The sequence below is a fragment of the Cricetulus griseus genome, chromosome 2, assembly GCF_003668045.3.
Source record: "Cricetulus griseus strain 17A/GY chromosome 2, alternate assembly CriGri-PICRH-1.0, whole genome shotgun sequence".
NCBI classification, from domain to species: domain Eukaryota; kingdom Metazoa; phylum Chordata; class Mammalia; order Rodentia; family Cricetidae; genus Cricetulus; species Cricetulus griseus.
This window is the reverse complement of record NC_048595.1, coordinates 140,460,290-140,532,378: the sequence shown is the minus strand read 5'-3', so window position 1 is coordinate 140,532,378 and position 72,089 is coordinate 140,460,290.

Here is a 72,089-nt window from a genome sequence, read left to right as displayed (position 1 = left end):
TAATAATAATATACATATAATATATATATGTAATAATAGTAGCCAACGAGAATACACAATCATTTGAGAGGTAGTGGCATATGGGAAAGTTTGGAGAGAGGAAAAAGAAGAGGTTAGTGATGTAATTATATTTTAATTGAAAAAGAAACTACCAAAGAATTAAATAATTCAAAGAATATAGTACATGACAGTGCTGTTATATGCTAATCATTTGGAAGTTTTGTTATCTAATACTTGTAAAGTCCCCACTAACCTGTACTTGGAAGCCTAGAAATATTTCTTCATTCTTTTTCACCTCTCCTCACAATCTTGCTAATAATTGTCATCAATTTTTGTAGCTTTTTAGGAAGTGATCATTCTTGAAGTATTTAAAAATAAAATATTGTTGACCTTCACAATTTTTCACACAAGCAAATGCTTGCATTAGTAAAAGTATAAGTACTGTTTCTATGCTCTAACAGCTTTATTATTGTTATAATCCTTAAAAATGTTCCTTAAAGTTTTACATGTTACAAATATGGACAATGGAGGGTGCATCAGACAGATGGTAGAAACTTTAAGAGATGTGGTCTAAGAGCAGGTCCTTTATACACAGGAATTATGATTTCTAAAGTGACTGTAGTTCTCTGGTTCATTTCTCTGGCTCGGCTCATGAAGTAAACAGCTTGTTGAAAATGTGTCATTGTTATCTGCTGGTCCCACCAGACACTGAAAAGAATGAATACATCATTCATGGAATAGTATCTCTAAGGCAGTGAGATGCATGGATTTTTCTATTTATAATAATTTTCTTCTCAGACATTTTGTCTTGTGCATAGAAACACAAACACTGAAACTACCTTTGAAATATTTATAGGATGCATGAATTTGTAAAGTTTATCTATCTACTCTATCTATCTATCTATCTATCTATCATCATCATCTGTCTCTAGTGGTTTGAATAAAATTGGTTCCCATAAGCTCGTGGAAAGTGGCACTTGATCGGAGGTCTGGCTTTGTTAGAGTAGATATGACCTTGTTGGAGGAAGTGTGTCATGGGATGGGGTTGAGGTCTCATATCCTTAAACCAAGCCCAGTGTCTCAGTTTACTTCACATTTTCTTCAGATAAAGATGCAGGACTCCCAGCTCCTTCTCCAGTACCATGTCTGCCTGCAAGCCACCATGTCTCACTACAATGACAATGGACTAAACCACCAAATTATAAATAAGTCTTTCTTTTATAAGAGTTTCTGTGGTCATGGTGTCTCTTCACATCAAAAGAAACCCTATCTAAGACAAAAGTTTGTACAAAGGACTGGGCTATTCCTGTGCTAGGCCTGATCATGCTGTTTTGTTTGTTTTTGTTTTTTTTCATTATTACATTTTTTTGAGATTTTTAAATTTAAATTAAAAATAATCTTATTTTCATAACAATCACACTTCTTCCCTCTCCCTCCCATCCTCCCATGCCCTCCACCAACCACCCATCCCATTCCCCTTCTGCTCCCCATAGAGGGTGAGGCATTCCATGGGGGATCATCAAAGTGTGTCACATCATTTGGGACAGGGCCTAGGCTCTCCCCCATGTTTCTAGACTGAGAGAGTATCTCTCTGTGGGGAATGGGCTCCCAAAGTCCATTTGTACACTAGGGATAAATACTGTTCCACTATCAGAGGCTCCATAGTCTGCCCAGGCCTCCTAACTGACACCCACATTCAGGTGACCTGGTTTGGTCCTATGTTGGTTTCCCAGCTGCCAGCCTGACCATGTTTTTGTTTGGGTAAGGAAAGCAGTAAAATGCTTTAAGTGCTGCTTAACGGGTTATACCCCTAGGAACATGGAAGACAGTGGTACTAGGAGTTATTTGAACTGTGGTCACCTGTCTCAAGAGGTTTCAGTGAGAAGAATATTAATATGTGGCTTAGAGATCATTATTGTGATATTTTACTGGAAAATGTGGCTTTTTTTTTTTATCCTTGTCTGAAGATTCTGCCTGAAGGTAAAGTGAAGAAATTTGGATTAATTCCATTAGCAGAGAAAATCTGGAAACAGCCTAGTATAGACCCTCTCATGTGGCTATTAGTGGTCACTCTTACACAGATTTCTAACGTAAAGAGCAAGCTAAGGTAGGAAAAAATGCAAAATATGCAATTTGAACATCACCGACACAATGGAATTTAGACATAATTGTAATGTTCATAAAACATTGTTTTATTGTCTAAGAATAAAATGTATATTTATGCATAGGCCAAAACCTAAAAGGTTGGATTTCCCAGAGAGATGGTTTCACATGATTTCCTGGGGGTTTTCCAATGGGTGTGGTTCTCCAAAACTCAGATATATAGTATGTACATCCTTAAATTAAATGATAAGAGCAGTGTGTGTTCCGAATTGCTATCACACTTCAAATTGATTCTAGCAAGCAGAAGTTCCTTTACCAAATGGCAGCTGATGAACTCATGGGGTAAGTATGTTAGCACAGAAACAAAACCCACATCTCCCTGAAGAATTACTGTTTTCACTAAGTTCTTTCTTCATGTGTTAATTGCAGGGTGGGAAGTAAGTTACATATCTCCTATTCCTCTTCTACTTTCCTCTGTTGCCAGAATTCCTTTAAGGTGGTTACAGAACTGGCAGAAATGGTTGTGGAGCCACATACAGAGTGAAACCAAAGGGACAAAGAATAACACAATGTCAAATGTAAAAAGTGTAATGATAAGTTTACAAACATTTTCACAGGCCAGAGAGTTAGACCAGTGAGATAAGATGCTTGCCATGCAAGCCTGGTGACCTGAGTTTGACCTCTGGTACACACTTACAAGAAGAAGAAAGAATAGAACGGACTCCACAAAGTTGTCCTCTGAGTTTCACATGCATTTCAACACATAATTATCATACACACATACACACACACACACACACACACACACACACACACCATACACACATATCATACACATATAAATAAATTAAAAAATCTTTATACACACAATGTTACAATACTTTATCAGTGAGAATAATAAGTTATCGAAAAATGCCTTAACACTGATAAATAGAGAGGTTTCACTGAGATAAGAAAGTATACTTAGCTATAAATGTAACAATCATGGGAATTCCAAAACGTATTAATACTAATAGCCCTATTTTATGCATATTCTATGGTCATGAAGAATTTTTATTAGAAATTATATCATTTATTTAAAAATACACATCATCTTTTCTATCTCATGTGTTGACAAACCTTCTAGAAAATTTTGATACACAAAGAAACTATGTGTATGGAGAGTGAAGGAAGGAGAGACAGAAGATTAAGTGATAGTTCTTTGTTTTTATTTCTTTTTTTTTGAAAGATATTGTCCAGCAGCCATTTTTGTCACTACCGATGTCACTTAGATGCATTATCAATATCTTCAATGCTAAAGTTCTAACTGTGTGTCCTTCATTTGAGAGCTCGCGGGATCAGGGTTTATACTGGGTAATCTATTCATTTGTAGTTAACTTTCAGATTCATAAATATGGCTGACGAAGACAATCTGAACCATTTAGCCTTGGAGAGACTTCAGAATTTGGTGACTGAAAACAGAAAGACTACTGTTGACTTAAGCATGCCAGAGTCAAGTACTGGCACAATGATTTGAGTCCAAGAGAAAAACAGATCATTAAATCCCAGAAGCCACTGACCAGGGAGACAAAACTCAAAAACTCAAAACATGAATTCAACACACATAAACACACATACACACACACACACACACACACACACACACACACACACACACACACCACTCAGCCACATATTCACACACATACACAAACATACATACATACATACATACATACATACATACATACATGCACACACACCATATGGCCACACATTACATACATAGACATAGACACACACACACACACACACACACACACACCACATGCAAGTAGGTCTTTTGTGTTACATAATTAAATTAATAGCTCATGTGGGCCAGAGTACTATTTTACTTAATGTGTGATTCACAAAGGAAAACATTCTGAATTACAATGACACATGGGTAAATGTGGTGAGGGTTTTAGGGAAGCCTGCACTTTGCATGGAAATTAAATATAGGCACTGGGAAAGTCTTCACTGTGCACACATGGGCGGCCTCTGTGGTGAGCATATGGAACTCATTCCACCTTCTGTAAACTGCACAGAACTTGCTTTCTGCCTCATCTCTCATGCAGCCAGTCAGCACAGGGATGTGTGGATGTCACTCCCTTTCAGCATATTCCCAGCTTTACACCAAAAACTGTCAAAGTCCAGCAACATGTCAATGGGCATGTAACAGCCAGGATGCCAGGAAACACAGAAGGAAAAATGTGGAGGCAAAGGGCTGCATGTGCACTGAGTGCTGATAGGACCTACTTGAAGCCTTCCCCCGACTCCCTCACCAAGAGCTTCTGAGACAGTGAATGTCTCTCAGCTTCCACTCCTCATCAGTAGCCTGGGGAGAATGTTTCCCATTATAGTTGTTTCATGGGAATGCCAGTAAAGATATTTTAGGTTTCCATTTAAAATATGCTTGAGCAATTTAGGGATAAAAAAGTAAGTATATTCGAGTTATAAGTTAGATAATCTGATTAAACAGAATTCTTGCTAAAATTATTAAACAAAGTTACTGAAAAAATTATCCATTTGAAGAGAACTGAGATAAATGTTTCGGGCATTACTGCATCTAACTGAGTTAACTACCTGATAAACATTACTTTCCCCCCTCTTTATAAAAAAGAAGAAGAAGAACTTAAATAACTTGGAAGGAATAATACAAGATACAACTGAATCCTCAAATTAACATGAAACCCATAATTACTAAAATGTGGTAAGTTCTCTGCTGAACTTAACCTCACTTCCCACTAACAAATCAGTTTCCTTTTGATTAATTCAGTTCTAGGGCCAAGAACTGCATGGATCCATTCCCTCTAGGGCAGTGTGAAGGTACATCATTTCCAAATAACAGTATGTGCTTATGCAACCCAATCCATTCTTATAATAACACTCTAACCACAAAAACATACTACTGCATAGATATGTCAATTCAGCATTCTTTACGAAAATCACACAAGTAGCCAAAAGAAAAAGAATGATATCTACCTCTACATTTTATCAAAGAATTTACCATAGCTTAACAAAATGGAATAAAGCATGGAATTGAGAGACATGGTGCTTTGACTAAAACTTTGTTCACAATGGGCTGAATTGAGTATCTGGGTTTAATTTGGATATATGGCTTTAAACAACTTAATTAATTTAATTAACAATTTAATTAACCTATGTGCACCCCTTTACCTATCACATGGAATTGATAATTAATCTGTAGAGTTCTGTATGGCACTTGAACATTCACATGGTATGGATATTTGTCTGTGGTGGTAAGACAGACTCTATTCTCTCACACATTGAGTACTCTAAATGAATCAAGACAGGGTCCAAATTTGTCATTCCCATCTGATAGAGAGTATATATAAAAATGATAGCAGTTTTTATATACTGAATTTACAATCTTTTACATTGGTGTGACTTTTAAATTATATGTGTATTGTGTGTGTGTGTGCATAAGATGAGTGAATTCTTAATATATGAATATAAAAATAAATTATGAATTTTGATTCTTTTTAGAAAGTGTTTCAAATGTAAGCTTGTAGAATGTGAAAGAGAAGAGTTGCTGGTGTTTGGGGGAATTTAGGAGCCAGTTGTGAAACATGCTAATATAAAGGCCAGAATAGATAGGTACAAAGAGGACAATATTACTTTGTCTTAAAAGAGAAATATTGACATTCAATTAAATTTCCACCTAACACATGGCCTGCACTTGTGTTCATTGTGAGCTTATTTCTGAGATGAGTGTACTGCTACTCTTACCACTTGAGATTAAGCATGTCAATGGGACCATAGCAGTGATAAGAAGTTAACAAAACTTCTTATGGTACAGAAATCAGAAGATGGCCTGGAAAGATAGTTATATGAGGAGATGGAAATCAGAGAAATAATAGGGATAATTATGTTTTTCCCAAGAATGTGTGATGCTAAAAACTAAACAGCAGATATTTAAGATATTAAAGCATATCTATTTAAATTATATAGCTAGGGGATCAAACCCCTGACAACCTGGGTTAGAGGCTCAGAAACGACGGCAGAAAAAGAAAGGAACAACTCTCTTAAAGTGGTTCTCTGGTCACCAGGATGAGTACTCTCTCTCTCTCTGTCTCTCTGTCTCTCTCTCTCTGTCTCTCTCTCTCTCTCTCTCTCTCTCTCTCTCTCTCTCTCTCTCTCTCTCTCTCTCTCTCTCCCTCTCACTCTCTCTCCAAATGTTAAAAACAACAGATTTTTGACAAAGGATTGAATTCAAACTAATGGAGAACTTGAGAACTTCATCAGAGCATGTATTCCCATGTATTCCCTGGTATCTTTGGACTAGGAAATGCAGGATTATGGAAACCAATATTAAATATTTAATAGTGATGACTAATAAAACTCTTTCAAAAGACTGATGCTTAGGGAAGATATAGATAGGAATAATTATGATTATTTACACAATTAGAATTAATTATGAATAATTAAACATAAAAAACTGAAAGTCTATGTCATGGCCTGGCATGTCTCAGCCCCAAGCCATGGCAGCCATGAGGTTTGGCCTGTGTGGGGAACATGGACTTGGAAACTCCTAGCAACCCAATGGCGATAAATACCAAACATAGGCATCTTGTCATCTTTAGAGAGCTCTCAGTTCCATATTGCAAAACTTAAGTCTCTTCTTTATTTGGCATCTTTCTGGCTGTTTTCTAGCCATGCTTCCAAGGCCACAAGGACATTTTTGTGTCCTTTAGTTGACTTCTCTCTGTTAGATGGCTCCTATCTCTTTTTCCTCATTTGTTACTTACATATCTTGCCCTCAGCCCAGGTGCAGGCCTATTCAAATGCTTAGTTCTGTAGAGATGCAAACTATGGGACATTCTCCATTAAGGCTATGTCATTCAATAGCAGGTTAGCTCACATCTGAAATACAATTGTAGGCAGGAGCTCCTGTGAGCTCCTGTTTACTGAAACTGGAGGTTGGACCTTAAGACATTCCTTAAGGGGACTTTCCTGGTCCCCAACAAGTCTAAGTGTTAGAGCTATGCCTATAATCCTTCAGCTATTACTCATAGCAATACACATTCCTTCTTCAGAAGTCAAGGCTGTTCTCTACAAACTCAACTCTTCATGGATCTCTATAAATATGCATTAATTCTTCAGGAGGCAAGGGACAGCTCCTCCATCTCAAATTGGCACAATTCTCCTCTGTTTGTATGTCTTCTATTTGTATCTGTAATTATGATACATTTTCCTTCAGTTGTATTTCTATTTCTTTAGTTTGGCCCCACAAAAGTTATCTCATTGAACAGCAATGGTGACAATAAAATTGTTGATAATAGTCATAAATGTCAACATCATCTTCACCATGACTAATGCATTGTCTGTGCATTAGTATCATCCTAAATAATATAACTACAAAGATCTCTTTTAAAGACCAGAAACTTGAGAGCTCAAATATCTATGTTAATATAGATATTGGTATTCCCAGTAGAATATAGAAATAATAAAGATGGATAGTGAGAGACATTAGATGCATTGTTACATGGTTGAGCTTGGTAATGCTTTTCTAAGTGACAATACCAGTGTAAATTTTAAGTGAAGTAAACAGCATTGTGTGTCTATCATAAGGAATATTAATTATATGAAAAATAACAACCTTTTGTCTCATAGTCTAGTTGAGGAAAAGAAACTTAAATTTAATTGAAGCACATTTATTGAAAACAAAATGCTGATATCAAGGCACAAGGGTTTATGTGTGTTACTCTGCCAGTGGAGATGAATGAAGGCTATTCTGCGTCGTTAACCCCTACCAACATTTATGTGAGGATAAAATCTTCTTTGACTAGATAGAAGATCCCAAAGCTCTTGCATGTAAGTTGGTAGGCAATAATTGTGCAATTATCGAGGTTCTTTTCTTATTTGTTCCCTCTGTCCTCTCCTCTCCAGTGTCTCCTCCTCCTTCCTCCAGCATTCATTTCTTCCTTTTTCTTTCTTCTCTCCAAAGGAAACAAGCAACCAAATGATCAGGACTACATTTGCACAGAATCATCTTCATAAATATTGTCTATCTCACATTCACCTCCTATAATATGTCACATACATTTTACTGCTGGCATTCAAAACAAAATAAAAATAGTTATTGTCCTCCTGAGCTTAAAGTTTTCCAAATAATATTAAGTACAATAAACTTGCCTAAAATATGGAAATAGTCTAAGAACCCTAAGATATGGACTAAGGCAAAATATTTCTTTATTCTTTTTAATTCCATCATTTTCTCTTACTATTTGACATGAATTCATTTAATCAGGTTCTTTACTTAATTAAATATAGGGTTGTGTATGTGTGTTTTTTCCATGTATGGGCAAAATCATCCTTTCTATAATACGTGTAATTTGTAAGAATGCAATAAATGCCTCAAAAAGACTGAACTGTCACCATAAAATAAAAGAATTGTAGCTAACTCTGCACAGAACCCACTAAACTAAAAGCAACCCTTGCAAAACAAACCATTCTCTTAAGCAATCAGTGCAAATTGCAAAGGCAACAAACATTTAAACCCCAGAAGAAGAAGCCACAGACTGTCCGCAAAAGCCTCATATGAAATCTGCCACATTTTGCAGAATTAGAAGAAACCATTTGGTGGTGTTAAAAGGTGACTTCTCCAAGATGTACTAAGCAATTCTGAGAACATTCAAATGCATGAACTGTAGACATCAGTCATCATTTTATTGGCATAGTAATTATTCTCTACAGGGTGGGGCATAAGAAGCATCTTTGTTTAATTATGAAATGCAATCATTAGAAAATTATGAATTTTATTTTAAAATGTGTATAACAAAATAATATAAAACATTGCCAAGAAATTTACTACTACAATATACAGTTTAAGATGTATTTATATAAGATTTATTTGCTGTAAGTCTAATGTAACAATAGGCCCAGACAAGCCCCAAACAAGTATTATATACTTTTAAAAATATTATCTGCTGGAAAGACCATATTCAAATTCATGGGGCATTATGTGATAATATAGAACAGATATCAATGCAAACTATTTATGAATTGTAAGGAGGCAATGACATCAATATTTGGATTTAGAGCAACTATATTCTTCAAAGCATTAAATATTAAATTAAAAATCCAGGTTACTGTTCAAATTATGGTAGGCTAATAAATATACTGTATTCATAAAATGTTCATACTTTTGAAAAATTAGCACAGTATTTTAAAATTCTGCGCCTTCTCAATTTTTTAGCTTTTATTGAATATTCAATTTTATTTCAATGTGGAAAAAATATGGTCTTAGTTAGGGTACCCATTGTTATGATGGGACACAATGACCAAAAGCAACTTGAAGAGGAAATGATTTATTTGGCTTGTGGTCACACATTATTGTCCATCATCAAAGGCAGTCAGGACAGTAACTCAAACATGTCAAGAAACTTGGGGAGTCAAGGTGTGGTGCTGCTTACTGGCTTGTTCCTCATGGCTTGCTCAATCTGCTTTCTCATAGAACCTAGGATCCACCAGTCCAGAGACAGCACCACCCAAAATGGGCTTGGCCTTCACCATCACTAATTTAAAAAAAGTTCTCTACATGTTTACCAATAGCCCCATCTTATAGAAGTATTTTCTCAATTGAGGTTCCACCTTCTCTGATGACTCTACTAACTTGTGTCAAATTGAGGTAAAAGTAGCCAGCACAGCTTTTTTCTTTGGTACTTATGTGTCGTCTTCACAGAACCCACAATTCCTCCTGTTACTCATCCAGTTTCTTTAGAAGTCTCTACACTGCTTCTAGTATACTGTGACTATCAAATGACTCAAAGGCCCAAGTATGTCATAAAATCTTGATTGCCGCCTCTAATGCATAGGGAATGATTGGAAACTTTTAGCAGCCTACAAGGAAAGATCTCTCTCTCTGTCTCTGTCTCTGTCTCTGTCTCTCTCTCTCTCTCTCTCTCTCTCTCTCTCTCTCTCTGTGTGTGTGTGTGTGTGTGTGTGTGTGTGTCTGTCTGTCTGTCTGTCTGTCTGTCTGTCTGTCTGTCTCTCCAAAAAACCTACCCTATGATGTTCTTCAGTCATGATCTATTGTGCCACCACAGGTCTAAAGCAACCTGGTTAAACCAACTATGATAGAATTTCTAAATATCTGCCTCAAATAAACATCCAGCATTTTCAGTTGATTATCTGCAGCATTTCTCACATGGATGACTCCAGCTATGAATCCAAGCAGTGGTGGAATGAATGCCATTGATGTCGTTACCCTATAATGAGAATGATGTCTACCTTGGTTACCTTTCCTAGAGCCTTCATCCAGTAGCTGTTCCAAGCAGAGACAGGCACCTACAGATAAGCACTGAACCATACTCCTGGAATCCAGTTGTGGAGAGGGAGGAGGGATGAACAAAGGAGCCAAGACGGTGCTGCAGAAACCCGTAGAAACAGTTGACCTGACCTACTGACAGCATGGAGACCCTAGTCATGTACCTGAGGGAATAGCACTGTACCAAACCAGTCACTCTGAATGTGGGTGCCAGATAAGAAGCCCAGGCAGTCTATGGGACCTCCAACAGTGGAGCCAGTGTTTATTCATAGAGCACAAATGGACTTTGGGAGTCCATTCCCTATGGATAGATAACATTGCAGCCCGGATACAACAAGAAAGGCCTAGGCCCTCCCTTGAATGATATGAGGGAAACTGAAGGTCCCCTGTGGAGGGCCTCACTATCCCTGGGAAGGAGTTGGGGAATGGGGTTAGGGGCAATTGGGAGAAACATGGGAGGATGGGAGGGTGAGGGAATGGGGGGATGGATACATGAATATGAGTAGTGATTAAAGACTTTAAATAAAAAAATAGAAAAAATAAATTTAAAAACAGAAAGAAAGAACACAGCTCTCCATGCCAAAAAGGTTAAGGATAAACTTGACTGGATTTAGAACTGTCAATGTCAAGTTGAGCTAATTTAGAACCACCTAGGAGACACCTAGTTCTGAGAATTTCTGTGGTTTATAGAGAGGATTAATTGTGTGGGAGAACCAAAGAACTAATCTAAGTATGGGCGATATCATAATGGGCTTTTATGCCATACAGAATGAAAAGGGGAACCAATGAGGACAAAAAATAAACTTTCATCTCCCTCTACTACCTGATTACAAACATAATGGGACAAGCTGCTTTAGATTCTTGATGCCACAGCTAGAGCCATTTGGTAGCCATGCCTTCCAGGTCACCACAGACTCCATGACTCCATATACCCTTATTACCTCAGATTGCTTGTTTCTTATATTTTATTATGTCAATGAGTAAATGAACTAAAACAGAATAATTAGTTCAGAAGTCAAGATTTTGTTCTGACAAATGTGGACATGTGGTTTGTAGGCCTTTGGGAGTTTTTTTTTTTTTTAATTTATATGAACTAGAAACATTGACAGGGTTACACCACCAGTGAGTTTTGTAACTTCCAGTGCATACTTGACAAATGAGAGAATGAAGCACCTGAACCACAACAGCGGAGCATTCTAGAGTGCTCATTATTAATGCATGCAGTCCTCTTTGATTTCCTAAGGGACTGAAACAAAGCAACTTACAAAAATGCTTTAAGGAATGTTTAAGTTAAATGAGAAAATACTGAAGATCGAAAATTCCTATTTTTCATTAATTGCTTTAATTTAAATTTGAAACAGTCTTATTTTACATAGCAATCCCAGTTCCTTCTCCCTCAAGCCTTCCCATTTCCCCCCCCACACCATCTCCCCATTCCACACCCATACACTCCTCAGAGAGGATGAGACCTACCATGGGAAAACATCAATGTCTGTCACAACATTTGAGGGAAGACCAAGCCTCCCCTCTCCATATCTAGGCTAAGAGAGTATCCCTCCATCGGGAGTTGATTCTCATGCACTAGGGTTAAGTACTTGTTCCACTGAAAGCAGCCCCATAGACTGCCCAGGCCCCCTAACTGGCACCCATATTGAGGGGCCCTGGTTCCGTCATGCTGGTTCTCCAGCTGTCAGTCTGGGGTCTATGAGCCCCCACTTGCTCAGGTCAGCTATTTCTGTGGGTTTCCCTAGCATTGTCTTGACCACTTTGCTCATGACTCCTCCCTCTCTACAACTGGATTCCAGGAGTTTGGCTCAGTGCTTAGCTGTGAATCTCTGCTTCTGCTTACATAACTCAGAAACAGAAAATCAAATATGGTATTTACTCACTCATAAGTGGATATTAGACATAGAGCAAATAATAACTAGCCTACAATCTGCAACCCAGAGAAGCTAGGAAGCAAGGAAGACCCTTAGAGAGACAAACATGTGTCTCTGAGAAGGGGAAAGGGACAAGATTTCCTGAGTAAATTGGGAGAATGGCTGGAGGGGAAAGGGAGTTAAGAGAAAGAGGAGGGTAGAAGGGGAGGGGAGAGGAGAACATGAGAGATCAGAAAGGTCAAGTTGGAGAAAGGACAAAGAAGGAGAGCAAGTAAAGAGATACCTTGATATAGGGAGTGGTTACGGGCATAACGAAAAACCTGCTACTAGGGAAATTCCCAGGAATCCACAAGGATAATCCTAACACTAAGAATCTAAGCAAGAGTAGAGAGGGTACCTTGAATGTCCTTCCACTATATTAAGATTGATGGCTAACTTAAGATTGAAAATTCTTAGGAAGATTTGCATGCCTAGGCCTGAGAATTTATATGACTGTTCTCTTTTGCATAGTATTCAATTAGCATTGTCTTATATTATGCTACTAGGTTTACAGTAATAGATAATATGTTTATAAATCACTGAAATGATATAATTCATCTGGGCTGTATCTTGTGCAAAGTGAGAGTAGATGTTCAAAGTTTCTAAAGTGTAGTGCTCCACCATATATAAATATAGACGAATGGAATTGAATTGTAAACCCTGATATTAACCCACACACCTACGAACACTTTATTTTTGACAAAGATGCTAAATCTATACAATGGAAAAAAGATAGCAACTTCAACAAATGGTGCTGGCACAACTGGATTCAGACATGCAGAAGATTGCAGATAGATCCATATCTGTCACCATGCACAAAAATTAAGTGCAAATGGATCAAAGATCTGACAATATATCCAGCCACACTGAAACTTCCAGAAGAGAAAGTAAGAGATACCCTTGAACAAATTGTCACAGGAGACCGCTTCCTGAACATTACACCAGTAGCACAGACTTTGAGGTCTGCAATTAATGAATGGGACCTCCTGAAACTGAGAAGCTTCTGTAAGGCAAAGGACACAGTCAGTAAGACAAAACGACAGCCCACAGAATGGGAAAAGTTCTTCACCAACCCCACATCTGACAGAGAGCTGATTTCCAAAATATACAATGAACTCATAAGCTACCCACCAAGACACCAAACAATGAAATTAAAAAGTGGGGTGCAGAACTAAATAGAGAATTCTCAACAGAGGAATCTGAAATGGCTGAAAGACACTTAAGAAAGTGCTCAAAATCCTTTGCCATCGGAGAAATGCAACTCAAAACAACTCTGAGACACCATCTTACACCGACCAGAATGGCTAAAATCAAACACACCAGTGACAATCTATGCTGGAGAGGATGTGGAGAAAAAGGAAAACTCCTTCATTGCTGGTGGAAGTGCAAACTTGTAAGACCACTTTGGAAATCAATATGGTGGTTGCTCAGAAAAATGGTAATCAGTCTACCTCAAGATCCAGCAATTCCTTTCTTGGGCATATACCCAAATAATGCAAGTTCATACAACAAGGACATATCTTCAACCATGTTCATAGCAGCATTGTTTATAACAGCCAGAAGCTGGAAGCAACCTAGATGCCCCTCAACTGAAGAATGGATAGAGAAAATATGGTACATTTATACAATGGGAAAAAAACAATGGAATCTTGAAATTCACAGGCAAATGGATGGAACTAGACAAAACCATCCTGAGTGAGGTAACTCAGTCAAAAAAAGACAAACTTGGTATGTACTCACTCATATATGAATATTAGACATAGAGCAAAGGATTACCAGCTTACAATCCTCTTCACCAAAGAAACTAGAAAACAAGAAAGACTCTAAGGGAAAAATGCATGGACCCCAGAGAATGGGAATGGGCAGGAGCTAATTGGTAGCATGAGGAGAGGAGAGGGAGCTGCCAGAATTGGAGGAGGAGAAGAGGAGGGGAGAGGAGGAAATGGAGGAGTACAAATGTTGAGTTGGTATTGAGGAGAGCAGGATGAGAGGTACCATATTAGAGGGAGCCATTATAGGTCTGAGGAGAGATCTGGCACTAGGGAAATTCCCAGATATCTATAAGGATGATAAGAAATGACAATCTAGGCAACGATGGAGAGGATAACCTAAATGCCCTTCCCCTATAATGAGAGTGATGACTACTTTTTATGCCATCCTAGAGCCCTCATCCAGTGGTGGATGGAAGCAGAGGCAGATACCCACAGATATACACTGAACTGAACTCTGGAACCTAGTTGCAGAGAGGGACGAATGAAGATCAAAGGGGTTGGTGCCAGGCTGGTGAAACCCACAGAAACAGCTGGTCTGAACAAGGGGGAGCACATGGACCCCAGACTACTGTCTGGGAGGCCACCACATAACTGATCCAGTACCCTGAACATGGATGTCAATTAGGTGGCATCCACAACCTAGGGGGCCCCTGGTAGTGGTTTAGTATTTTTCCTGGTTTAAGAAGGGACTTTATGAGCCCATCTCACGTGAAGTGATGCACTTTTGGCATGTACACATGGAGGAGTGCCTAGGTCCAGTCCAGGATCATGTGCTGGACTTTGGCGAGCCACAGTCAAAAGCCCTACCCTGTCTGGGGAGTGGAGGGTGGATAGGGTGGGGGACAGGTGGGGGCTGGAGGGAGGGTTGAGGGGAGGGGAGGGAGAGGGAGAGGGAGAAGGGATTGACATGTGAAGCAAGTTTGTTCCTAATTTGAACTAATAAAAAAATAAATAAATAGATGCTTCTAGGTAAAACAATGGTTAATGACTTTTGAGTGTTCTGTCTTAAGACTTTAGGATTATAATAGTTTTAGTCATTTGTTTTTTGCTATCTCTTAATCTCTACATCTATCTTTCTTCTAGAGGTTGACCAACAAAAATTTCAGAAGAAATCAATTAATTGAGATGATAATTTGGATCCAAGGAGATGGGTTAGTTATTAAACTGCTTTCTGAACAAACACCAGAGTTCAGATCTCTGTCATACTTGTGAAAGCCAGGATGCAAGCATAGGCTGATAAACTTAATGCCAGGACACAGACAGGAAAAGGCCTGTACCTCACGGGGCAGCTAGTCTGGTCAAATAAGGGAGTGTCAAGTTCAGTCAGAGCACTTGTATTAAAAAAAGGATTGAGAGTCATAGAGAAATGATGTAATATTGACTTGTATTCTCGACATTCATGCATAGGAACATGTAGCTCTATTCATAAATGTGCTGACAGATTAATATATACATATAGATATACATACGAACACATCACAGACACAGAGTGAGAGGCAGACAGAGAGACAGACAGAAACAAAAAGAAAGACAGAGAGAGAGAGATGTCAAATTTGAGGAAATTGGAAACAGCTTTCAAACTTTCAAGAAGTAATCAAACTAATTAAGAAAATAAAATTCTGAAATATAATATCTCCAAAGCATGACAAAAGTAAATTTTAAGTAATTCTGTAATATATAGCAAGAAGAAAGTGGCAAAACATATAAATAATTAAATATAATAACAGGTACAAAATAATAACGCATGTGAGAAAATTTCAGGGGTCTTAAAGATTAAAACAATCCAAATCTTAATCATAAATATTTTCATTTAGACTGGTGGAATTGTAATGATAGTGATATGCTTTACTGTGTTGGCAAATATATGTATATCGTATTGGGGAAGGACATTTACTCTTTTTGACATTACAGTCATAAGGAAGACATTTCCCAAAATGTGCCAATGTGGCAACAATGATAACAGAAGTGCATGGTGATATAAATCTTTAAGAGAAAAGGCCTCTGTTAATAAATTTTGGCACTTCTATACACTTCAGTATTCAGTATAGAACTGAGGATCATACAGATTTCCTCCTCATATGCCTAAACATAAAACTAATTTTGAAGTGAAATACAAAATATTTTGTAGTATATAACATCACTTTAATCATAAAACTGAATGCAGACAATGAAATGTGTACTATAAAATTAAAGGATGATATGTTCATAAACATCTCATTAATAATGCAAATAAAATATTTTGCACTGTCATTTCTAGAGATATTTCTATAATGTATATGTATAAACAATTAGCTGTTATTCTGTTGGTTCCATGGGTTCTATGAAGAAATGTCTAATTAAGTAATGTGGAGAGGTGGTAATGCACTCAGTAAGCAGAAGCAAGCAGATCTCTGTGAGTTCAAGGTCATCGTGTCGTATAGAGTGAGTTCCAAGACAGCCAGGGCTATACAGACCCTGACTCAACACCCTGAACCAAAGAAATAATGGGGACAAGAGAGATGGGTCAGTGATTAAAAGCACTTTCTACTATTCCAGACAACCATGGTTCTATTCCTAGAACCCATATGTCAGCTCATAACTGCCTGTAACTACAGTTTCAAGAGATCAGACACTTTCACATAAACATTCATACAAGTAAAACATGAATAAACATGAAGCAAAGATAAATAAATTATAAAAAATATATAAGATGTGTTGAATTTATATGTTTTGCTGAATTCAGTAAAAACAACAACAAAAATGATATGAAATACATTTTTCCTCTAAAATATTCCTCTCAGTTAATTTTTAGTCTGGAATAAATATAAGAAAAAATTGACCCAATGAAAAAAAAGGATAAAAAAACTGAAAACTCATAGAGGGAAGAATATACTTTAGGATGTTTAATTATTTGTGATAAGATATAACATGAAAATCCAAAAAATAGTATAAAAGGAATGATGGCAATAACATAAAATTGTATTATAAAAACATAAAATTATAAGGGAAATGGAAAAATACAAGATGAGAAGAATATGGAATGAAGTTATATGTAAGTTCCCCTGCTAAATATTTCTTTTAAATTTGACATACTAACATTATTAACTCACTTGAATTGATATTGGTGTTGAAGAAACATAGAAAATAGAATAAAGTAAATTTGTACTAAAATGTGGTAACAAGTTAAACTAAGTAAACAAGTGGAAGGAAAGTGGGGAAATATGTAGAGATAGTACAAAAGAAACACAATATTGTGTGAGAATCATTACATAAATTTCTGCAAAAATGATCCAAGAAGAATCCAGTAAAAATTTTCACTCTTGAGTTGTATATGATCATGGCAAATGTTATCTCAACATACAAGAGCACTGGCAAGCACACACACTAACACACACACACACACACACACACACACACACACACACACACACACACCATTGAATATATTCAATTGAATATATTTTAAATAACTGTCAGTAGATAAAAGTAATGTTCATTAACTAAAAATAATGTCTATCTCCTGTGATCTGCCCTGGCATTATTTTCTTCCAAGTTCCTTTGGAGGATATGGGCATGTCCATATTAGTGATGTCTACCGTCAAAGAAAAATACCAGACAGAAGCAGGAAGAGAAATCCATCCTACATACCATGTATAGAATGGTTAAGTTTAAGTTTGAGCTATATATATATATATATATATATATATATATATATATATATGTATGTATGTATATGTTAAATTGACAAAGCAACTGTGCAATTACATGTTTCTCACAGCATTATGAGTATGACTTGCATAACTTAGAATTTCAGCTTGGTAAAAACTGAAGGAAGCAGCATGATCATTCAGAGAAACCTAATTACAATGAGATGATTATCCAAGTATTTCTATCTGTTTATGCTACTTTATCATTAAAAACTAGGCAGTGGTTAAATGTTTGAACCTTAAATATGAAGCAGTGATGAAAACCCAGTTATTTAATAGCATTAGTAACACTCATAGCCTATCAGACTGTGCTCCTAAAGAAAACACAGTTTAGCAGAAATGAATGTGGTTGGAAACTGAGACTAGGATAACAAGAACTTTCTTCAGATCCACCCAGGGTTTATACAGTGGCCATTCCAATTAACATAATAGTTCAGTGTTCATGGGTTTCGAGGCCTTTTCTTTGGGATGTTTCCTAATTAAAAAGGCCTGTTTGAAGTGGGATCTAATTTTAACTTTGTAATGCCAAAATATGACTGGAAGAGTCTGTTTTCATTTCAGGAATTGTTGGTTTTACATTTCCAAGTTGAAATACTTGTCATCAACTGTCTCTAAGGCACATAGTTAGGACAATAAAATCAAGTGGCAGGATATGAAGTAACTGACTTAAAATACTCTCTACTGAGGTTAATTTTATTGATCATTTATTATTATATCATCAGTCCGTATATTTACAAATGAAGTCCATTCACTTACAGGAACCGTAGACCTCAATATAAAAGTTACAGGGGAATCAACAATGTACTACCAGTAAGTTATTAAAATGTTATAAGACATTTGTGTAGTTCTACTGAAAAACTGGCTTGTGTTTTTATTGCTTAAATGTCACTAATGCCAGGCACAAGGGCTGGTTGACTCAGGAAAGCACTTGCAGTGCAAGTGTGAGGACCTGACATTGGGTTACCAGCACCCAGGTTCAAAGGCAGACATGGTACGAGAGAATGTGATCCCAAAGCTGTGAAGGTAGAGGCAGGAAAATCACTAGTCTTGCCAAAGAGGTAAGATCCAGGTCCAGTGTGAGAACCTGTCTCAAAGAAGTAATGTGTAGTATAATGGAGATGGTACATAATATTGATCTCTAAACTACACAGCCATGTGCATACATACATGCACACACAGAGAAACACAAACACAGGCATATACCACAAACACACACACACACACACACACACACACACGCACACACACACACACACAATTGCTGGTGTTAAAACCATTACATTATTCAAAACCCTTTTTTGAAGTTGATTTTTAATTATTGTTCACTGCCCTTGTACTTGCTACTTATAGTAAGAAACATGTTCAATGTAAATCAGGAAAAAATGAGAAAAGAAATGACTGAAAGATCATGAAAGGATTTTATATTTTCAAAAGACACTAGAGAACAGAAAAGTATACAGCCAGACAAATGTGGTGAGGTTTCATGTATACACAAATTGGATATATTTCTTTTAAATATGAAAGACACACATATTGTGAATTCTACCTAATTAATATTGTGTGTTGAAATGTAGAGAAAGAAATGAACAAAATAATATACTAAAATCTCCTGGGGCTGCCATTTTCCACAACACCACTTAGTCTTGCTTCTTCTTCATGTGAAGACCTGGCATGTTCCTCAGAGACTTCTCAGACAGGCTTATTGCCTCACTATAGGGTAGTGGCCCACCCCTCTTGTTCTGCTACTATCCCCATAATTAGGTACACTTTATTCTGTCTCAACACTTAGGTACTATATCTCCTCTGCTGTTTAGATTCACTGAGTCATTTGTTGGGCATCATTCTTCCTTACCCTATAGGAATCCTAGTTCCTCTGGGAACTTCCTTCTAACTGCTACCCCTCACCCAGGTTGGCTAGGATATCCTGTCCTCATGATGCAAACTTGTCCCACACCCTCTATTCTATAAACCACCCATCCCTCCAGGATCTCAACAACCAGTGTAACCCTAAAATTCCTGATCCCACAGTCCTTATGACTAAAAACCCAACTGTCCAAGATTCCCTGCCCCCAGCCACCAGTCTACCAAGACTTTCACAAGCTATAAAAAATAGACTTGGAGAGCAACCACCAGAGACAACAGAAGAGAGGACCAGCAAGGAGTGTGCTGGCAATTGGATAGTGTTTGTTTATGGAGACAGAAATGGATACTAGGAGAATTGTGATAGTCTCATTTTGAGTACAAAGTGACCTAGAGTTCTACTTAATCCAAAGTAAAAAAAAAAATGAAACAACATCCCAAACCTATTACAATAAATCTACTGAAGGCTATACATATCCACACTGAAAGAAGAAGGGTGATTTGAGAAGGAAGAAAGATACAACTAACAAGCTTTTTAATATGCACAATTTCAGGAAGAAAATCAAAAGTAATATAGGAAAAAAAGCAATGAATCCAACTAAAACTCACTAATACCATATTAATTAGTTCTAAAGAGAATGACCTGGAAGACATGCCAGACAAAGAATTCAAAAGAATGATTATAACTATGTTGAATAACTCAATAGGATATGAATGTGCTCTAGGATAACAAAAATAAATTGCTGGCTAAAATGAGGAAGTCAGTTCAAGTTATGAAAACAAAAATCAATAAAGAGAATTGCTGAAGAAAAGCCAAACTGAAATTCAACAAGCCATATATATTTAAAAAAAAAACTCAGTGAAAAATTTCACCAATTGAATGGATCGTGTACAAAACAGGGTCATAGCAGGAAGACCAAAGAGAAGTATTGAATAACTCAGTAAAAGTCAATTATAATTTTTAAAACTATATAATGGGACATGAGGAAGCTTTTCCATTCCAATAATTAAGAGTAGGGTCACAGTTTGGGCAAGATGCAAATATAACAGTAAAAATAGTAGGTTCTATAGTTCCATGTCCAGTGTCTATAATTTTAACTTCAGAGGGTTAGATAGCTATATCTCACCACCTTTGTAGGCAACAATAAAATCACTGCCAAAATATCACACAAATATCTGGCCCTAACCATTTACATTACTCTCAGTACTACTGACACCTAGGTTTGTACTATAATGGACCATTAAATTCTGTTACAGCATTCAGCCACTCTTCTAGACAAAACTTCCAAAGTTTCAGCAAAGAATAAATTTAAACACACACACACACACACACACACACACACACACACTTTATTTAAAAAGGTCTATACTAGTTCCTTTTCTGTTATGATAAAGTTTTTCACCAGAAGCAAGTTCAAGAAAAAGTTAAATTTGCCTTACAGTTCCAGAGGGAGAGTCCATAATGAAATAGGAAACTAGCAGCAGGTGGCCAGAACAGGGAGCTAAGAGATCACATATGTACCACACAGAGGAATCAAAGACAATAAGACATGAAGTGAGGAAAGGCAATGGACTCCCAAAGCCTACCCTTGGAAACATATTTCTTACAGTAATGTTATTAAACCTAAAGACTATAATATTTTAAAACATGCTCTCCAATATAGGACCAAATATTCAGATACATGAGCCTATGGAGATTATTTCTCATTCAAACCACAATAGATACTAAAAATCTCATCTGATATCAATGCAATAGAAGTCAACAAACCATCAAAAAAAGATAAAAAGAATTAATAAAACAAAAAGTTGACTCTTTTATAATATTAGTGAGATTGACAAACAGGAAAATTAATCAAGAGACAGAGGAAAATGACACAAATTAATAAAGTCCGAGATGAAAAAATTGAGGAAATTAAGAGAATCCTAAAGATGTACTGTTTAAAGTTATATGTCACTGAATAGGAAAACCTAATATATTATACTTGTATATAGCCTGTTAAACTTAAACAAAGATAAAGTAAACAACTTAAACAGACACATGACAATAAGATACAAGCAGTAATTTAATGTATCAAACCCCAGAATGAGATGGATGAAGCAAAGAATTCAAGCAGAAAATCTAGTGCTAATGCTTCTCAAATGTCATAGGTTAGTAAAGGACAGATGTCTTCCAAATTCTTTTTATACAATGATATCCAGATACAAATCCCAAATAATGATGAAACAACAAAAGTAGAATTATAGGACAATATCTTTGATGGAAATAAACCCACAATTCTTAGTAAGATGTGTCCCAACAGGATTCAAGAACATCAAAAGTATTGTCCACCAGAATGAATCCAGTTTCATCCCATAGATGCCAAGATGACTTCACATAGGGTAAATAAATAAACCACCACACAAAGAGACTGAAGGGCAGAAAAACACTTCATGATCATCTCATAGATGAAAAGAAGGTCTTTAACCAAATCCATCATCCTTTCAGGAATCTAGGGATTCTGGGACCATATATGAACTTGATCTTAACATAATAAGCCCAATATGCAACAAGTACACAACTAACTACATGTAATACAGAGAAACCAAAAGTATTTCTACTAAACCCAGGAAATAAAAAGATGTCCATTTAATCCCAGTCCGATTCAATATAGTGCTTGGAGTTTTAATGAGGGCAATAATTTAAGAGAAGAAAAATAAACAAATAAAATAAGAAAGAAAAAGTCAGCATATCCATACTTAGAGGTAGTGTTATTCTATATTTAAATGACCTTATGGATTCTACCAGAAGACTCCTACATCTGATAAGTACATTCAGAAAAGCAACAGCATACAAATTAACACACACAAAAGTACTCAGTAGCCTTTCTGTATGTCAATGACTAAAATAACAAAAAAATCAGGGGAGCAATACTGTTTATGGTAGTTTCAATAAATAAGTATATAAATAAATCTAACCTAGGAGATGAAAATTTGCACAGTGAAAATATGAATACACTGAAGAATAAGATTAAGGAAGATATCAGGGTAAGGAAGGACCTTCCATTGCTCATTTCTTTATAGGCTTAATGTTGAAGAAATGACCTTCTTACCAAAAATCATCTACAAATTTAATGCAGTTATCATCAAAATTTTAACAAAGGTTGAAAGATAAGGATCTACTTTTATTCTTCTGATGTGGCTGTTCTGATGGCCCAACATAAATACTCTCACCCGACTGAAAACCTGTGCCACAATTATTACTTCCCTGTCAAGAGATGTTCAGTGATGTAAGAGTGGAATGATTGAGACTAGCCAACCACGTTCTTTTTGGATATAAAGCCAACTATACAAGATGGAACTGATGCTTACTAGTGTTAGCAGAGCTAAACAAAATAAACCAAAAGAAAAATGTGGCTGAATAGGTCATAGTCCCTACAGGAAAACCTCATACTGCTTGTTGTCCTACTAAAGGGATATAGTATAAACTGCCCTGTAAGTTACTTTCTTGTCTACATATGGTAGTGCATCTCTCAATCCTCACAAGACAACTCTTTTTTTAACAGTAGATAGCAGATAACACAGAGACACACAACTGGTTAATGTGCCAAGAATAAGAGACTAAGAAGTGCCCATCTATAAATGGGATGGTTCTATCCCATGCCCTTGGCCTCAAGGCTCACGGATCATCACAGAAGAGGGGACAGAGATATTTTAAGAACCGCATATTTGGTTGCCCTGTCATGATCTTGAAACCCTTTGCTCATATAATCCCTTTACTCTCTCTTTGACAGGACTTCCAGAGCTGGAACTGGTGATTGGATGTGGATTTCTTCATCTGCTTCCATCAGTTACTGGATGATGGTTCTATGATAGTTAGGGTAGTCACCAATATCATTATAGGGGAAGCCAGTTTAGGTACCCTCTCCATTATTGTTAGGGGTATTAGTTGGGGTCATCCTTGTGGATTCCTAGCAATTTCCTTAGCATCAGGTTTCTCCCTAGCAGTATAATGGCTCCTTCTATTGACATTTCTCTTTCCTTGCTGTCCCACTCCATCCCTCTCCCAACTTGCCCATCCTGTTCTCTCACAGAGTGTAGAACAACACTTGGGGAGCCTGCATTGGACAGAACGAGGCCATCTATATATGGGTAACAGTTTTGTAGTCTGGTCTATGTGTGGGATCCCTGGCAGTGGAGCTAGGATCTATCCCTAGTGCATGAGCTAGCTTTTTGAAGCCCATTTCACATGATGCCTTGCTCAACCTTGATGCAGAAGATGGAGGGAAGACTTGGTCCTGTCTCAACTGAATGTGCCAAGCTTTGTTGACTCCTGATTGGAGGGCTTACCATTTCTGAGGAGTGCATGGGGGTCAGCTGGGGGAAGTAGGAGGGAGAGGGGAACTGTGGTTGGCATTAGAATTCAGGCATCTGTACTGGCCTATCCTTGGGGTTCTGACAGGATCCACCCTCAGCTGCAACTACTAAGAGCACTGCCTGTGCATATTCACTATGTTCTAATGGGGAATGACCTTCTGTATATATGTTTCTTTTATTGGCTGATGAACAAAACACTGATTGGCCAGTAGCCAGGCAGGAATTATAAGTGGGGCCATGAAAAAAGGAGAATTCTGGGAAGAGCACTCAGAGAGGATCCACCAGAGAGACACGGTGTAGCTGCTGAGGAAGCAAGAGGTCCAGGCATTCTCCAGTAAGATAAGACCACATGGAAATATTTAGATTAATAGAAATTGGCTAATAGTTAAGAGAAAGTTAGCCAATAAGAAGCCTGAGCCATTGGCCAAATAGTTTATAATTAATTTAAGTGTCAGAGTGTATATTTGGGGCTAAATGCCTATGGGACCAGTTGGAACAGGGAACCTCAGTCTACAATGTTCCCTTTTAAAAGGATCCTGCCCACCTCCCATCCTTCTCTCTCTTTTTCTCCCACCCTCTGTTCTGCTCTTTCTTCTCTCTCCCCCTCTTTTCTCTCTCCTCACTCCTGCTTCTCCTCTTGCTGGAGACCAGTATGCCTCCTCCCCTTTTTATGATTCCTCTCCCTAATAAAACCCCCTCTATTTGAACCCTGTCTCATGGCATCTTTCTCTTGCTGGCTGCTTTTCTTAAATTACAGCAACAGTTGGTATTTAAAATGTATTTTTAAAAAACCTAAGAATAAATAAATAATTTTAAAAGAGCCAGATCTTGTAGATAGCTTTAGGAAGACAGTATTGGCTTCACATGACAGCAAAATGACAGACATAAAGTTACAGTAGTTATGACTGGATGAACGAGAACAGAATAAGATCAAGTCTGTCAAAATTGCATCATGGGTAGAAAAGGTACTGAAGATCCTCTATCCCTAGCAGAGAAGCTTGGGACAATTAATGACTACCGGGGGAGGGAGACCCGGTTTTCTTCAAATATGTGATCTGTTAGATTCTACCTTTGCTCCAGTATATGATCTTATACTCATTCTCACACTGGCAGTATAGAACAGAGTGGAGGTGGTAGAGGATGACTTGGATAGGAGGCAATAAAGCCTGGATTTGATAAAACACATATGCACATGCATGGAATTCTAAAGTAGTAAGTTTTTTAAAATAACAGTAAGACAAAATCAATATGCTAAAATTATTGCCTTATATTTTTATGAATGAGACAGCATTTTAGAAACTAAGTTTATGTCAACAATAAGTAGACAATCCAGCCATGATGAAAATAAACAAGGTCCCATTTCTCTAACCACATTTGGTAAATTTTTATCGAATTTATACAGGAGAGTGAAATAATTAAAATAGTTATCAAAAAAATACATCTTCCAATGATGGAGGGTGTCCTCTATATATTGTGACTATGTGTTTCTCTTAATGGTTGATGAATAAAGCTGATTCAGCCAATGGGCAGGCAGAATTTATCTAGGCTAGTATTCTGAACAAAGAGGAAAGGAGAACGAAGACTGAAGAAGAGACCCCACATAGCCACTGGGAAGTCAAGAGACCTATACATCACCTATATATCAAGGCCACATAGTATAACACAGATTAATAGAAATTTGTTAATAACTAAGACAGAGCTAGCCAGTAAGATGGCATGTGGCAATACACAGATTAATAGAAATGGGTTAATAATTAAGAGAGTAAGAAGTGTTAAGTCAATGGCCAAATAATTATACACATATGTTAACTCTCTGAGTGACTATTTCATAGTGTCTGTGAGGACCTGGTGGGCAGAGATAAACTGATCCAGTGGAAATAAGATAGATAGATAAAGTCTCTCCTCTACATTCGAGAAATTGAACCTCTTAAAAGAAGCATCACTTATGGATTACCAGCCTACAATCCATACTGCCAGAGAAACTAGTAAACAAGGAGGACCCTAAAAGAGACAAATATTGTCCCCTGGAGAAGGGGAAAGGGTCACAATCCTCTGAGCAAATTAAGAGCATGGGAAGAGGGGGAGGGAGCTATGAATGAAGGGACCAGCTCCCTTTTCGGCAGTCATAACGGCCGAACACGTGCTTCTCTGACCTTGTCCTAATCACTAGAAAGTCAGATGCCTGCCTCATGACAAGGAACCAATCAGAAGTTAGCTGGTGGCGCTATGCTTTACCACCCTGGGTGTACTTTACGGACAAGCACACAGCAATGACACAGAGCATAGCAACCACCCTGGGAGGGCCTATGGGCCATAACAACCAGTTGGCCAATCAACAACACAGGGCAAACCCTCCAAGGCTGGAGGCACACCAATAGTGAGCCTGTGCGTACCCCTAAACATTCCCCTTACGCTGCCCTACAAGATCTCTTGGGAGGCCCTAGGTCTTGTCTTTGCTAGCCATCCACCATGGGAAGGGAAGGGAAGGGAAGGGAAGGGAAGGGAAGGGAAGGGAAGGGAAGGGAAGGGAAGGGAAGGGAAGGGAAGGGAAGGGAAGGGAAGGGAAAAGGGAAGGGAAGGGAAGGGAAAAGGAAGAGACAGAAAAAGACCTGCCTATCTATTGAGAGGTACAGAGGGATGAGAGAGAGGGAGTAGGCTGAGCTTATCTCTTAAAGAGACCTTTTGTGGTTGTGTACAGATACAGGGTACTGCTTTCCATGCTCATAGGGGTAACACACTCTGCCAGGTTTCCCAAGGGGCAGGGCCAAGGTGTACTTGAATACTAACATTATCAAATTATTGAAATTCAGAAATTATTTTTAATTTCTGTGTTGTAGCTTACAATATGCAACTTTTATCATCTGTTCTGTGGTGAGGAATTGAAGATGACTTTTCCTCAAGTATCCTAGACAGATATTGACCTGGGACCTAATATAAACAAGAAACTATTAGAGAAGCCTTGGTGTTGATGTTGATCTGTAGTGAGCTTTTAATGAAGTTTAAGGAAGTAGTTGAAGGTTATTTTTAATTTGATCAAGCATATAAATTCTAAAAAGGTTTCTGGAGAAAAATAATGCAGAAATTACTGAGAACTTTTAATGAAATTCTCAGGAAGAGACATATTTGAATAACTGTATGATGTGAAAAGGAAGATAGACATATTGATTCTGAATGGCATGGCCTCCTTGTGTTCAAAGGAATGCACTGGCTAGTTCAAAAGCTAACTACAGAGAGAAACAAGGCAATTCTACCCAGGAAGCTACCATGACATCAACCTTGGATTGGATTCTTTGAAAGAAGTTTATTCTGATGGCTTGTCTGGAATTGCTCACAGCTGCTACACTGGATAGGAAATAAGAAAAGCAGGAACAGAGGAAGCAACCCAGAGGTTAACCCTACATAGATATAGTACATTGATGTGAGACCTCAATAAATTATTCAAACTGATAGCTCCTAAATATATCCCAATTTCAGGCAATTGGTGTCCATATCCAACTGTCAGTCAGTAAAGGGAGAGTCCCCTCTGGGCAATCCAGTACTGTGGTGAGGCGGCCATGCCCAGAGAGAGAGGTAGCTCTGAGACATAAGCAATTTAGTTATCTAGCAACTGGTGAGAGGCAGTCAGTTCTGACAGAAGATACTTGGACAGATCATTATGTTCTCTAAAATCCTTCTAAGAGCTGAAGGAAAGCTTCTGATAGAAAGGGAAGAAAGAAGTGGGGGGAAAGGCTGAAATCAAGGAAAAGAGAGAAGAAATTCTGCTCAGCCACTTTGATTCTCAGTGCCGCATATCATCCCTCCGAATTGTCCTGCCAGAACTATAGAACCACCATTGCCAAATGCAGCCTTCATTCTTTTTAACTGACACACCATCGCAGATAATTTCATCAAACATGCCACTGTTAGGCCTGTTAATATGACTCACAAGTTAAGACTACTGGATGCTCTTCCAAAGAACCAAGATTCAATTACCAGCACCCACACAGAGGCTCACAACAATTCTAAGTCCAGTTCTGCACTCTGAGAATGATATACTTGCACTTGCTGTCTAGATATCCATGAAAAAATTCCTACACAAATAAAATATGACAAAGTAATTTTTAATCCTTTAAAACTACTGGTGGCACCTTGTTTCTGCTTCTCTATCTTGTATATTCATCATTATCCAAACCTTGTTTAACTTCAGGGAACATGAGAAATCTTGATTTTCTACCTGAAACACTGCCTAGTCTTCCCTTTTAACATGTTGAAAATCTGGTTCTGGATTTACCTGCTTCATTCACCTACAAATCAGGAAAAAACATGATTGTAGATTATGGCCATCAGAGCTTCAAAGGATGATGGGAATTCAATCCTACCTGATTTTATAATCTAATGTTTTACCTTAAAGATGAAACAAATGTCCTCTAAAAATTAAGTGGCACAGCCATATCTACCTTTGTACTTGTCTAAAGGTTGCATTTTCAGGTTGTTTTCTTAATCTATTTTATGTCACTATAAATTAGTAATAAACATACAAGCTTTGGGATAAGTGGTAAGAATGACTCTATGATTTCCATTCAGTTGGAAACAAAAAATCATGGAATTTCTCTAGACTAGGTGTATTTTTTTATAGGAATATGCAAGAAAAAATGTTTCAAAGATTTATTCTTTAGTAGCCATAGAGACATGAAAAACTACTTTCATTTAATCCTTTATCACACTATTTTGACTTCAAAACAACTCTGTAGAGAATTTTTAGTTCATTGTATCAAACAGAGAAATAATGAACTACATTGTGTTCATCAGGTCATACAACATAGTATACACCATCTGCTTAATGAAAGGGCTATATTCTTGGCAATTACTCTGCTTCAGAAGTTGGTTGCCTTACTGATCAAGTTATAATTTTTTTCTAAAAGTTGTGTGAGAAGTAACAATTAATTTTAATGAGTACAGTAAACATTAAGTATGAATATAGTTTACTTAATTTACTCTTTTGAAAGATTCTTCATTAAAACTCATGGAAGGCTTATAAATTAATGAGAAATAAAATACTTGCTTACTATGTACTAGGTCATAGGTTCAATCACCAACAGTGGGGGATAAAATATTGAAGAAAAAAATACAGTGAACATTTTCTTCTCACTCCATCCTTATTCTCTAATCTCATCTATTACAAAATTTTTGTAAAATGACTGATTTATTAATTTGCATGTATATCTGTGTTTGTATAAATGTAGACATAGTGCACGAGTCTATAAATGTATTCAAGGAGGTCAGAAGAAAGCATTGCAACTGCTGAACCTGCAGTTACAGGCAGGAATAACCTGACTGATGTGAGTTCTAGGAGTTGAATCTTGGTTCTCTTTGCCATCATCCAAATTCTCCCAGATCATTTCTACCTTAATATCCACACTTAAATTAATAAGACAAAAAAGTAACAAAACTTTAAAAAGATAAAAACCTTAGCATTCTTTTCTGTGTTGGCCAACCACTCCAGGCCACAGGCCTCCAGGGTATGGTTGATATACCCAGAGATACTGTGGTTGAGAAAATAGATTTTCTTTTTGCCAGCAAAGGTATCAATTTCAATTCCCATCTGGTTAGGGATCATACTTTGTGCCACTTCTCCTCCTCATTGTTGGTAGTTTTGTTTTGTTTTTTTCTTGTTTGAACTAGAGAAGGTCTTGTGCATATAGTCATAGTCTCCATGAGTTCATATGTGTACTGATACTCATGGATCTGGAAAACTGTGTTTTCTTGGAGTCATCCACCATCCCATTTCCTGCATAGAACCCTTAGTCTTAAGGGGAAAGATTTGGTTAAGACATCCCATTTAGGGTTGGGTGCTCCAGTTTCTCAAACTCTGAATATTGTCAACTTATGCATCTCTGTTAATTACCATGCACTGACAGAAGAAGGTTCTCTGTGTTATATTGTGCTCTATGGTTACAATCTGTTTTAATTGGGTTTTCTAAAGCTATGAAGAGACAACAGGACCTTGGCAACTCTTATAAAGGAAAAACATGTAGTTGGGGTGGCTTACATTTTCAGTGGTTGAGTCATCAGGGCTGGGAGCACAGTGGTGTGCAGGCAGACATGGTGCTGGATACATCTTGATATGCAGATAACATGAAGTGGTATCACTGTCACGCTGAGGGAAGCTTGAAGAACAAAGAACTCAAAGCCACCCCCACAGTGACACACTTCCTACAACAAGGCGGTACCTCCTAATAGTGCTACTTCCTAATAGTGCTACTTTGGGGGTCATTTTTTTTCAAACCACCACTTTCCAAATCCTGGCCCCAAAATTCTTGTAGCCATATTATAATGAAAAAAATACATTGAGTCCAACTTCAAAAAACCCTATAGTCTGTCATACTCTCTACAGTGTTTTAAAGTCCAAAGTTCAAAATCTCTTTGGAGACTCATGTGATCTCTTAGCTGTAATTCCCTATAAAATCAAAATCAAAAACATTATCACATACTTCCAACATATATTGGCACAGGATATACATTACCATTTTAAAAAGAGGTAAGGGAGCACAGCAAGGAAATATTGGACCAAAGCAAAGCCAAACACCAGCTGGGCAAACTGCAAATTCTGCATGTCCATGTCTGAGGTCAAATCACTCTTGAGATCTTCAACTCCTTTCAGTTTTGTTGACTGCACCACACTTGTTTCTCATGGGACGATTCCACTTCTGGTTAGAAGCTTTCTCAGGCAGGTTATCCCGTGAGTCTGGCATCTCTAACATCTTGTGATCTCCAAGGCATTCCAGGCTTCAACTTCACAGCTTCACACAATGACCTCTCTAGACTTTCATGTAGGGACACCCCTGAAATATGCCTGGCTTCAGTGGCTTTCTTTATTCACAGAGATAAATTCCATGGCCCCTTTCTTTTATCCTTACCTCCCCAACCATGTGGGCAAAGCTGCCAAGTTATGATGTTCATTGGCACTGGAACATTGTCACCTTACTCCATTACATCTTCACCAGTTTCCTGTCATTCACTGCATATATAAGCTTGGCTGTCATACTCTTGGATCTCTAGACCATGCTGGCCTCAAGCTCAGAGATCTCCCAACCTTTGCTTTCCTAGTGCTGCGAGTAAAGGTGTGCACCACAATAAAGGGGTCAAAGTTTTACTTCAGTTCCTTTTTCTTTTCTTATTATATATTTTATTTAATTTAGAAACACTCTTATTTTACATATCAATCCCAGTTTCCTCTCCCTCCCATCCTCCCATGACCCCCACCACTCCCCAATCCTACCTCCATCCACTCCCCAGGGAGGGTGAGGCCTTCCAGGGGGAATCATAAAATCTGTCACATCATTTGGGCAAGGCCAAGGCCCTCCCCTGTGTATCTAAGCTGAGAGAGTGTCCCTCCATAGGGAATGGGCTCCCAAAGTCCATTTGTGCACTAGGGATAAATACTGGTTCCACAGTCAGAGGTCCCATAGACTGCCCAGGCCTCCTAACTGACATCCTGTGTTGAGGAGGCTTGGTTTGGTACCATGCTGGTTTCCTCGCTGTCCAGCTGGAATCTGTGAGCTCCCATTTGCTCAGGTCAGCTGTTTCTATGGGCTTCCCCAGCATGGTCTTGACCCCTTTGCTCATTCCTCCTCCCTCTCTACAACTGGATTCTAGGAGTTCAGCTCAGAGCTTAGCTTGTGTATCTTTCCTTTTGCTTCCATCAGCTACTGGATGAAGGCTCTAGGATAGCATTTAAGGTAGTCATCAATCTCATTATAGGGGAAGGGCATTTAAGGTAGCCTCTCCACTATTGATTAGATTTTTTTCTTTTATTTAAATTAGAAACAATCTTACTTTACATATCATTCCTAGCTCCCCCTCCCTCCCATCCTACCATGCCCCACTGACTGGCTATTCCATCTCTCTTCTGCTCCCCAGGGAAGGCGAGGCCTTCCATGGGAGATAAAGTCTGTCACATCATTTGAGACAGGGCCTATGCCCTCCCACATGTGTCTAGGCTGAGAGAGTATCCCTCTATGTGGAATGGGCTCCCAAATTCCATTCCTACACTAGGAATAAACACTGTTTCACTACCAGAGGCCTCACAGACTGCCCAGGCCTCTTAACTGACACCCATGTTCAGGGTGCCTGGTTCAGTCCTATGCTGGTTTCCCAGCTGTCAGTTTGTGGTCCAAGAGCTCCTCCTTGTTCAAGTCAGCTGTTTCTGTGGGTTTCCCCAGCCTGGTCTTGACCCCTTTGCTCATCCCTCCTCCCTCTCTAAAATTCGATTCCTGTTCAGCTCAGGTGAGTGCCTGCTTCTGCTTCTATAGGCTACTGGATGAAGGCAATTGCTTAGATTCTTAGTTGGGTTAATCCTTTTGGATCTCTGGACATTTCCTTAGTGCCAGATTCTCTTTAAATTTATAATGGCTCCCTCTGTTAAAGTATCTCTTTTTTTACTCTCCTCTATTCTTCCCCAAGTCAATCTTCCTGATCCCTCATGTTCTCCTCCCATTCCTCTTCTCCTCCTCCTCTTTTTCTCCCACCTCTCTCCCCCTAGATAAAAGAAGAAAATGTGAAAACAAAAACAATGAAATCTTGAAATTTGCAGGCAAATTGATGAAACTAGAAGAAACCATCCTGAGTCAGGTAACCCAGACACAGAAAGACAAAAAATGGTATGTACTCACTCATATCTGGATATTAGACATAGGGAAAAGTATTAGCAGCCTATAATCCACACCTCCAGAGAAGCTAGGAAACAAGGAGGATCCTAGAGAGTCATACATGATCCCCCAGAGAAGGGGAAAGGGACAAGATCTTTAGTTCCTTTTCCACAAGTTGGAAACAGCTGGGTGAGATCTTGTCCTGAAGTTGCTGCTCCCTTTATCCCATTTCTTAATCTGTTTATCTCCTTGAACACAGGATCTAGCACTATTGTACTTGCTGGTTCCTCTTTTCTCAATCTCTACATTTTGTATTTTTATCTGCTCAGGTAGCAGCTTTTCATTATAAATCTCCATTAGTGTTACCACTAATAACCACAGAATAGAGTCTATACTAAGCTGTTTTTAGATTTCCGCTGCCAACAGAGTTCAGCCAAAACACTTCACTTTAGCCTCAGGCAAACTCTTCAGACAAGTGGGAAGAATAGGCACATTCTTCACCAAACTATCACAAGAACTATCTCTAGATATCATACTAATATTCTTATCCTCTGAAACATCTTGAGCCAGCCCCCACAAGTTCAAATAGTACCATTGTCTTCCATGTTCCTACCAGTATGGCCCATTAAGCAGTGCTTAAAGCATTCCACTGCTTTCCAAATGAAAAGTATAGAAGTCCAAATTCCTCCAAATAAAAACATGGGCAGGCCTATCACAACAATACCCCAGTCCCTGGTACTAAGTTCTGTCTTAGTTAGGGTTTCCACTGCTGTGAGAAGAAACCGTGACCACAGCATCTCCTATTAAGGAAAAACATACAATCGGGGTGGCTTACATTTTCAGAGGTTTAGTTAATTATCATCATGGCTGTGATCAGGGTGATGTTCAGGCAGAAATGGTGCTGGCCACATCTTGATATGCAGGCAGCAGGAAATAGACTCAGTGTCAAACTGATGGAGGCATGAATAAAAGAGACCTCAAAGTCCACCCCCACAGTGACACAATTCCTCGAAGAGCTACATCTCCTAATAGTGCCACTCCCTTTGGAGGCCATTTTCTTTCAAACCACCACAGGATGGTTGCAACAATATGACTTTATGAGTCTTATAATTGCTATGTTCCTTTAGCAGAATAATAGTAGTAGGGCTCATGACCTATTTAGTGTTATGTTCTTAGCCACTTTATTGGGAGCAGTTTTGAGTTCTATCGTATAGACTAGGACCTAAATCAAATTAAAAAGTAGTTAATTACTCACATAATATTTTGTCACTGTTGCAAAGTATGTCTTGCAGATAGGTTGCTGTGGTAGGATGCAGAGCTTATAGCTATATTGCCTGAGTCACAAGGAACCCCAAAGAGACCAGGAAGACAGACCACCAATGCAAATGTACAAGGTTTATTAAATTGTTTATCCAATTGAAGGAGGGACCCTGTCTAGCAAGCTGATGCAGCAGCCCTCAGAGGGGGTGAAGTTCCCTGTCTACTGCTAGGTTTTAAAGACAAAAGTTACAGGATTACATCAGTAGGTATGGGTTGGTTTCTGATTGGTTGACATTTGGGAGGAATCACAAGAATTTTTCAAAGTCATATTTTGGCATGAAATACTTGTGTACCAGATATTGGTCATTGGTCAATGCTGAGTGGGAACATTATGTGGTTTCTATGGCTTTGTCTTGTTACTTGCAGGTGTCCTCTTGTACATAGATATCAATAGTTTTTAGGACTGTAGATGGTAGGGGAGGTAGAGGAGGTTTTGGTCTCCCCTGGAGTTTCTTTTTTGGCCAAACAGTTCCCAGGAACCAAGTACCTAGGAGGCTGACTGGGGGGAGGGGTGTCTGTAGTTTCTTTGTGTTCCATTTTGGTCCTAGGCTCCAGGAGGCCAGAGGATGTGGAGTTTCCTTGTGTCAGAGGCCTATGTGTCTTTTCTGTAGCCTGTCATGGATACTAAAGCAGGTGCTGAGTGAGGGTCTGGTCCCTTCATTCCTAGAAGTGAAGCATTTTAGTTTAGTTTACCCCTTTCAGTAGCTAGCTGATATTGATGATTATTTTTCTCCTCTCAGCAATATGGTCATGCTGTCAGGTTGCAGAGGGTACCCAATAGCCTGTGCTGTTTTAGAAGTCTATGGGATACATTTGGATATTGGCTCAACAAGATCTATTCTTGGAACCGGAGGTTTTACTTGGTACCATAAGATGCAGAGATGGGGCATTATATCCATCCAGTATTTTAAGGTGACTCTATTTAAATTCCTTTCATAAATAGTATGTTTTTACTATAGGAGGTTTCCATATGTAGCTTTGCAAAAGGCTTTTGATGTTAGTAGAATATGGAGATGAACAGTCAACATTATTCTCTTGTTGTAACTTAGTATGTTCTGGAAATTTGTGTGTGTGTATGTATCCGAAGGTATCCCATAGACTTCCATGATCATATCACCATTTAATAATTTATTAATCAATTTTCCTATTGTTTCTAACTCTTTCATGTGATCAATCTTGCCTCTGTGATTATCATGCTATATGTAGGTAGCATGATACCTATTTGGATCACGGGTTTACAGCTTTTTGGATAGACAAGCAAGTCACTAAAGTTTATTATCTGTCTGGTGGATGTGAAAAGAAAACAAAAAGCTTAAAATGAGACTAGAAAATGAATTATCTATAAAATCCCATTTAATCCACACAGAGAATGATTTTGGAACTGAGAGACAATAATTCAGATGGTAGGCATCTTATTGTGCTGCCTATGGATATAATCTTTTGGATGGAAATATGGAATAAGGCAGAATTTACATAGTCTTATGCCCTGATCAAATGCCATCATTAAATATCACTTGAGGAGAGATCATTTTAAATTGAAATGAATTTCTATTTAAAGACACATATGACCCTTGGTCACATGGAGCCTTCAGGAATTCATGGATAATCTCAACTACAATGATCTACAAGGAAGGGTGGCTGTAACATAAAAAATAATCTTCCCACCAATCCCCTAATGTTGTGAACCATATCTGAAGTGATCAAATATCTGCTTATATTAATTCAAGCCAAACTGAAGCTTCAGTTGAAATAAGCTGCAATGCTCCCTGCAGTATTCCTCCAGGTAAGGCAGTTAGTTGGGCAGAGCAGGGTCCCTATTTTCTGGCTCCCTAATTTAAATTCCCTAATCTATTTCTTTCACTACAGTGTGTTGGTAGTGAATAGGGTTCAATGTGGCATTTACCAGGGTATAAGCATCACCCAGCTTCTTTGGCATTAGTATTGAAATGTGTGTATTAATAAAGGGGGTGTTATACCTACATAATTAACAAGGCAATCTAGTGATCTATGTGAAAGTTAGAGATCAGAAAGCAATCCTGCAAAGCTTGGATAAATATGATTTACTATATTCCTGATGTATTTACCAAAGGAAAATATGACAGCTTAATATTTATATTTACACAGCCCATACATGACAGAACAGAGTCAAGCATAAAACCTAGGTTTTCCCTTGGAGACCGGCACTAGTGGTTAGTTGCCAACTTCTAACGTGACTGAAGAGTGTTGATCGACCAAGGGATAAGATCCAATCACAAGGAATTCTGTCTTATCTGGATTCAATTTTAGAAAAATTTGGCAATTGCCCTATATCAAGTCAGCCAGCCAAATAAACAGATCCACTGAAAAGAGCTTGTATAACATTTCTTGCAGCAGAGCGAGTGATCTGCATGTCATCTGTGTGTATGTGGCTGAGCAGAGCGTGTCTTCCAGAACTGCGCACATGTTGGTATATAAATCTCCATAGCATGTAGAGCCAAGCCAGAGGGCCCTGAAGATGCAAGGGACAGAATCTGTTGACAACTCGTAGCTGAAAGAAACTGGAATTAAGTAAGAACAAAACAAACAATGCCAGATAGACTTTTGTAGGGTTGAAAGGCATTTTAATGAATTTCCTGTTGCAAAGCAGAGGAAAGACCCTGCAGGAACAGGACCAGAGGGAGCCAGAAAGTGTCCGCTAGACAACCAGACAGATCCTAATACTGAGAAGGGCAATTTATGTGCTATGAAAGGACAAAAATCCTGACTGAAATTCATTCTAGATCCGATGACAGTTAAGATATTCCTAGAGCTGCCTAGCATTGACTCTCTACCTCTGCTCTTAGCTAAATTAAAAACTAAGGTGATATATTTTAGGCATTTGTCCTTTGTGAGCTAGACTTTTTTTAAAGAATACTTACAATTGCAGATTGCAAATATGATGGCAATTTAACAGAAGTCAGAGATTAACCACGAGGGTTAAGCTAAACCAAGAAAACCGAGACAGCCTTTTGCCAGTGAGGAAGGCCACGGATTAGGGACTGGAAGTGGTTGGCTAAAGCTTTGGGATAATATCATTTAAATCCTCAACAGAAAGCAAATTAAACTGCAAGAAATCTTGATTGCCAGATTTATATGGACTAAAGGATACAAAGTGAATTCAAAACTTCTAAGAATTCCTGTGTTGAGAATCGAAAAATGTCATCAGAGTAAATATTGAAATCTCTCAGAATAAGCAATTTCAGAGACTTTCTGGTGACAGATACAAAACTAATTGACAGAATTCCAGAAAAGAGGATCAGGCCATCTTATGAGCCAGAAAGACTGGAGAAACTGACCAGGAGAGAGCTCTTTAAGGGGACTTATTCCTTTTATCTCCTAAACAGATACTGCTTTGTCTTATAGTTGTAGGGAATTTTGCATTCAAAGGAAAACAATTATTCATGTGCTACCTGCTTCTGCATCTGGAATAAAGCAGGTCCATCCAGTATTCAGTGTGATCTCACCTACAATTCTGAAAGAAAAAAATACAATAGCTACCTGTGTATCTCACTTGCTATTATTTTGCCATAGCAGATGTCTGGTGTTACATCTCTGACACCCAACCTTTTCGCAAGACTCTGTCCAAGTGGACTACGGAGCATTGTAAGTGTGGCAAATAATGGTCATTATTTTAAAGGCATAGAATTAGACTGACAGAAGACTGGATGTTTTAAATGGGTGTTTCCTATGTAGAACCTAATCACCACCATCTGACATCCTTAGGTAGGATATATTTGGTGAGCAAAATTTTTGACAGATTTTCTTTTAAGTGTGAAATAAAAGCCTGGTGTTCAAAAGAGCCATAAGGACTAATGGAAATCTGACTTCTTTTTTTAGACTGGAACAAAAGAGATCTGTGAGGCTGTCACCTTTACCAGCACTTCAAGGGACACAGAGAAGAAAAAAAAAAAAAAAAAAACTTAGAACGCTCTTAGGACAAACTAAACCTATCATGCCACATTATCAGAATTTCAGTCAATGGTAAAAAAGTGCCCGCTGAGGTTGGGTTGGATATGATATGCCATCCTATGAAAAGACTCAGACAAGTTCATTCAACAGAGCTGAGCCAAGGGTACATCTGGCTCCAATTAATCAGGGTGTATTATTAGGAGACTAATGTGGACAACTTAACATTTACAGAAAAGACTTGAAGATAGTGATTTAAAACTACAAATATTTGGATGTTATTCCTGGGTGGAAACACTAGAACACTTTGAAAAAGACATGGAGTGAGGAGGGATGTGTGAATTGTGTGCTCAGGCTGCCCTGTATATTTGGGTCTTTGAAACTGTGAAAGAGTCCATAACAAACTGAGGCAGTTAGGAGTGCTTAGATGAGCCTTTATGGAACTCTTATATGAAAAAGAAATGTGTTTTTTTGTGACATGTAAATGCCAGCAAGAAGCTAACAGAGGGAGTCCAATGTATTACATCATACAGTTTGCAAAAACTGCCCAATAGAAAAAAATGTTGGATGTGTGTTTGTATGCAAACATATACATTTACAAGTTTGCACAGATACTGAGTATCTCAGCTGGGTGGGCAGACTTCAAAACCAGCAATTCCTATCATTGCATGAAAGAAAGCAGGAAGAATGGCAAGGAAGAAAAAATGTTTTCATCACTCTGGTGCCCACCCCTGCCCCACATGGTTCCTGGGGAAAGTGAGAAACAAAGAGTCTGTTACCCCTAGCAGCTCTTTTACATATTCATTCTAAATCTTGAAAACAGAATGAGAAAAAGTCCAAGCAAGGGTTAAACAGAAGCCCCATCTTCTTGGCAATGGAACAATAAATCTCAATCTACCAAGGAAAGCAAACCCAGTAGGTGCAGGTCCATAAAGTCCAAGCTCCTGAGAGACATGTTCTCCCAGAGCACACTAGACACTCTAATTCCAAAGGGAAGAACACATCAGATTTTGTTGAGACAATTAAAACTAAACTTACCCAGAGCTTTTCATTTCGTTTGTCTTATACAAAATTTATTATGGATGAAATGTTTGTTTTATTTTCATTGTGTCCTGTAGAGTAGGCTCCTAACATCAGTGCCCAAGCCCCTGGGGTATTTCTGTTGATTCCAGTGACACCTACTGGTAGAAGCAGAAATTCTCCCCAGCAGTCTCATGCAAAAGAAAAAAGTCACTATAAATAAATTTGGACCTAGAGGAAACCTCCTATTTCATACCACCTTTTACCCCTTTAGCTCATATAATACATGCTACCACATCAGGGGAGCAATATAAGATTTTTTTATAAATATCACAGAATTTGTTAATTTTGCACCATTTCTCCCTGTTATAATTTTTGCCATAAGAATGGCTATGTTCTGAGAAATGTTCTGTCCTCAGTGCAGTAGTCATTGTCAAATGAATGAGCTATCATTCAATCCTGAAGCTTGAGATGTTTTATTCCTACCTCTGTGACATTTGTATTACAGGGACAAAGGCTAAAGCAAGAAAGGAAAATGATACAAATTTCATTCAGCTTTTATCATTGTAAATTCTCATTTTGAGCTTCTTTCACACCTAGTACTAAAAAAGTAGTTTTTCCCATAGGAAAAAAAAAAGACAAGGAAGGAAGGAAAAGAAATGGAAAACTAATGAGTTTATGAAACTAAAGCTCTGCTGTGACCTCTCTTAGTGGTTTACCACACGTTTAACACACGGTGTCCGTTGCCTCTGAAGACATCAGAGCAAGAAAGGAACCCAGAGCCATCTCTGCCCAAAGATCTACAATAGGAGTGATGCTTTGTTAAACTTGAGCTGTGATGCAGGGCATGAGTGGTACATGACTGCAGAATGGATTACAGAGTATAACAAAGCTTGCATCCAACACAGGATGAGAGGCTCCATGACACTCATTGTAACCATCTATGACACAAACCTTCTCAGAAGTCTTCAATATTTAAGGCAATAAATTAAATGATCAAAATACCCAGGTGTTCCACTACATTGTCTTCCTTCTCCTTTTTTCTCAAATACACTTTTATACTTCCATTAAGTTGGGAGTTAGCATAGAAGCTAGTATCAAAGCCTGAAAGAGTATTTTAAGAAAAAATAAGCTAAAACTTAAAGAAATGCAATATTAAAAGTAAAAAACACTTTATAAATGTGGCACACTTCCGAGATAATTCAAATTAACTGGTATTTTAAATAAAACTCCCTATATTTTCAATAAATATAACTACCTAAATTTTATTTTTTTAAGAATTTGCTCCCATAGATACTTACATGACCAAAGTGTAGCTAATGATTAGAATATATAGTGTCTCTGAAGCATTTGACACTTTCAAACAAAAACAGACCTGATAGATTATGTAAAAGAAAGCAGTTGCTGTGAAAATATAATATATAAATATAGGGCTGATACTTTAGGAAAATAAATAGCATACAATACTAGAAATATTTTGCAATACAGTTGATCTGAAGAAAAGAAACAGGGACAAAGTACTTACTAATCCTTGACCTTTAGTTTTAGTATTTACCCTATAAAAGTAACATTCAAGAATTAAAAATTCTCTTTCACAGTATTTTTAAAAATGGAATTCCCAAATACACACACGTGTGTGTGTGTGTGTGTGTGTGTGTGTGTGTGTGTGTGTGTGTGTGTGTGTTTGTGTGGAGAGAGAGAGAGAGAGAGAGAGAGAGAGAGAGAGATGAAATTTTCCATGTCTAACTGTATATTTATCAGAAAAAGAAGCATATTATTATATAATCCATTAGGAGACTTTCATTATTCTCAAGCCCTGGGGGAAAATGACAGACAGAGTAGTTTAAGACTGAAGAATGTAAGTAAAAGTTCTTTGGTCATTTCTTTCATAGTTGTAAAGCTTCGATATCAACAGATGACCACTGAGAGCAATATTCATAGGCCTGGAGTACTGTCATTGATCCATTGAAGAGCACTGCTTAATTTTAAAATTCTGTGTTGTAAAAGTTGCATCCTTTTTTCTGCGCATTACTCAATGTCTATCATTCCCAGGCTTTTCTCAGTGGCTGTGCAGATGTGTAAGTGTGTGTGTGTGTGTGTGTTTCTTAATGTCAAAAAAGAATGATTTCAGTCTCAGAAAAATACGACTAAACAACCAGATAGCGGTGTAGTGAGATACAGCTATTTAAAGATACCACTATACTTTAAATTCTCACTACAGTGCCCTAAGAATTAATTTTAGTTTTCCACAATTAAAAAACAAATATTCATCCATTTGCATATTTGTTTACTTACTTAAATAATTGACTTTTCAAAAAAGCAAACAGAACTAGAAAATGTACATATAGTACCATTTAGGTATTGTGCTCCTTGATACAATTTAGTTTAAGAAAAAGGAAGATATGTCTCATTTATGCACTAGTAATCCTCAAGCCAAAGCCTTAAACTGTATTCTGACACAAGGTTTAAAATTCTATGCCCATGCTTTGCAATTGTTTGCTCAGAATTTTGGCCATACAGCATTTTCAGTCTTGTCTATTATGAATATATTGTAGATCAGCAGTGGATCCCCAGAAAATATTCTGATACCAATTTGGCTCATCTCTTAAAATAAAATACTTCAGTTGCTGATGAAGATAAGATTAATATACAGTTCTGATTTGCAGAAGCAACACTACTGCCCCTTTCTCACTTGCAACAGTTTCTCAGATAATTCTCAAACAGCAAGCGTAAAGTAGCATCACTTGCAAGAATGAGCTTAATAAGTAGGGATGAGCAAGATCAACATCCACCCCCCCCCAAGCCTAAGACAGGCAGAGCACCCACCGAGAAAGGGAAAGTCTTCTGGTATGCACACAGCAAACATGTGGCTTGTGTTAAGATTTGTCTGAATCAAATAGACAAAAGCAAAGAAGAGAGAGAGAGAGAGGGAGAGAGAGAGAGAGAGAGAGAGAGAGAGAGAGAGAGAGAGAGAGAGAGAATGAATTCCATCAAAGAACAGACTGAAATCACTGTCTTATTTTTCACTACTACAATTTCTATCTCTTAAGCAAAGAATTAATCTCCTTAAGGTAGCTATTGAAGACAATCCCCGCATATAGTCATCATAAAGTGACTGACTTTCTTAATAAACAGAAAGTATTTGGGTGCATATTATAAATATTGCATTTTATCAGCTAAAATATTATAGCAGAAATGTATGCTTTCTATTTCAGCATTATTTTGTTGTGGTATTCCATTATGATTTGCTGACTGGAAGATAACATATAGCAAATAAATGGTAAAAATAAAAAATCTGAACAGAAATATGTGGAACACAACATTAAAGTCAATAAGTAATTTAAAAAATTTAAATTGGGGAAAGCTGAGAAAAGATCAAAGAGTTGAGAAAACAAATATATCCATAAGAGAAATTACATATACGAACACTGTAGAACAAAAAAAGAAAGAAAGCAACATACATTTTAAGAGAAGAAATAGAAATTAATTCAAATAAGACAAGACTCCACTGAAGTAAAACTTAAACTGGAAAGCAAATATTTGAAAACAAAAGGGACAGTAGGCATATTAAGCAGACTTCTAGAGGGAAAAAAAGATAAAGAAGAGCATGGAGTGGCATGAGACTTGGGGATGTGCAGATAAAAAAGAGAACAAGAAAGTTAATTTAAAAAAAAAGAAAGAGAAAACTGTCGCAAGACACAAAAACAAAAGACACACGGAGAAATGAATGACACAGGAAGATGGTTAAGAACAAATGAGAAGTGGAAACAAAGACACTAAGCAAAAATAAAACAAAAAGAAAGAAAAAGAAAAAACCCACAAACCACTTAGACATTACAGAAAAGAACTCATTTGTATCTGTGCAGATTTGTCCTGTGGTAGCAAATGTTCTGGTTTCTGTAAAGATATTTAGAAATCTGCTCTGAGTTCATATTTGGGAATACAAAAAATATGAGATATCTAAGGATTGACTACATCAATTTTATGTCTTTCATTTTAATGGGTGTTTTCATGGAAACAACAGGTTTTGTAGAGATATTTGAAATGGCAAGTTTAAGTTTAACAATTTAGCAAACATTATACAGAGTTAAACACAGGTGATATTGTCATTGTCGCTTCTCTTGACTCCTTTGTCAATAAGGAATGGGCTGATCTCAGATGCTAAAATATCAAACACTACAAATTTTAAGGAAATACCAACAGGTAAGTACATTGTATATTGACATTTAGGTTTTGAGAAGTTTCTCCATACAATTGAATAAGATTACTTTATGAATACTTTGCCATGTACTTTAAATAGAATTTTTTGGTGTGTAATTATGCCTATATGTGCATATGCATGTAAGTAAAATGCACATTCCTTATACACAAATCATTACATTTTGAATAGTATATATTTATATGTCTTCCTTCAAATCTACTTTTTTATGATGGAAAATTAGCCTTTCATTTTTCAAAATATGTTTAAACACATAGCCAAAACAGTAATAAATATGCAGTTCTATTACTTATTTGTAGAAAAGAAAGGAAGACTTTGTCAGAGTGAGAATAAGTTGGATGGTTGTTCAGTTGTAGCAAAGGAACAGTTGATATTCCTAGTTAAGTATAAGCAGTATTTTTGTTCAGTAGAATGATACTGCAGGGGATTAGATAAATGGAATATTCTGATCACTAGATCACTAGTTTTATGTATACCATGCATAAAACTATAATTCAACAGATCCATACTTTAGTAGAAGACTTCATCATCTGTTATGGAATTGCTTACTATAGCTTTTCAAAGAATTTCTTGCTGACTTTTTTTCTGAATTCATGCAGTGTATTCAGCTACATGAAACATTCTAAATACTAGAATCAAGTGTGAGTTCCTCAGGATATTAACCATGACTTCATTATTTTACAGCTTGTATCTTTAGAGGATTGTCTAGACTGCATTTGGCATAGCAGGCATTCAATTCATGTAGTTAATTTAAAATGTACTATAATAGAATGTATGTAAAGCACTCTTTCTTTCACTAACTAATTGTGCAAGTGAAAAATATGGGAAAGAACCATCTTAGAGAGATTCATCTAAAATATAATAAAGTCTGTCTTGGGCACAAAATTGAAAATAGGTCAACAGAGTAGTTTAAATTTTTCTTAAAAAAAAAAATGCCTCCACTCCAAAGAGGCACACCCAGACATCTAATGAACAGAATAAGGTATGTGGCCAACTGACTTTTCTGAGCACAAGTCAGAGACAGTTTTCTGTATCTGACATGCTCAAATTTCTGTCCAACACATGTGAGCTGTGTCTGGTGAAGAAAGGTTTTACTAGACTTTAAGGAAATTTCTCAGGACTTCAGGAAGTTTAGTCTGCAGAAGGGCTCTTGTAAACATCAATAATTTATAGATAGATTAAGGAATACATTTTTTCTTTCTGACTTTGTGGAGCTGAGCTAAAAAACAAAAAGCTGACTAGATACTATAGGCAAGATCTGCCAAGCAAATTAAAGAGAAAACCATAGCACTCCTTCAATAACGTGCCTGAAATTGTCACCTACTTGGTATCATTTAATCTTTAAACTGCCCTGGAAACAAATTAGAATCTTCTTCTGGGGAAAATAAGGTTTGATGAGAGTAACTTAAAAGGAAGTATTTATTGGGTGATGTTATCTGCCATCGGGAATTTTGAATCGAGAGGAGTGGAGCATCTGTTTTGAGAAAATGAATGGTCACTTGGCAAAAATAGAAAGGAAACACAGCTGTGCTTCCATAAGAATGCCTAATGTATACAGGACAATTACCAGTGATGTCCCTGTCATGGCTGGTGTTTATTTCTAGAACTGTAAACTTTAAAGGTAAAAGAAAAAATAGTAAAATTGAAATTTACATACTAGTATCTAAAAGAACATTTAGAATACACACACACACACACACACACACACACACACACACACACACACACTAGAAGGGAGGTAAAGCATACATAAATTCTGGAAGATGACCTCATAGTTTACTCATATAATAAAGACCTATAACAGTTCTCACACATTCTATGTACTTAATTTGCATTTGTTAAATGAATATTTTAAAATATATGATACTCTTTAAAATGATGATAATATAAAAGCACAACCTTGTAGAAAATATAAAAATATTTGAGATCACAAAATTCTTCAGGAATTTGACAATTTCACTTGAAAATCATATTTATTGAATATGAAACATGGTAAAACAAGAGCAATAAATGGTTTCAAATTGTGTGTGTGTGTGTGTGTGTGTGTGTGTGTGTGTGTGTGTGTGTGTGTTTCACACTGGGTATAGGGATTTGGTTCAGGAACTAAGCTGCCTAAATAGCACAATGATATTGAATGGGCAATAATCTTTGCATGACTTTCAGAAACACATTGTAGGGGAGAACTGGATGGCAATTTTCAGGATACTTGTGTGAACTCAGATATTAAGGTCCTCAGTCAACCAGACATAACAGACATAGTCTTTTCTGTCTAATTCTTGTTGTCTTCTAAACAAAAAAGAAGGACAAAAAACAGTATGGCTGTTCAATATTTAAAGGGTTATAAATATTCTTGATATGATATTTTCATATCATGAAATGATGAAAAATGTTAAATTATGTATATACATCTAATGATACTACTTATAAATTACTGCACTTCCAAATAATAAATAATATTCCAAAGAATCAAGAAAAACATATGACTATTTTGGTTATCAAAACACATAGCTTCTTAATATATGAGTGAGTATAAACACATTTCACAAACACATTCATTTTGAAATGAACTATAATAGTGGATCATTGAAATGTAGTACCACATTGACTGTATTACTGACTCCTCCTAATTTTCAGTTGTATACCTTGAATTTTAAAAAAAGAAAGGATGAAAGTGTCCGGAGAAACTCATGTTAGCCATTACTAGTTTACTTGTAAGTCATTAGAAATCTTAGTTTGTATGGAGTCCCTTAGCTCTACAGGGCATGAAAGGAATTCCAAACAGAAAGCCAAATGAAGACATATAAATAGATGTTCTGCGAGTAAGGAAAGTCATTTCGTGATCAGGAATGAGCTTCTGACTGTTTTGTCTCCTGTAGAAACTTGGTTTTTTTCTGTCTATTTTTTTCTAGTACAAAGAATAGAAATTAATAGTAGAATGTGTTCAGGTACAGAAAGGCTGCTATTACTGATACGTGGATGCAGCATGATTTGTATAAACAAAGGAGAATTTTCTCTAAGGATAACATAATTTTAGGCTAAGTAAATTTGCCACAATTTGAATTACAGCTTGGGTAGTTTCCACTGTCACATTAGAAGAATCAGCACATACTTAAGCATCACTGAGTTATTACAAATGAACTGACATGGTCCATGGCAGGAGACAATGGTTGAGCACTGTAATTATGCAGTGAAGAGGTTTTATTTCAGAAACTATAGTCACTGTCTATTCAAACATTCACTGGAGTTATTCTTAAACACTAATAAGAAAAGTCTTGAAGAAAGTAACACGAAACTTTAGTTTCCTTGCTTAACATCAAAATTATCAGTAGCAAGGAGAAAACTAAAAAAAAAAAAAAAGTGGATTCCTGTTCATTTCCAATGATGTTAGAGATGGCATGAGTCTCCTAGAGGGTAAGGAAAATTAACTTCATGTGAATTTATTTTGCCCTAAAATCTTTAAGCGGTAACAGACCTGAAATTCTTTAAAGTAAGTGAAAGGAATTCAACATGGCACCTCAAAGATAAGTATTCAAAGCTCATACATTCCCTAAAATAGTTAACCCTCCAGGCTATATCTGCATTACATTAAAATCTAATAAGTCCTTGCCTTTCATATTTCTTGGTTTGACTCAAAATATTTTATAAAAAGTAGACAGAATAGTTGGAAGTGATCCCTTTTTCTATTTACTAATCAGGAACACTTTCTGAAATATCTTAATGGATTATCTGTCTACTCAAACACAAGCTATCTTCTATGGGGGAAATCAAGTGGAATACAAGCTCCAGTACTCCTGAGATATTCAGATGTGCATAGAAGATTGAATTATAGAACTCTGTTCTAAACACTCTGAAAAGTGGAGGTCTGTGTGAGTAAACTGAAAATGAGTTATCATCTCTGAGACTAATTGTACAATCTCTCTCCCCAGTAAGCATCTTTCTTTGTGACAAGTCAGCTCACAGTGTAACACTGCCCTCTACTTTACTGGAACCAAACTTTCTCCTGAGTTCTTCTCTGTAAGGTTCAGGCCCATAGATAGTAGCACCGAGTTCACACAAAATTCACTAGGAATCATCTTCTTAATTGAAAACAATAAAACAATCAAAGAAAAATTCAAACTGAAAACTTTTCTTTATTCTTTTGCTTGCAGAGAAACAAATCAGTCTAGAATATTAGATTGATTGACACAATGGGAACTTGGGATCAGAAAGCATTTTTACACCTGGAATTCTCTTTAGCTAGCTTAACTATATAAGACAAAAAATGAAGGATATTTTATATTTCAGTGACTGTCACTATTACATTCCTCAATTTGATGTGTAGCTATTATTTTTCTTCAAAGCCTAATAAATTTCCTAAGAATAATACATTTTTTCCTAAAAGTTCTGTGGAGATATGAGTAAAACTCCCTCTGTTTTCATGACTGAAACTTTAGATACAGCAAGTACAATGAGAATTAAATTGACCCATCTCTGCTATGACCAATTTTAAATTAGATAGTAGCAAAACAGCTCCTAATATCAATCACTAACTGTTGCTAAGTCATAGTCTTCTATTCAACCAAAACAAAGTATCATTTTCTGATACTCTCTTATGAAGAAAATGATTCATGTATTTATAATTGTCAAAATGTATGTATTTATTATTATACATTAATATATACACTCTGAACAGGATAAACCAAGTTAAATAGCATACATTACTTCCTCAACTCACCATTTCTTTGTCATAAAAACACTTAAAAAATCTGACAGTGACTCCAAAAACACAATACATATTATTGTCTCTAATCACCATGTTACATATCAGAATTTTGGATAGTTTTCCTAACTGTATTTTGTATCTTTTTTTCAACATCTCCCTCTCGCTATCCTATGTTAACCACTATCCTATTCTTCTTTGTGATTCAATTTGTAGATGATACCATGTAGAATTTGTCTTTATGTGTCTGGTTTATTTAATTTGACATGATATTCTCCACGAGGGGTCACATTTCTGGAAGTGACAGGATTTTCTTATTTTTGAGGTGGCATGGCATCCTGTTGTGCATATAGGCCATATTTTATTTATCATGTTCCTCTTGCCTTGATTCTTTATCTTCGTTCTTGGGAACAGTCTTACAGTGAAAGTGCAGATGCAAACACTTATCCTTTCAAAATTCTACTTTCATTTCCTTTAGATATGTATCCAATGATGGGATTGCCGGATCAGGTAATAGCTCAATATTTAATTTGTTGAGGGACTGCTGTACTATCTTCCATAATAGCCCGACATTCCATTCCTAAAAGAATGGGTAAGTCTTCCCTTTTCCCAGATACTTGAAGATACTTACTGATAGCCATCTAATAGACAGATTTTATGAAATCACAGAATCTGCTTCTCTACGTATTGCTATGTATGCTTATTTTCTGCTATGCAAAGAAAATACATAGAAAATGTATAGGCCTGATTCAATACAAAGCAGTTCTCTGTCTAGAATTGTGTAATAGTAGTTACTACCACTTGTAGTGGGTAGAATTTCAATCACTTAAAGTTAAGTAACATTAAATCCAGTTTCTCAGCTGTACCTGAGTTATCTATGGCCAGTGAAGATTAGAGAATTCTTTTATTATGACAGAGTTTCATTGGGAACCCCTGGTCTCAAGAGAGAAACAATCATGCTAACAAAATACAGAAGTACCCCTTTTAAATAAGTCAAATGGTCTTGTTCCAAATATTAGTGTGGGTAGTGAACATACTAAATATGGCTATGGGCTCTGCTTAAATAGTTGTGACAGTATTGAACAAGGGCACTTTATATCCTGATGTAGCATAATGTCCTGTCGTTTTAACCTAATATCAATATTTGATTGATGATAACCTAACATTCTTAGGAGTTTTGAAGTAAACCTATGAATAAAAAACGTTTATGGATTTCTGTACAACATTCAGCCATTTAATCAAGATATGTACACAGTACATGAAAGGAAGATCTTGGAATCATACTTTTAATATAATCACTCACTTCCTATTTGATGGGTGAATATGTTGAGGACCCAAGTGTGACTAGACGGGTGGCGTGGTGGCTAATGGAGCTTGAGTATTAGATTTAGTCAGATCTATGTAAAGTATATAAGTAGGGCTACTAAGATGGATCAGCAAGCAAAAGTTCTTGCTGCCAAGCTTGACATTCCAAGTTCATCCCTAGGACCCACATAGTAGAAGAATAAAACAATGTAAGCCTGAGTAGGAATTCAAAGAAGTCTGGGCCATGTGTTCCGTTTCTCCTTGTACAGAGCCTATATAATTACCCTTTCATTCTTGAATCAATCACATCAGCTCAGGATTGGCTGTTGTGAATATCAGCACAATCTAAGTGGATAGCATTGGATGAGGTAGCACTCACATAAAACAATAAGGTGCAACTGGGAAGTTGGTAAGTGGCATCTGACAATGGAGTACAACCCTGAGGGCACAGATGTCCACCTACTGGAAACAGGTCTTGTGTCAGAGCTTCTGGGTATTTAAAAAGAACCTGAAAATCTGAAAATAACATTTTATTTAGTGTGCGTGCACACATGCACAAGTGCATGAGACGGCATCTGGGTGGAGGTCAGGAACCTGTATGCAGAGGTCAGGAACTTATAGGAATTTCTTTTCTCCTTGTATCATATGGCTACTGGGGGGTGTTAAATTGGGGTGTCAGGTTTGGTGGCAAGCACATTTATTGGTTCAGGCATCTCACTTGTCCTCCATGCATGTCCTAATTTTATATGTGGGCAACTATTTCAATGTTTGAAGTAGCCTGGCATACCCTGGCCACCATACCCCCTGTGAGTTATGTCTCTGCCTTTCAATGTACACAGTAGTGTTAAGAATTTCATGTTATTCTTAACCAAGAAATCTTCAACAGTGCTAGAGCTTAATTTAAAAAAACAAAAGAACTATATGTAAAGAAGGCTTATTATTAAATGTTGCCAAATTTCCAAACTAGGTTAAATTTATGTCACTTCAAGTGGGCCTACTGATATGCAAAATTTGCTAGGGCTTTCTCTGGGAAAACAAAGAGGCAAAGAAACACTCACTGATGGATGGTCTTTTAAGAAGTGTCCAGCATGGCAGTACTGTCTTGTGCAATATGTAGCACAGCTGCCAAGGTCAAGTCCATTGCCAATTTGCTATCAAAGACATATTCTAGAGTAACACAAGCAATGTTTCTCATAGTATAAAGCAGTTGATGTGTATAAATACATCTCTTATCTAAACAGATTTGATTATTCTTTGTTTAGATTTATTTTATATTATTTTTAAAATTATTCATTTTGTGTATGTGTGTCTGGGTGTGGGTGTGTGTGAGTGCAGGTTCCTGTGGAGTCCAGAAGAGGGCATCAAATACCCTGGAGCTAGAATTACACCTGATGTAAGTAGTGTGAACTTAACTTAGGTCCTCTGACAAGCAATATATGCTCTAAACCACTGAGCCATCTCTCCAGTACCTGTTTTCTCTTTTAAGGGTGTTCAATGATTCCATTTAAGTTCAATAAGTATGTAAATTATGGCACCCCAATTTTTAGTAAATATGTTTATCCTCTGAGAAATTTAGAAGAGTCCAGTTAAACAATTTTATTAAAAATGTAATTCCAAATGATGCTTTGAATTTGAAGTCTCACAAAGAAAAAAATCATGGTATTCCTCCAGTTGCTTATCACATGGAAGACTTTAGTGTCTGAAATTATAAACAAAGGGTATTATATACTTAGCATGCCATTTAAGGTTTCAGCTACATTTATCTCCCTATGGTCTGAGTGTATGACCAATACAGTATTTCAAGCTAAAAAGATTCTATTTCTATTTTCTGTCGCCATTACTTGTCTCCTGTTGTGAATGTTTATCATTTTTATAGTTGTGAATGCATTAATAAAAAGGACCAGATTTTGTTGAAGCCACAGCTATTTCCCCCTCCAGGAAACACAAAAAGGAAGAGGTTAAAATGATTTAATTTTCTCAGAATCCAGGAATGATAACTTTATATGTTTTTATGTTTCTAGCAGGGAGATGTTATGGAGAAGACATAAGTGGAATATTTTGACTAGTAACTTCCTATGCATAATGAGCACATGACTTTATACATAGACTCTTACCCAATGAATTCTAATGAGAGACTTCAAGCGTATCCTATGGACATGATAGGACAGAAATGGGTCAAATATGTGCTGTACTGATGATGAGCATGTGGGCATAACTTAGATATGTTCACTGGTTTCACAAGGAAATGAGGGAAGAGAGGTTTGAAAAGAGAGAACAATGAAGAGAGATTTTCCTCGGCTAATTTTCTAGCCATCAGTCAACTTATCATTCCCCCATAAAAGCTGCTGAGAAAGACACTGGAGGAGTTTCTATAATAAATGCAGAATAGTTTTAGATGAGAAAAATCCTATACGAGGCTCACAGAGAAGGATGGTGGTCAGAGCTGAAAGGTGAGCAGAAAGCACAGGGTCAGAGTTTTGAAGGGAGTGGGGACACCGTCGTGTCCAGAACTGAAAACAATATATTGTGTAGTGTATTAAAATATGCAGGCTTTTAGAAAAGATAGTTTACCCTATATTTTAATCCCACAATTTGAATAATTATGCCTGTCTTAAAGTACAAATATGTGGGTACGTACATCCAAAAACCTAGATTTAGAATTTAGTATAAGTACAATAATCAGCTACTTGCTTTAAAAGGGTAATTTTTCCTTCATTGTGTATTTTATCAGATATGAACTAAACTGATATAAAGAAGCACAGAGTCATGGTCACTGGTTTCTTTCTGATGTACTTTCTCCAACCAGCATTCCAGGACACGTATGTAAGGACAGAGTGTGAATGAGCTGTGCTTGTCAAAATCATTGGTTTTGCTTTCTGTATCAATTTCCGACACCTAAAGAGTATGTAACACAAACTCTTTTCTGGCAGACCACCTCTCTTGTTCATTAAATGTGAGGGAGAAACCTGGTGCCAGGGATAGTCCCATGAATTCACAAGGATGACCCAAGCTAATATTCTCAGTAACAATGGGGATGGTGACTGAACTGGCCATCTACTGTAATCAGATTGGTGACTTCCTAATTGTCATTAGATACGCTATACAGTAACTGATGGAATGCAGAAGTCCATAGCCAAGCACTGGGCATAATTCCTGTAGTCTTTCTGAAGAAAGGGAGGATCAAGGTCATGATGAAGGAACATTAAGACAGCTGACCAGAGCTCCTAGAAGCACATGGACTCTGGAAGAATAGTTAGGGATCTTGCATGGGACCTACCTAGGACTTCTGCATGTATGTGACAGTTGTGTAGCTTGCTCTATTTGTGATATCAAGACCTCTCCCTGTTGCTTAACCAGCTCTAGGGAACCTGTTCCATGTGTTCGATTACCTTGCCCACCCTTTATGCAGGGGGACAAGCTCTGTCTTACCTCAACTTGATGTGTCATGATTTTTTCAAACCATGGGAGACCTGGCTCTTTATGAATGGAGGAGGAGGAGGAGTGGATGAAGAGAGGGATAGACAGGAATCAATGGGGAGGGGAACAGGAGGAGAAACTGTACTCAGTATATAAAATAAATGAAAAACTGTTAATCAGATTTTTAAAAATAGATTTTTTCATACAACATATTCTGATTATGGTTTCTCCTCCCCCAACTCCTCCCAGTTCTCCACTTCGCCTCCCATCTATATGCACACCCTTTCTGTTTCTCACTAGAGGATAAACAGGCATCTAAGGAATAATATAAATAAAAACATTGGAATTGGCATATGATAACAACCAAACAAGAAAAGGAGCCAAAGAAACAGCACAAGAAACATTAGATGCAGGGACAAACACATTTGAACACTTGGGAATTCCATAAAACCACAAACAAGAAGCCATTATATATACCAAAGGACTTTAACATAGAAATCAAACAAACAAACAAAGCATCCTGAGAACATTATAAGACAAAAACCCTCCAAAGATGCCATTGAATCTGTATTGCATTGGTTCCTACAGACCTGTAAATGCCACGACTTGGGAAGAATCAGAGAGTTAGCCACACTTCCAAACTTATTAAAACATATCTCCTGTGAATTTTACATAGTGCACTTTAGAAATCAAAGTCAATAACAGTTATTCAATCCATCTGACATAACAAAGAAAATTTAAATGAAGAAGAAAACGATGGGAACACTACCTTTCCCTATATTTCATCCCTTAGGTGTGTGTGTGTGCCAATTCTGCTTTTTGACCCCACTGGAATAGAAGTTTCTTTCTTCCAAAGGATGGAGTATGAACCTTTTGATTCTTTGCATCCTTTAACTATGAAGAAAATAGATTTGGCTTGAAGACTATACCTATCCATGAAGGAATTTTTAAAAACTGCAAGGACCTTAACAGATTTATACTTTATAAAATTCTGACACCCGTATTTCAACTATGATTGGTATTTCTGTCATATAAATTCTTATGAGGTTGAAGTAGGATTTATACTCAAAACCTGGGTTGTTGTCCCTTTCTGCACAAATGCTCAAATCCAATAATTGCACCATCTTTGATAAAACTTATACTGTGTCCATTGGGAATTTATAAAGTGTTTGAGTTAAATCACTATTTCAGATTTTACACAAAAATCAGTCTTTCTGTTTTAAAAGGGAATCAAATTCATAGGCACAAATGTCAGATCTGGATATCATTCATATATTTCTCTAAATATACATTTTAATAAAGATGGTATTCAGCTGAGATACCATGGATTAAGTTAGGAATACAGCAGAATCAATACTTGAGATAGAGAGGAAAATATGTAATAGCCAGGAAACATATTTAATATTGATATATTTGAACTCACTTGAGAATTCCACAGTGTTGCTCAGTCCATAAGAAATCTAAATTAATTTCCACCACGTTAGTACTTATTTAGCATGAATTATGTTACAGACATTGTAAAACAGACTTCTAGCATAAGAGTGACACAGTAGTCTGTTTAAGATAACCCTGTGGAATCACACAAGATGAAAGTATATGACAAAGAACTAATGAGACCTAAGAAGCATTCTGCCCTTAAAAAGTTAGAAAAGCAGGGCAGTTGATGCCCCATGCTGCACTTCAGTGGATAGATCTCATAGAGATTGTCTACATGTATGAGAAATTCATACATGTTGGTCTCAACATGCTCTCAGATTTTCCTCCATAATTCTAACTGCTTGTGGGATGAATTTCATCTTTTTGTGCTTGCCTTCCATCAATACCTTCACAGGTAAGTACTATTTTTATGCCAAGTGCAAAATCACCACTTCCTCGGGATGTGTCAGTGTTTCCTGTCTTTATTCTCTTTGACTTCTTTACAGAATTCTCTATTTCCTTAAGTTTTGAATGCTTGGAGTCTAAATGTAATGCCTTGACTGCAATTCCTTCTGGTGCTTGTCAGGGGAACTTTAGACATCTGCTGAGTTATTGGCTTAAAGAATGGCTTGTATTTGAATCTGCTGTTAATCAATTTTGCCCAACAAGGACAGTCTGTCTTAGAAAGTACAGAGAGCTTTGAAAATATGGTATTATATTAGCTTCATTACTCTTGCATTCATGTGGTTTCTGATTGGGCATGTTGCTTTTCTCCCCAATTTTGCCACATATGTCTCAAGGACAATTAAATTGCATTTTAGTTTGTGTAATTTTGTTAGCCCTGAGTACATATAGTAACTTCTCAATAAGCATTTGTTCACTGGTTGGTCTCGGACATTGAGTAAGGTTTAAATGAAAATAAATATTTTTTGGCAGAATATTAATAGCATAAATAATAGACTTGAACTGGAATACTGAAAATATTGTTCACCAACTTTGAAATATCTCAACCTCTCTAAGCTGATTATTATTATTATTATTATTATTATTATTATTATTATTATTATTATTATTCTGTAAGTAACTCCTAGGATAATACTGGTTCCATTCCACTGGAAGGATGACTTATATTCCATAATACTATAAGTGAACACTAGGTCAACTGAAGTCTGAATTTCATGCAAAGTCACATATTTTATGTGTTCTTCTGTCCATATTTAAATATTCTAAATTGGGCAATACATAAAGAGAAGCTAAAAAAAACATTGCCATGTGGGAAAAAACAAAAGTATGATGAGGAATATTTAAGTACACAGAGGATATTAAATTCCACATCTTTCTGTCACTGTCAAAGGATCAGATCAGCAACTGTGTGAAGGCTATAGTGTGACACTAAAGGGAAATGCTGATGAAGAAATACCACTGCACAGTTTTGCCTCCTAGAAATTGACTTTTAAGAAAAGTGAGCTGAGGTTCTACTGAGGAAAAATAGTTAGGTTCTATTGAGATGTAGGTGAAGCCTCATGAGGAGGGCTGAGTGGGGAAAGCTGCCTCTTCGAGGGAGGATCAAGCACTCAAACCCTTCGTTCTAACAAGTGAGATAAAATTTTTCATTTGCATTATTTAATCTCTAAATTTTCTGCATATATAAATATAATATACATATATTTGCAATGCATATATTTCTAAGCAGTGTGCTTTATTTTTTTCTTGCCCTTTGGATCAAATGTGCAATATTTTTTCATGGTCACATTCACTACACAATCAGATATTAATCAGGTAGCTGAAAGTTATTAGTAAAATATTCAAAACCTTGAAGTGAAGCAATTACCAAATGTGAGACTTATATAAAGCCAACTGACATAACCAGTTCCAGACTCTGGTCTTTTTGATGACCTAGTTGCCCTGAAAGTTTTGGGATAGTGGTAGCTAATAGCTCTGGTCTTCATTATGGTTGTCTCAGCTTACTGCCCTGAAGAGATGAGGGATACAAGAGGTGCTAATCCATGAAGCGAAAATTCCTGATGATTTACACCAGAACTAAAGGAGTAGCTTTTCCCCCTCCTACTAGATACTCTGTAAGTAATTTCTTTGACAAAGTACAGCCCATATGTAGACAGAAATATTGTAGCAGATACAAGGCAAAGCTATAGTCCCTTCTTATGTGTTAGTAGGAGCTAAGGTAGAATTCTCCCTCTATTCATTCACTCACTCACTCACTCACTCACTCACTCACTCATTCATTTACACATTGGTAATGACATTAGTGTTTCAGAAAGCTAAGCAGAGAGATGAATAAATGATATAACCACAATTCTGTAGTCAAACACAATCATAAGCTGTCTTAATGTGATACCAGTCAGAAAATCTGTAATTGTTCTTTATGGTATTTTACATTTAAACAAGGGTAGGTTTCAGAGGAAGAGCCGTGAGAAATGTATTTCTATGACTTCTCAGGAAGGTAACATATCTAGAAATACTTATGAATACCTGCCTGACTTTATATGCTGATGTACAGAGTGATGACCAAAAAAACTTCCCTAAACAATTTTCCTAATCAGAAATGAAACTTAGTGTCCTTCCTCGCGAATCCAGGACAGCTTTTATGACTTGAAGGAGAAAGAAAATATGTTCAGATATCTCTTTTTCTACCATGGTCTATTTTCCTTCTCTCCTTAGGGAAAACAGAGAGCATCAGCATTCACAAGGCTCCTCTTGGCACACTATTCTTTATAGAGCTGGTCACAAAGCAGGTTGCCTGGTTTCCTGTACAACAGCACAACCTAGCGGACAAAAGAGCTCTGCCCTTCAGGGCCAAAGGAAGACCATCCTGAGAATCCTTTGGTAAATTTTAGCAGTTGAACGTCAGCTCATAATTGATCTGAACATTTCATTTAACATGGTGGCAAAAGGTGAAGAAAACTTGTCCCATAACTTTCTAATAGTTGTTGTATAAATGATCCATAATCTATTTGGAATATAATAAATTTTAAAAGCTAGTAACTGAGTTTGCCAATGAATGTTTCTGAAGTATATTTTCTGTGACCTTCATTTAAAAATGATGAGTAAATAACCCAAAATAAGCATAATTCACATATTATTTACTCAGAATAGCTTTATACTGAACATCACTTGTTTTAATTTTGTCAAAATTGCATGTGTATGAAGAGGCATTCCAGGTCTCCAAAACACCCTGTGTAAATGAATCTGACAACCCACCTCTCTCTCTCTCTCTCTCTCTCTCTCTCTCTCTCTCTCTCTCTCTCTCTCTCTCTCTCTCTGTGTGTGTGTGTGTGTGTGTGTGTGTGTGTGTGTGTGTGTGTAGAGGAATAGATAGATGGGCTGTAGAGAGGAGAGAAAAACATAAACAGAGAAAGCAGTGAAAAGAAATACATCTAGGAACCTAAAAATAGAGACAGACATGTATATACACATATATGTGCAACACAAATACATAATATACTATAGTGTGTACATTAGTAACAATTTAGAACTAAAGGGCCATTTTAGTACCTACATGTTAAAATAAATGACCCTGAATACTAAGTTTGGGTCTTCCCAAAGCTTCAAAGACTCAATTTCAGGATAATGCTCACAAGCTAAAGACTTAGTAGTTGTAACAGCTGTTTTTGTGTTAATTTGACTGCTTTTATTGCTTCTGTTAATACACTGAACAAGCTGATTATACCATTAGACTCCTCATATCTGCAAAGTTTTAAAATACATATTTTCAACTAAAATAGGAAAACATAGCTCTGAACTCTATAGAGCAAAGGGGAAAGTGACTTCTTGAGAAGCCATGCATAGAAATCCAACAGTGTTCCTCCCTAAGAAAAGGGGACATGATTCACTCTTCTTCATAGGATATACTATGGTAAGAATTAAATGTAATTTAGTGAGACAATAATATCATCTGCACACTGTGCTGTTGTGCACAGGATGGATTTGGGGATGATTAAACGTGTAAATCACACAGATCTGAAATATTTTTTCTTTCCTTCTTTTTAAACAGCTCTTTAGATGGCACCTTGATCGTGTGTGCCCTGTGAACACAGAAGGCCTATAGGTCAGCCCTGAAATTATAGCTAAACCTCAACTCCTGAGGTCCACAGGCTGTTTATATCGATGAGAATTTATGATGTCTACACCCCGAGTCCCTGGCCTCTCTTTTACATTGACTTCTTTACAATTTGCTGCTTTATTTTATGGTGGTCCCTTGCCCTCTATAAATATATCACAGTTACTTAACCCCAGATCCCACCTCCGACTCCAGGTCTTCAGAAAGGATCTATTTGTTACTTATTCTGCTACTGGGTGTTTCATAATCCTCCACATTAGCAGCTATTATTTTCTAGCAATTCGCATTTTCTGAATTCTCATCACCACCTGATGGCTGGCGCTCTAACTCCTTAATAAAAACTACTCTTAGAACTGTTGTTTAGAGATTACACTGAAGGAGCATTTCCTCTTTAAACTTACACAATGATTGATGTATTTTCTATTGAATCTCTATTTGTGGAAAAACGAATACACTTAACTGGAAAAATTACATTCAGGCAGGCTTAATTGCCTTGTGGTACCTTAAATATAAAAATGTATAAACACATGACCTAATCTTAACAATATGCCACTGAGTAATTAAAGTTTTCTGTGGGTTAGATTCTAATAATTATCTTGTTTTGACTGAAATCCTTATTCCAGTTTCTCAAAATAAAGCTGGAAAATAATAAGGGATTACAGTTTTTGCAAAAGCTATTGTCTGATATTAAAATTGTTAAGAAAATATGAGTAGGTATTATGCAAATTCTGACCTAATCCCAGCAGCATTCTGGTAGGTAATTGTATTTTTTCTTTAAAGGAGGACAGACCCTACAATAATTATGCCTTGTTAGTGTCTGCATTGCTACATTTTTGATTTATGTATTTTTCTGGGAGTTGACAGATAAGCAAGAAAAATTGACATATTATAAACTAATAAAAATAAATAATATCAGAATGTGCCTAGAAGCAGTCTGCATTGGGAGGTTAAATCAAGGCATTAATCACACAAATTTTTTGAGCAAAATGTATTTTGCACTAAAATTTTAAATGGCATATATCAAACACAGCTCAATATTTAAATTGCTATGCATTTTACAAAGACTGTAATTGCTAAGCTATGCTGTTTTATAGCGTATAAAAGGTCATTATTTGTCTTTTATTCTCTTTTGATATTTTTAGGAAGTCACGTTGCTTGGACTCTTCCCTAAAGATGGCAAGATGTAACATTCCTGTCAGATTTAGCATTTCCAGTTTTCCTCCAAAGAATATTCTTTAATGGGATATTTGGCTAGGAGACTCATTCCAATGTTTTTGCGCAAATCCTTATTCCTTAAAATGCTGCAACTTGAAAGATTTCTGTATTTCATATTCCATAGTAGGTGAAAATAAAAATGTATATCTCATGTAATCACTCATATAAAGAATAGTGCCCTGCTACATGTCAGGCTGGACAGAGGGACAAAGGAAAGCTACATCTGTAAGCATAGACTTTAGTCAAACATACTGTTGGTGCAGCAATGCAAGAAAAAGCAGGATATAGGAGCTAGAGTTGGTGCCTGCCCTTCCAGACAGTGCTGTGTGGCTTCACATTGCTTTATTTCCATTCACTATTTTAACGATGACCAAGGTGTTGCAATCAAATGTTTCACAAGCACTCATTCCAATAATATATGTGATGGATTATTGTTGTTTCTTTTCTGATTGAAGCAAAGTAAGCATTTGGCTTTGTGTTACAATTTCAACTGTTTCTACCCTTTGAAGTAGACTGAATTTCAAAATCAAAGCAAATAATCAAATTTTAGAAATAAAGTAGAATTTTTCTTGAAATTTATATGGATGTGAGCAAGAAATCTCCCCAAACTATCCCTTCTACAAGAATCGAGAAGGTATTCATCAGTATTTTATGATAATTTGGTCATCAACTTAGAAATTGGATCTTTTCCAACATGTACAAATCAACAAATTCAGCCGAGCCATCTTTCAGTTAATAGGATCTATAGACATTCAACTATAACTGATTATAACATACCAATCTCTTTCATCAGAAAAAACTATTTTACACTGCTGCTGTAACATTCCAGTTTGCATCAGCTGTCATAGACCGCAGCATCTACATCCCTATGACACTGCATGTTCATGACCAGAAGTGCTTAAGACTTTTGTTATTCAACTAATGTATTAGCATCACTTTTTGAAATAAACAGACACAAACAGTCTATCAACTCAAGAAGAAGTAAGAATGGCAATTAAAGAATGGTTTTATGTAAAAAGTTCTGTATTAGAAATCATACAAAAGTTAGATGTAGAGAAATAGCCAACAGATCCAATAAATTTAGTTAAAACTAAAAGAGGAGCCTATATCTCATCCCTTATCTCTTATAGCAACCAGCTATTATGGTAAGCATCATAAAAGTGCTAAAACCTGTCATCACCTTTCATATCCAGTAATGATGTTGTGACACCTAACTGTCCCAAATAGAGACAAACATTGAACATAAACACATATATGCACATGCTCACAATATACAAACAAGAATACACATACATATGTGTGTTTTATGCATATGAGTATATAAAATCAAAATATACATGATAGGTTTGAAGAAATGTTTGAATACATGTATATCATATCAATAATATGTGTGCATAAGTATAGTAGGTCTGAAGATATATACCTGTGTTTGAGGCATATAATGTGATAGATAAGACTATTATTAAAAAAATAGTACAGATCTAGAAGAAATATACATTTACCTTAAATTTAAATATTCTGTAAAGCCTCAAATATTATTTAACATCAAATACAAGTTCTTGAAAATGAATTTTATTATTTATGTATAAATTAAGTGATAACCACATTCCAAGCTCAGTCACATAATTCTAGCTTTTGGTAGATGAGGTATAATCTGCTTCAAGAATTTTGTGAGATCATGAGTTTTAAAGCATATGTCTTCAATGTACAATATTGAGAATGTAAGCATAGGAATTGAGGTTTGCAGTAGTTATTTTTATATGCATAGTCACCACCAGCTGTGAGTTGCGACTCTAGCCTGAGAACTTAATATTATTATTTCACATGATAGTCCCTAATAATTTGGGCTAAAATATCTATATTACAAGAAATAAACACTAATAACATCCAGTGACTTTTCAGAAGTCAACAGAATTCCAATATATTTCTGTGAATTTCATCAACCAGAAGTCCTTATGTTGGGAACACAAGACACTTTTTGCTATACTAAGCAAATTTGATTTTTAAGAAGATATCAGGTTTCATGTTAATTTAGTAAAACTTGGAGTTTAAAGGAACAGGCAGGAAGATGTAGAAGCAGAAACTGTCACTGTGGAAAGAACAGGGACCACACATCACCATTTGGAAATATTAGAAACATTTTTATTCTCTTAGTTTCTCTGACCAATTTTTAAATTCCTCAAGAGACAAACCATCTGAGTGATGGACTGGCCACAACATGTCAAACTGGGGAGAGGTCTTTCCAACAGGAAAACCTACTGACAAAGCAATGGAAGTAGCATAGATGGGCTAAAACAAGGAAAGGAAAACTGAAATGAAAGCATTAACCAGGCTACAAAAAAAAAATCAGAAAAAAATCCAAAAGTGCCTGTGCTATGTGAGGTCTGGCTTCCTTACAATAGGATGGCTCCACTTTACAAAATGTAATACTGAGAGATGGTTGCAAATAACTCCCTAACCAGCAAAGCAATTGAATAAAGCATACTATGAATGGGAAGTCTCACCATTTTGTTCTTCCTTTCTGTTGCTTAGAAAGACTTGTTACATAAAATAAATGCAAGAAACATAAACAAAAATTAAAAAAAACAAAACTATGAAAATGAATGTAGGTGGGATGTGAGACATGTGTTCAGTTCGGCTCCTAAATTTATCTTCAGGACCTGTGTGATAAGACTTAGTCCCCAGAGTTACACAACTGGAAAGTAGCTGAGCCTTTTAATAAGTGGGGTCTTGTGAAAGAGTTGGGTCATTGGGAGTGTGGTCATAAAGAGGAACCACCTCTTACTCTGTGTCTTTGATTCCTAGCCACCTTGATGTGAGCACTGTCTTCTAATACTCAATCCTGCACTGATACACTCTCTATGCTACCACAGGCCCCAAGCATTATGATCAAGCAACCATGGCCTGAATCTCTGAAACTAGCAGCCAAAATTAACTTCTCCCAATTAAGTGGTCTTATTTTCAGTGTCTTGTCATAGTGATAGAAAGTTACCTGATACAAAGTGTCTCTCAATTACAAAAGACAATTGAGTACACCATAAAGATCTAAACTTCGGAAGGTAGATCAAAACCTTCAGCTCATGGTACCTAAACAGCGTACAGAGCAAAGCTGATCCCTTGATCAGTGTTTCCTGATGCTCTCTCCTGGATCACTCCTTGACATCTCCAAAGGGCCCTTTGTTTTTTGTCTCAGCATTAATTTACACCTTGCTTGAATCCCTTTAATACTGTTTTCCAGCACTTTGACTATTGAAATTCAGTTTCCATGATGTGTTTCTTGTGCCAACAGAACCAACCACCTGAAAAACCAAGTGTCTCCATTACTGCTTAACACTTTGAGTTTGCTACATGCTTAGTACAGGATAAGCTGTTTAGAAGTGTACAACTTTCTATTGAAATGGAATTTCCTAGGAGAATCCACAGTAACAATACTTTCTGGGGCTGACAATGAAATCCCCTTAATATGGCTCAGTCTCCCCTGACGAGGGCTGGTACATATTCTCTTATTAGATTTTTATTAAGTTTATTTTATTTCACAATCAGTCATTTGATCTAATCACATAGAGATGAGGACAGGTCTCATGCTACTAATTCCAAGTCACCACCCAAGCAATAGAAACAATGGAATCATAAAGAGTTCCTCTGAGCAAAGAAAGATCCTTTTGTAATTTGAAAACTCACAACACAAGCTTATGTCTTTAACAGAGTCTCAGGAAAAGTCATATCCTCCCAGGAATAATTTCAATTACATGCCATTTACACTTTGAAATGGAACAAATCAGTAGTCAATAACAGTTATGGGACAGAGAGTTTTCAGGGTTCTCTACATTAGAAACTACATTGGGAGACAAAATAACCCCTTTATTGTAAATGACAAATTCTAGAGAATATGTAATTTAAGATCTATTTACCTGAATGTCCAAATTCCAAAGTTCTTAATTTTACAGTAAAGAATCAATATGTTAAAAATGTCTCTGGAATGAATAGTGATATATTGGATTCACTTTTCTTTTATTTCATCATTTTTGTTGTTCTGCAATGTCTCTTACAAAAGGTGTACCTTCTAGATAGGACATGGAACCTACACTCATGAAATCACAACTATATGGCATACTAAACAAGACCTGAACAATGACAATGAAAGGGGACATGGAAAGATCATTGAGGGATATTTCATAGAGCCCTATCCCTAGATGAGTATCTGTATGCATTGAATGGCCAATGAAAACGGGACAATCATTCTTGTACAGAGATAGACCCTTCATAAGTGAATAAATCCCAATTGAACAGCCCTAAACACACATATATAGAAGCAACACTAACAGGTTTCAGCAGGGTTTTGTTTTGTTTTGTTTTGTTTTTTTTGTGTGTGTATGTAAACATAATTATTAAAGAACAAGAGGCCATGAATTTTAGAGAAAATGGGTGGAGATATGGGAGTGTAGGAGAAACTTCCAGACATCCTACCCAAGCCGCAGTTGCCCTGTCCAAACCAGCCCACATGAGAATGCCTAGCAGGCATTTCCTCCCTGAGCCAACCTAAGGCCTTCTCCTACACCCAGAAACTGCTGACACAGACACACCTGATTGAACATGTCAATGAAGGAAGGACAAAACGGCAGAGTCAGCTGTGTGAGCCAATGGGACCTCGGGAGAGAGTATATAGGCAAAACTAATTTCCTCAATAAACAAGTGCTTTTGCTACTCCTGGAGTCTGTCATTGACTCCATGTCTTCTAACCCCATTTCCCAAGGGGTGTCTTTTCAGTGTTGCCCACAACATGAGAATCGTTGTCATGCGGGGAAGGAGCTAGAATATTATGTTTATGCAGGACTCATATATAAAGTTATTAAAAATTACATATTTTTCTAAAAATTGAAACGTTGGACCATTACTGCCAAAAGCTTCTGAGCACTTGAAATCAGAATAGGCTGACTTGAAGATGTAGTTTGCAAAGATTATAATAGATTTCAAAGACAACATGAAAAACAAAATAGTAAAATGACAATAAATATTTAATTAACCAAATTTATGTTGAAAAGCTAATAAGTTGACATGTGTTATTAAAATTTACTTCAACTTTCTCATTTCTCATTGTGATCATGAAAGAGCATCTTGCCTGTGAGTCACATTGTAGTTCTAATGTTTAGCATCACTCTCAATAAATATTCGATAAATATTCAGCATTTAAGAACAGTTTGATAGCAATAATTTGAACAGTTGCCACAAACTATATTTTTTAATATTTCAATTCTCTATTCTGGGTTCTATGAACAACACTGAAAACTTCTCTCCTGTAATGAAATTTGGGACAAAAGAAATTTACATGAATTACCTTCATTACAACAAAATATCCAATTTTTTTTTTATTTTAGCAATAGGGAACAGAGAAAAAATGAAAAAAATTAAATCATAGCAAAAATAAATGTAGTAGGAGTCAAAACTCAATGACTTATTGAAGTTTAACTGTTATGTTCACTTTTTGGATTAGAAGATTCTGAATCACAATCTCTAATTTATAATTGCTGATGCCATATGAGATAAAATAATACTTTGGAGAATTATTTCTTGCATGTTCTAAAAACAAAAGCAGAACAAGCAACCTTTTATGAATAAAAATCACATAGTTTGGGGATACGAACATGGGTAATGAAGATTCTAAATTGAAGTCACAATCATTGGTGGATTGCAGCAAAACATGAAAACCTTCTATCATGCTTTATTTTAGAGGGATCAGATTGTTTAGATTCAGTATTTTGTACAAGACAGAGAAAACACCTTATTACTTTTAGATAGTTGTAGTAAGTTATACCTTCCTTTCTTTCCACTTGATTCTAGATACTTTCAGGTTAAAACTTGTGTTTATTGTACATTATGCCTGCTACTGTACCTAATAAAAAACCATAGGAATTAGGAAAAATCTCTAAAAACATCTTAGATGAGTGCATAATTATTTTTAATTCTAAACTAAAATAAGCACTCTATTATTAATCAGTTATTAATCTGAGGCTTACAACTGGCCCAAAATGCAATAAATGTGACACAATTCCATGATACTCATATCCATTAAATGTAAATTTCCAAAATGTCAGGAACAAGAGTGCAAATATAATTACATTGCTATATATTACGATAGTTTCTTCATTTTTTTCTCTTTTTCTGATCCTTCAGATTCCAAAGAAGTTGACCTATGTCTCATTTGGGGTCACATGATCTTTTCCTGTTTTACTCAACTGGATTTCCTATTTCCAATATCTTATCATATATGGCCTGATCTTCAAAAGACATTTCATTATGTTATATTTTTGATGTGCATTGTGCAAGCATAGTGTTTGTACTGTAGTGTTCACTCTAAAATACATATTCACGTGACAGCCCATAATATCCTTGAAACAGCCATTACAGTCTGTCAAATAAATAATGCGCATTTTAAAGATGGTCTTTATGTGGGATGGCTCTCCTGCATTTTCATGAGGCAGATTTTTCTTTTATTCTTTAGGAAAGAAAAGCACACAAAGGAAATGAACATGCAGAAAAATATGTTAAGGTAGAAGTGACACAAAGCAGGAGCTCTGAGCATCCTTCAGCATCTTGCTCTCTTTACTGCTCCACCATTTTACCCTTAAGATTTTATGAAAAGACAGGGAGATTAGATTTTCTTCTCTGACCTTCTGTATGTGGACACTTGAAAATAAGTGTCTTAGTTTTCTAATTTTGATAATATCAGTCGAATTTTGCACTTGATGGTGACAAATTTTTATTTAAAAATTGTCATTTATTTGACAAATTCAGCTACTACAAGAAGTGGCATTTCAGAAGCTAGCTGGTAAATATTTCTCTCCTTATCTGAAAGTGAAGACTCTTCTTTGTGATCTCAGTGTGCTGTCCTCTCGCTGTTCATGACAAGCACAGTTTTAGGTGTGCTGTCATTGTATGTTCTCATTGACAAGCATAGTTCTATGTGTGCTATCCTCGGTGTGCTTGACAAACACGGTTCTGGGTATGCTGTCCTCTGTGTGTTCATGACATGCACAGTTCTAGGTGTGCTGACCTCTGTGTGTTTTTCTTGTCAAGCACAGTTCTGTGTGCATTGACATTCCAGCAATATTACCTGGGTTTATAGGAAACAAATGCGTAAGTCTCTTTCCTGCAATGGCACTTTACTAGTGGCTATAATGGTTATGAAAATATGAATTCAAATATTTACTCTTGCCTACCATGTGCCAGTTCCCATAAGAGATACTTTTACTGAATTCCAATTTAATCTCTAAGACAGTTAGGGGACGAGAATGTAATTTTTATTTATTTATTTGGTTTTTCGAGATAGGGTTTCTCTGTGTAGCTTTGGAGCCTATCCTGGCACTCTCTCTGGAGACCAGGCTGGCCTCAAACTCACAGAGATCTGCCTGCCTCTGCCTCCCAAGGGCTGGGATTAAAGTCATGTGCCACCAACTCCCAGCCAAGAATGTAATTTTCTTAAGACTATATTCAATGTGTTTTTCATAAAACACTTTTATTTTATTTTGTTATTGTATATTATCTCATAGCTATTATAATTTATAATACAGTAATGTGTCTTGAGTCAGAGTTCTGAGATAAATAAGAAAGTGCTGTTCAAACCAGAACAGATTGACTTAGGCCTCTAATAATATACATAGATGTTTTACACATAAGAACTATATTTCTTCCTGGAGTCTAACACCCCAAATAATCATGGAAGAGATTTCAAAAGGATTTTCTTTTAAAGGTCTGGAATTTTGTATTATCTTTTAAACAATTGAAAAGTGTTCAATTTGAACACAGAATCTTTCTAAGAAATGTCCCTCTGTAGAATATGCCATAGTACTCAAGAACCCTGGAGGAGCTACCAAAGTACAAAGCACAAAGATTTAGATTGGAATCAAGGATGGTCACATGCAGAATATCCTAACTACAGGAAAGCTCAGTAAACAGAGGATACTTTCACAATAACTAAATTTCAATACTATGGGATGACAAATGACTAGTGGCTACCATGATTGCCTCAGGGATTACTAAAAATCCAATTCTTATGTCCAGAATGTCCTCTTGGTTAAACTTGTGAGTAACACAACCAATGATAATTCCCTTTGAGTTTCATGAGAATTGAGAAATTTTATATTATCTTTAAGATCAGATATTGCTGTCTTCCTATCACAAGAAGAGATATGTAGATGCAAACTTTGACAGCTTTTTTTTTAAATTTGAAGTTGGGGATTGGCAGAGCAATTAATTACATTACTCTAATTTATTTGTCTACTACAATATCTATAATTTATGTTTTTAAAAATTAGCAAATTATCTTTTTATACCCTAAACTAGCCAGATCTTTTGTAATTTCATCATCTTTCTATTCCACCATACACATCATTGTGTATTTATGTATAAAATATTGAAAAGAAATAAGATCAGACTATTAGTTGCCCCCATTAGTAACATCCTTTTCCTCTTAAAATTGTACTAGTATTTTCAAGATTGGGAGACTCTGATGTTCATGAGTCAGATCTGAAAACACAGAGAGTATTGTTGCTTTTACCTAGATTGATAGAAATAATTGGTACTACTATTCATTTTTGGTTAGAGACTTTAGCTTTAATATGTAGTATAATATATAATAATTACATATAATACATATTTATAATTAAAAATATTTTTGAAAATAGTAGATAGCTAGCTCATTGAACAGTAGTTTATTTGAGATATCATCACATGACTTAATTCCTTGGTGTTTCATCCATTCACTCATTCACTTACTCAGCAATATAGCTGACTGCCTAAAACAGAACTTCTATTAATATTCTAGGTGACACAAACAGATTAGAAAAAATGAAATGTCTCGAGGATGTCATATTTCAGAGAGAAACTTATTAAACAACCAAATAAAATTATTCCAGTTACTAGTAAGTCTTCCAATAATTGAGTGAACAGGGAAAGCCACATTAAAATTGTAGAATTTCCCAAATAGTAAAAGAAAAGTTTGTGGAAGAAGTGAGGTCCCTTAGGGATTAACCACAACTGAAGAGTCTGAGGAACAGAAGTCAATTTAACATATTAAGAAAAATATAAAGATATTGTTAGGGAAATGTGGTGAACAAGGGTAATAATTAACATGTATTTCTAATGTCTAAATCGGTGTAAATGAAAAAGTATGGAATATTCAAAATACAAAAATGTCAAGGTCTATTTGAAAGTTTAAATTATTTTTATTTGAAAATAAATTGTGTGCTTTGAAATTTGTTGTTTGATTTTAAGGTATTTTATAATATTTGCTTTATTTTTTGTATGTTTGTGTTGGTAAGTGTATGTTCACAACTTTGTGGAAGTATACAATTCTCAAAAGATGGCCAAGAGAAAACATATGATATCTTACAGCTAAAGTTGCAGGTGTTTGCAGAATGCCACATTTGTTATTTGGGCTCTGGGATCTGCACTCCAGCCCCCATGATTGCACAGCAAGATCTCTTAATTGCTGAGACATCTCTGCAGTATTGTTATAATTTAATACATAAGGAGATTATGGCATGCTAAATATGAAGGTAGTTGCATTCCCACTCTGTATAAAGGATCTTTAATGTGCCAGAACTATGACAATGTTGTCTATCAGAGAATCTCAAAGGAGTTATGGCTAACCTCCACCAATTCTGCTTTTCTCTCTATAAAAACTGGAAGGTGCTCTCTAGGAAATGTTGAAATTCATCAGTCCACATGTAATATTTCTCACAATATGACACAAAGCGTAAATGGCATTACTGTCCTTTCTTGCCCTTTTCCTCCCTTCTGAACAGGATGTAAACATTAGCTGGGTGACACTGATGATGGAGGAAATAAATGTCCCCATAAAACTAAAGCATACATCCTGTTTCATTATGCATTTAGTTATATTATTCAGGATCATCTTCTTAATGATAGAAGGGGCTATGTATATGCATATACATATATAGATATATTCTCATAATGCATTTTGCAAAAGTTTAATTAATGCTATTCCAGATGGATTTCCTATACAAATCATCCTAATCCTCATGACAAAATGAAAATATTAGAGCTGACTTGATGTAACATATAAGAAGCTAAGTCCACTTAAGATGCATCACAGTCTTATATAAGATATTGTCTCACAATACACTTACAGTATCAAAGTCATGTGCACCATACAAAACTTCTATATGTCTTTATCCTAGAGCAGTAATAAGAAGAATTGAGTGCTGTCTAAAGATGGGCATAAATATGTAACATGAGAAGTAACAGGCTTAGTTCTCATCCATCTTGACATTAATTTAAATTTTTTATTATTATTGTTATTTTATTTTTACAAAATAATGTAATTCATTTATATTCATATAATTACATTCATATAATTATTTCAAAAAATAATTATTTTTTGAAATTACATTTTAATTTCAAATGTCAATCACTTCCTACTCTCCCTTCCTAATTTAAAATCCTTACAAATTGTTCAGTATAATAAAAGATGTGCATTGAAACCCTATGTTTTGTATATATAAAAATAAAATCATGACCAAAAGTAAAAGGGTTGGAGAAGTCATGTAACTAATTTTTAGAAAAATTATAGAATTATTTGTTTGAACAGTTTTAAATTTTGACCAGCAAAAGGCAGTCAAATGAATGAAAATACACTGGGAAATTTTCAACAGCATTCATTATATCTAGATAGTTGACTGTGTTAATCTTAAAAGTTCAAATCCAAAGCTCCTGCTTTGAAAGAATCATATGTCTACTCTAAATAAATGCTTTCTTGTAAAATGTCTTCTCATGGAATTACATTAAGTATTTTCAGCAATAAACCCTCATGACCTACAGAAACAGGAACTAAGAAGTTGAGAACCTTGTTCAATAGAATGCTCGTTTATGTAACATTGAAATTCAGTGCATCTGGTTAGGTCATGCGAATATAGTTTGCAAATAATAGTCTGGCTCCTGTTATGTTTACAGCAGCCCAAGAAGAGTTAATCAATAAATTAATATAATAGAATTATGTCTAGTCAGAGGTTTGTTCTGCATTTGTGTGATTGGCATCATTTTTCTCAGAATAGATTTAAATTCTAAGAAGTGATGCATTGTTTTTGTCCGAGGACTTTATTTTCTAGACAGAAAAAAGGATAATGGTTCTTTATTCAACTACTATAATTGATTTCAAATTAATAGTGACTGTTTCTCAAGTATATCCAAGAGATAAACATGGCAAGCTATTAAGTAATAATCAATTTTGTAATAAATAAAAAGTCTTTGGTATTAAATTAACCTATAACATCATTTAAATTATATAATAAAATAAGTTCTTCAAATTAGTTTATCTAGCATAGATGACTAATATGTTTCCATTTCTGTATCTAGTTATTTACATGTATAATGTATAACATTTTAATGACCAAATGTCATTATATTAAGATCAATAATATTTACCAATGAGGGGACGCCATATTTCAGAGTATTAAATATTTACACTTTAACCAATATATTCATTAGGTTTAGATTATAGAAGATTGTTCAAAATATATATCTTTAAGAAATGTTCATTTATCTTTGAAAAGACTTTGAACTAAATTCACAAATCCCAGTTTTTAATTTTTGAATCTGCTACTCAGTAGCTCTGTAAGCTTGAGGAATTAAGTTCAATTCTATTCAATATCACTTCATTAAATATTTATGGGGCAGCCTCCTTTGTGCAAGGATGGGAAGAGAGAAACCTATTTGAAGGCAGAGGGGAGTGATCGAGGAGAGAACAAAAGATTAAAGGGGCTGGCAAGGAGAATAATTGATGTAATAAGAGCCTGAGACAGGGGAGATGAGATAAAGAGCACACATCTAGGGGTCAGTCCTCGCAAAGAAAAGGAACAGGTCTTCCTAAGAGATAAGAATAAAACAAAATGTAAACCAAAGATAAAGGGAGATTTTGAGGAAGAAAGAAAGCAAAGTAAGGCATTTCATTCAAGAAGTTTATTGTTGGTTTTGGTGTTGGTTGTGTCTGTGTGTGTTTGTATGTGTGTGTGTATGTGTGTGTTCTGAGTAATGAAGGTCCTAAGTCATGAGAGTGGAGAAGGCTGAAGAACATTTCAGTGAAAAAGTAGTTATGAAAACTTCCCAAGATGTACCAGGGCTTGTAAACTATTAGGAAATTTTGTTTTCTGATCTAGTCAGATTTAAGATGTGTTTCTGATATTCTGCATCAGGACTGATGAAAGCAATGGGAAAGAAAACAGGGCAGTCAAAACAAAATCCTTATTCTTGATATTGGAAAAAACAAAACAAAAATGGCAAGTTGAAATGATGATTTTCAACTAAATAATCAGTAATGATGCTTTAGTTACTAATAATTTTTAAATAGAAAATTATTAGGTCTGTTCTAATTGAATGGGACAATGCCCTGAAAGAAATGAAAGTGATTACCAAAATAACTCTCATGTTTAGAAACAAAGATTGAATGATATTAATTAACTGGAACACTAAGTAATGATGGTACATCACCATGGAATTCTAAGTGTAACTATTTTGCCTAAAACAACAGGTCTCAAACCATATATCAGGTGCAGATCTCTATCTTCGCAAGAGTCATTTTTCACATAATGTACCATGGTCATTTAGTTAAACTCCTAAGGCTGAGAAATGAATCATTTCATAGATAACGAAATGTCAATAGAAATTATAATGTTCAGTCAAGCTGAACATGACTAGTCTCAATATTTTACAAATATGCTCTTCAAGTTTGTAATTAGGAAAATAAAAATGAAAGTCCTCCTTCCAAATTACTGTAGTTAGTGGGAACCTGAGCCAATATATATGCATTCTGCAAGCAAGTTTGTAGCTGG